A 54,415-nucleotide genomic window follows, 5' to 3' on the forward strand; every position below is an offset into this window, starting at 1 on the left:
CGAGAGCATACAGGTCGCAAAATGTTGGGTAGTATATGGAGCTTTGGTGACAAAACGGATGGCACTGTGATAGACTGCATCCAATTTGCTGAGTAGAGTGTTGCAGGCTATTTTGTAAACGACATTGCCGAAGTTAACCTGTAGTGACGCCCAGCCCGTGAACGGGACCGTTATCATCACCTGACACTAATTAGCATAACGCAATGGATATAAATCTTCCTAGAAATTCTTCCTATTCATGAAAATCACAAGTGAAATATATTTGAACACAGCTTACTTAGCCTTTTGTTAATCACCCTGTCATCTCAGATTTTGAAATGATGCTTTACAACCAAAGCCAGACAAGCATTTGTGTAAGTTTATCGATAGCCTAGCATAGCATTATGCCTAGCTAGCAGCAGGCAACCTGGTCACGAAAATCAGAAAAGCAATCCAATTAAATTGTTTACCTTTGATGAGCTTCGGATGTTTTCACTCACAAGACTCCCATTTAGATAGCAAATGTACCTTTTTTCCAAAAATATTATTTTTGTAGGCGAAATAGCTCCCGTTTGTTCATCACGTTTGGCTGAGAAATCGACCGGAAAATGCGGTCACTACAACGCCAAACTCTTTTCCAAATTAGCTCCATAATATCAACAGAAACATGGCAAACGTTGTTTAGAATCAATCCTCAAGGTGTTTTTGACATAACAATTCGATAATATATCCGTCGGGACAATTGGTTTCTCATAAGAGCGATTGGAAAAATGGCTACTTGTGTACTTTACGCAAGATTTTCTGCGGGAGCCATCATGTGACCACTTGCTAAATGTGGTCCCTTACGGCTATTCTTCAACATAAATGCCTAAAAAGACGTCACAATGCTGTAGACACCTTGGGGAATACGTAGAAAATGTAAGCTCATTCGTAGCTCATTCAGAGCCATATAAGGAGTCATTGGCATGAGGCGTTTTTAAAAAATGTGTCACTTCCTGATTGGATTTTTATCTGGGTTTCGCCTGTAACATCAGTTCTGTTGCACTCACAGACAATATCAATGCAGTTTTGGAAACGTCAGAGTGTTTTCTATCCAAAGCTGTCAATTATATGCATAGTCGAGCATCTTTTCGTGACAAAATATCTTGTTTAAAACAGGAAAGTTTTTTATCCAAAAATGAAAATACTGCCCCCTAGTTACAAAAGGTTAAACTAAGTATTCCTTACTGTTGTTTTTCTTTTGAGTGGCAGCCTACGGGTACATATTTTATACATAGAAATGGATAATGTACCCGCCCCCCAAAAAATACAAAACAAATACAAAACTTGGCCAATAAAAATTGTATATATAGTATATATTTAACAAATTACCCACTCTGCCTTTCTTATAAGTGTTTGGGACAGTTGGGACCATCACGTGACATCCTGACAACTGGTAAAACAAATGTATTGAGAACATCTTACAAACATCCTAAGATGGTCCTCAGTTATGTCCTGATAACTTACAGGGAACTAGACAAATTTCCTCCAGAGAACATCCTAAAACATCCTGACATGGTCCTAACATGGTCCTCAGTAACATCCTGGTATCTTACAAGGAACTACCAAACGTCCCCCAGAGAACATTCCCAAGCAGCCATCATGCAACATCCTAAGGACTAGTAAAATTAAAGTCCTGACATTGTCCTATAAAGATCCTGACAATATGTGAAGAAATCCAAGGGGGATGAATACTTATGATAGGCACTGTATCTGGTAAAAAAGTGGACGTGTGCATGTTTGCACCCCCTATTTTTATTTGCTACATGGCTCGGCACCCAAGTGGACTTCAAAAGGCTGTTTGGCTCAGCTCAGTCTCAACTCGCGAAGACTTATTAACTTAAATTATTGTGCAACATCACGAGTAAGCTCTGGGCATCGTCTTTCAGCTGAAAAGGGGTATTTTCACTGTTGTGGTTCTTTAAGGTACCTTAGGAGTGGAATACACCCATTTTGAAGGCAGCATCCTTGTCGATTGGGAGCCAATGGGTGTGTTTGAGTAGTAAGGTTAACAAAGCTAACTGTAGACGAAAGTTGACGAGTGAGATTGGGGGGGTACATCTGCGACAGCCGGAAGTCGGACACTGTAGTGGTTTTCCAACAGCAAAGCTCAGATCAACATGGCAGTGTCACCATAGCTGCTATTGGTTATACGTTCGAAACTAACAAATTATGAAAAGAGGAAGAGGCTGTCCGGACCAGCTAGTCTTCTGAGAATAATGAGCTGTCAATTGTGTGGGCTTTACCATGGCATTAAGCATGTGCTAGAAATTTCCAGGTCGTCAGCGCATGAATATTATGGCAAATAATAAACTGATGTTTGGTATGTTTTTTACCAATACCTGTCAGTCCCATGTCACCCCCCATTGCTCAGCTTTGAATTTTCTGTGATCATGTGTCAGTCAAGAAAGTTGAATACATTGTATAGTAACATCGTTTATCAAATCAAACTTTATTTTAAGTGCATTTAAAATCACAACACATATTACAGTAAAAATAAATAAAAGGTAAGAGATTTTTTAAAACGGAAGGCAAAAAAAGACTAAGAAAAAAAATGAAGGAAAAAAGGATGCTAAAATAACAACAAAACCATATTTTAAAGGCAGAGTAAAAAGGTGGGTTTTCAAGTATGATTTAAAAACCTCATTTGTGTCTGTCCCTCTTACCTAACAGGGTAAGTCACTCCATAGCTATGGGTCTCTGATAGAGAGAATGCTCCGCTCCTGGCCTTAGTTCTACTGGTATTGTCAACAGGCCAGCTTGGGAGCGGAGCTTTCTCCCTGGGTTATATGGAACGAGCATGTCAGATAAGACTGGGCAAGGCCATGCAATGATTTAAAAGTTAAGAGTCAAATCTGAAAATTAGACTGATACTTTACAAGCAGCCAGTGAAATTAGTATAACATTGGAGTGATGTGTTCATGCCTTCTAGTTTTGGTTAAAATATTGGCAGCATTATTCTGTACAACTTTCTAATTGACTATTTAATCATTATAATTTACCTACACAAGTCATCTGTTCATGCAAGAACATCACAGATCAAAACTTTAGGCATAAACAATTGCTGTGGGAAATCACGCAAAAAATACTTTACAATGCTAAATCTCTGTCGGTGACTGTTGAACTTCTAATTAATTTGGCCTGGTCTTTTGACTATATTCAGGTTATAAGTTGACTAAATCTATAAAACGCATAAAACATGCCATTATCTGATAGACAGACATCTAGTTATTTACAGAGCTGTGAAGCTGGAAGGGTCAGTGTTTTGCTAAAATAATTACTCAACCCTATCAATAATGCCTGCATGCAGTACATGAACTTGTCTGAACTCATTGGGGCCATGCTTACAATGTAGCATATTAGAGGCTAATGTAGAGGAACAAGTCTGGTTTAACGCTCAGCTAACAATTTAAGCAGCTGTTAGGATTTCCCATAGGCAAACATGTCACACTTAGCCACCATACTAATGCTATCTGGTTATGCACAGTTGTATACTGGATATTTCAACCTGCTAGTGAAAGAAATGATAATTGAGAACCTGTAGGCTGTGCAGGAATTTCCTCTAGCAGCCTATAGTCTAAAGTAGACTCATACTCTTAGTCGGCCTCATTTATCAACATGCAGAGAACATTCATATATATGTTTCTATGAAAAGCTATTTGTACTAGTCCTCAAGACAGGAGTTTACAGTGGACAGTTCCCCGCAGCATACATGTGTTTCTTTAGAAGATGAATTGTTGGAGGTATGGCTCAAATATTGGCATATGATGGTTAAATACGCTACCAGTGAAATTATATACTATGCAAATGTTACATTTGAGGCTGGGATATGTATGTAAAAAAAACTACAATACAATTATAGTGTCTGTGTTCGCTTCAAGACAAATGATACATTTTCATTTGAACTCTGATCACCAACTGTAACTTTGCTGTTTTGAGGCAGAGCTTGATCCACTTAAGACAATTTCACAGAGTTGATAACAATGAGTTAGTACATGAGACTGACCAGCAAAGCACAAGCTGTGCAATATGGAGGGAGAATGCGGTCATACTTTCTGTCAGAAAGTTTGTGTTAATATGTTAATATGTATCATTATTCTTCGAAAGAATAAATCTGTAGAGCATTAATGTTGACTTATTTGGTCAATGTTTTTAATAATCAAACTAGCATAGTCAATATCTATGATGATGCCTCAGGCAGAGACTCAATCAGATCAAGAGTTAACCGGCAACAGCCAAAACCCGCATTACTGATGTTTTGTAGGTGTAACTGCACTGTAGCTGTCAAATCGGTGAGCAGATGAGCAGATCATTGTTACGAAGCCACAACCATCCTACTTGCGTTAGAAGTTCAGAATGAGAAAGTGAAGGCTATATATATACACTGTAGAAATAATGATGCTCAAATTGAAAATCATTCAAACAAAAAAATGTCTATCAGCCTAATTGAGCTCTAGATTACAGCTCACATTCCAGTGTTTGAACTTGTCAACAAGGCTGCATGGGATTTCTCGTAATGTGACTCCATGCAGCCAATGGCAATGTCTGCTTTAGGTATAATGCCATGTGCTGCTTTTGGATTTGACAGCTCTAACGCAGTTCCGCCTCTGACACAGCCCCAAAAATAAGCTATATGGTTGTTGGCTAAAGTAGATCTGATTGAATATAGCCCTTAGTCAATCAATACACACATATCTAGTTGTACTCTGCAGCAAGGACTTGTTTAGGGTCTTGAGTAATTGTACATTTATGTGAAATAAAGAACAAAAATGAAAACTTTTGTAAATCCCCAAATATTTGTGAAACTGCTTATATAGACGATATTAACAAAATACAAACATACATGTGTACTGCTAATGATTGTTTAAGAGTTCTGGGTTCGGGATCACAATGGTTTTGTGTCACATAATATTGTTATTAAAGGTTTGTGCTGCTGTGACTTTTCCCTGTATCTACAAAGCAGTTGGGAGTGATCACTATTCATAGCGAGTTGGCGCAGCAGCAGGACAAACAAAACACTAAAACGCCTGTGCTGATAAGGCAATGTACATTGTGGAAAAGGAAAAGACTTGGCTAAGAGTTTCCTTTTGCAAGACTTTGCAAACCGTGACTACCACGTATAGATCCACAACTTAATCACAGAGGTGACCAAATGACTTGAGATTTTAGTTCTGGGTTAACCGAGATTACTTGTGCGTAAAAGTCCATAGAACAGTAGGGACATGACCGACTTAAAAATGGTATACAAACACAAGAGGTGCTTAATAGGAAAAAATATTTGATAATGCTGCTTGAGTTACCTCTCCCTCTCTTGGACCCTTCTCCCTCCTTTCCCCCACAAAAATGTCAACGTTTATAATGGAAGACATAAGATGCAGGGAAGCCCTGGAAATCTCATAAGCTCAAGTCGATGATGATATGCTCGAAGATCTGTGTATTGCCCTTGAAGCTGGAGGAGAAAATGAAGTCCCGGCGGTCGGTGGATACCACGGTAAAGGAACGTGGCGCCATGATGTACACCTCTTTGAAGCGCTCAAAGAGTTTCTTATCAGCGTCCCACAGGTAGATCTGTGAGAAGGTAAAGTCGCTGCCCAGGGCCAGATAGTGGCGCTCTTTGAAGGAGAATGGCTGGAGAATCATAGCACCTCTTGAGGGCAGGGATTGGATCTCCATAAACTGTTTGCCACTCCAGCGGAGTACCTTAGAGTCACCTATATAGCGCGTCATGGCCAGGTAGAGGTCCTCCTTGACTCGGAAGGTCTTGACGGCCACCACATCCTCCATGTTGGGGATCTCTCCCTGCAGGGCAAACGTCTGGGCATTCCTGCTCCACTGGTAGATTACAGGCACCTGGGAGCGGCTGGCCAAGATGAGGTGGGACTTGCCATCCAGATCCACAAACTCAGCGTCAGTGTCACGGAACCACTCATGCAGGGACTGATAGGAGTAGAAGCCCTTGTCGTTCCACTTGTAGAGAGTGGAGAGCCCCGCCTTTGAGCTATCGGCAATCACAAAGAACCACTCGCCAGCAATCTGGAAGGCTTCAATGTCGTTGGGCTTGGAGATCTTGGATACCTCAATATCCTGAAACTTGCTGAACCTGCTCTGGTCTTCATCAAATTTGTATATGTGAGAACCACCAAAGAGCTGGGCCACGATGACAAAGACCTGGTTCTGGATGATGACCGATTTGCACCCAACGATTGACTGGCCTAAGATTTGAGACAAAGAATAAACACATTTAGAAATTCAAATGATAGTTTATTGGCTTTAAAATACTGGAAATATATTGATATATTGATAAAGGATAAGGAAGAGAAACGGCACTAGATATAAACCACAAAATGATTGCTGATAAATATACAGCACAATTTATGTTCTCTGTATATGTATATGATTTATGTTCTATGTATATCACTGTATATATCAATGACGTCCCTCTCGCTGCTGGTGCTTCTCTGATCCACCTCTACACAGACAACACCATTCTGTATAGTGCTGGCCCTTCTTTGGACACTGTGTTAACAAACCTCCAGATGAGCTTCAATGCAATTACAACACTCCTTCCGTGGCCTCCAACTGCTCTTTAATACTAGTAATACTAAATGCATGCTCTTCAACCGATCGCTGCCCGCACCTGCCCGGCCGACTAGCATCACTACTCTGGACGGTTCTGACATAGCATATGTGGACAACTACAAATACCTAGGTGTCTGGTTAGACTGTAAACTCTCCTTCCAGACTCACATTAAGCATCTCCAATCCAAAATTAAATCGCAACAAAGCATCCTTCACTCATGCTGTTAAACATACCCTCGTAAAACTGACTATCCTACCGATCCTTGACTTTGGTGATGTCATCTACAAAATAGCCTCCAACACTCTACTCAGAAAATTGGATGTAGTCTATCACAGTGCCATCCGTTTTGTCACCAAAGCCCATATACTATCCACCACTGCGGCCTTTATGCTCTCGTTGGCTGGCCCTCGCTTCATATTCGTTGCCAAACCCACTGGCTCCAGGTTATCTATATGTCTTTGCTAGGTAAAGCCCTGCCTTATCTCAACTCACTGGTCACCATAGCAACACCCACCCGTAGCACGTGCTCCAGCAGGTGTATTTTACTGGTCATCCCCAAAGCCAACTCCACCTTTGGCCGCCTTTCCTTCCAGTTCACTGCTGCCAATGACTGAAAACGAACTGCAAAAATCACTGAAGCTGGAGACTTACATCTCCCTCACTAACTTTAAGCATCAGCTGTCAGAGCAGCTTACCGATCACTGCACCTGTACACAGCCCATCTGTAAATAGCCCACCCAACTACCTCATCCCCATATAAATACTCACCAATATTTAAGCAGTGATCTTGACATTCAGGGCGGCATTTTCCTCTCGCCAACACACACGTTATCAGTAAACACATTGTAATGTTTAAAAAAATGGGAAATATGATACTGGAGCTCAATAAAGTTTGTGTGTACAGTGTCACTAGGTATCTGCATGTATACTAACACTCTGGTTAAATTAAACATCCTTCCCATTAAAAAAAACAAGTTAAAACATAAATCGTGCTGCAAATAATAATTTCACTCATCCTGTCTATTTGAAATGTTACTGTGCGCTTGCACACAAGTGTGTTTGAGAGAGGAATATGTCAGCCTCAGTGACATAAGATGTCATGTTACCAAATACCTGTGATATTGTCATAAGTCCTGAAGTTCATCTCAATGTGGTCCCACTGTAAAACCATACAACTCTCTGTGTTGGGTGCAGCGATGGCCACATAGACGTCATTTTTATAAGAGAATGTGTCCACAGACAGAGACTCTGATGGCACCGACTGATGGTGGATAAAATCTGTGGAGAGTGAGCAATCTTAGCATTAGTATGATTTGTAATAAAACATGTTGTGTCGTGTAAACGAATCTTGAACTAAAGTTTCACGTAATTGGTTAGCTGCTCAATTAAGTTCTGGGTCCACACGTGTTAAGATATGAAGAGATGCTAGTATGAGAAGTGGAACTGGAACGAGGAGCTACACCCTCTCTCTTTGCACGTTACTGGCTGAATGTCCCTTCCCCTTCTGAAATTTGAAAGATGCTAACACCTGCAAAATTGTGATTTATCCAAATAACCAGTGATGAAAAACCCAAACACTGGATCAACTGTTGCTGATGAATTTGTTTTGTAGGTCGCCGCTCATTTTGAAGTCACACAAACGACTGACAGATTCAGACAATGTCCTGTATGTAGTGATCGATAGAGCAGCTATATTAAATTCAGTCGTCAGGCAACAATAAAAGTAAATTGCACATAAATTCAAAACTGTAATGTTTGACTTCAGTCTTGTCAGGTAAACTGTTGTCATCAGTTGTTTTGAGAATTTCCTCATAACCTGCAAAGTGCTACTATGGTTATGCATAATATGCTTCTCATAGTTTATGGAAACTCTTATAAATTATATTATCATTGTAATGAGTTTATGTTAAGTAGGCCTTATGATGGAGGGCTCAAATAAGACCATGGCAATTAGCAGTGGTGTAAAGTACTTAAGTAATACTTTAAAGTATTTTTACTTCAGTAGTTTTTTGTGGTATCTGTACTTTATCATTTATATTTTAACAACTTTTACTTCACTACATTCCTAAAGAAAGGTATGTACTTTTTAATCCATACATTTTCCCTGACACCCAAAAGTACACGTTACATTTTCAATGCTTAGCGGGACAGGAAAACGGTCCTTTTCAATGCTTAGTGGGACAGGAAAATGGTCCAATTCAACACACTTATCAAAAGAACATCTTGGTCATCCCTACTGCCTCTCATCTGGCGGATTCATTAAACACACGTGTTGGAATATGCCCCTGCCTATCTGTAAATAAAAAATGTAATTAAAATGGTGCCGTTCGGTTTGCTTAATATAAGACATTTTCTCTTACTTTTTCTCAAGTATGACAATTGGATACTTTTTCTACCACTGCAATTAGTCAGCTCCCTCACCAGTGGAGATGCATTCATTGTGCAAGCTGGCCATGTCGTTCAGTCGCTTGTCCTTCATGTCCTTGGGTCCGGCACAAATTACATCGGAAACCGTGGCATTGGTGCTCTTCAGCCACATCATCAGCCACTTCGCACGGCAGTCACACTCAAAGGCATTTCCTCGCAGGTCACTTTGCAAGGACAGACAACCAGATATCAGTCACAGCATAACCATACCCTAGCCCAGCAGTTTACAGATTTTCTAAACTCCAATTCTGTCAATGAAACCTATCAGTCGCCACAGCACTGAACCCGCACTTATAAAATATACAAATGAGCATCTCTCTCTATACTCATGCGTCTCCCTCTAAGTGCAGTATGTGATACTATTGACCATCATATTCTTCTTCAAATGTAGGTCTTCGAGGTCGGGTGCTCTCTTGCTTCCGCTCTTACTTGTTCGACAGACTCCAATTCGTTCTATTAGATGATGACTCCACCCCCTTAACTAGTGTAAAATTTGGCGTCACTAAAGGGTCTGTTATTGTTTTCATTGTATGATTGATTATTTGATTGATTTTACAGTAATGTCATGCATCTTCCTGATTCCCAGCCCACATGGGCTTATAAAACACTTTATTGGCTGTATCCAATTAAAATGATGATAATTATATATGCACATACAGTACCAGTCAAAAGTTTGGACATACCTACTCATTCCAGGGTTTTTCTTTATTTTGACTATTTTCTACATTGTAGAATAATATAGTGAAGACATCAAAACTATGAAATAACACATATGGAATCAGGTAGTTCCCAAAGAAAGTGTTAAACAAATAAAAATATATTTGAGATTCTTCAAAGTAGCCAACCTTTGACTCGATGACAGCTTTGCACACTCCTGGCATTCTCTCAACCAGCTTCATGAGGTAGTCACCTGTAATGCATTTCAATTAACAGGTGTGTTTTGTTAATTTGTGGAATTTCTTTCCTCAATGTGTTTGAGATAATCAGTTGTGTTATGACAAGGTAGGGGAGGTATACAGAAGATAGGCCTATTTGGTAAAAGACCAAGTCCATATTACGGCAAGAACAGCTCAAATGAGCAAAGAGAAACGACAGTCCATCATTACTTTAAGACATGAAGGTCAGTCAATCTGGAAAATGTCAAGAACTTTTAATGTTTCTTCAAGTGTAGTGGCAAAAACCATCATCGCGCTATGATGAAACTGGCTCTCATGTGGACCGCAACAGGAAAGGAAGACCCAGAGTTACAGAGGAAAAGTTCATTAGAGTTACCAGCCTCAGAAATTGCAGCCCAAATAAATGTTTCAGAGTTCAAGTAAAAGACAAATCTCAACATCAACTGTTCAGAGGAGACTGGGTGAATCGGGCCTTCATGGTCAAATTGCTGCAAAGAAACCACTACTAAAGGACACCAATAATAAGTAGAGACTTGCTTGGGCCAAGAAACACAAGCAATGGACATGAGACCACTGGAAATCTGTCCTTTGGTCTGATGAGTGTACAAAGAGGTGTACATCATGGCGCTAAATTTGAGATTTTTGGTTCCGTGTCTTTGTGAGACGCAGAGTAGGTGAACAGATGATCGCTGCGTGTGTGGTTCCCACCATGAAGCATGGAGGAGGAGGTGTGACGATAGGGGGGTGATTTGCTGGTTACACTGTTGATGATTGATTTATTTAGAAATCAAGGCACACTTAATGAGCATGGCTACCACAGCATTCTGCAGCGATATGCCATCCCATATGGTTTGGCTTAGTGGGACTATCATTTGTTTTTTAACAGCATAATGACCCAGCACACTTCCAGGCTGTGTAAGGGCTATTTGACAAGGAAGGAGAGTGATGGAGTCCTGCATCAGATGAACTGGCCTCCACAATCACCTGACCTCAATCCAGTTAAGATGGTTTGGGATGAGTTGTACCGCAGAGTGAAGGAAAAGCAGCCAATAAGTGCTCATCATATGTGGGAACCCTTCAAGACTGTTGGAAAAGCATTCCAGGTGAAGCTGGTTGAGATGATGCCAAGAGTGTGCAAAGCTGTCATAGAGGCAAAGGGTGGCTACTTTGAAGAATCTAAAATCTAAAATATATTTTGATTTGTTTAACCCTTTTTTTTGTTACTCCATAATTTCATAGCTTTGATGTCTTCACTATTATTCTGCAATTGAGAAAATAGTACAAATAAAGAAAAACCCTTGGTGAGTCCAAACTTCTGACTGGTAATGTATATAAAAACATAGAGTTGAAGTCAGAAATTTACAAACACCTTAGCCAAGTACATGTAAACTCCGTTTTTCATGATTCCTGACATTTAATCCTAGTAAAAATTCCCTGTTTTAGGTCAGTTAGGTCACCACTTTATTAAGCTTTTATTTCTTTCATCACATTCCCAGTGGGTCAGAAGTTGACATGCACTCAATTAGTATTTGGTAGCATTGCCTTAAAATTGTTTAACTTGGGTCAAACATTTTGGGTAGCCTCCACAATCTTCCCACATTAAGTTGGGTGAATTTTGGCCCATTCCTCCTGACAGGGGTGGTGTAACTGAGTCAGGTTTGTAAGTCCTCCTTGCTCGCACATACTTTTTCAGTTCTGCCCACAAATGTTAGATAGGATTGAGGTCAGGGCTTATAGTGACGGCCTCTCCAATACCTTGACTTTGTTGTCCTTAAGCCATTATGCCACAACATTGGAAGTATGCTTGAGGTCATTGTCCATTTGGAAAACCCATTTGAGACCAATGTCTTGAGATGTTGCTTCAATATATCCACATATTTTTTTCTCATGATGCCATCTATTTTGTGATGTGCACCAGTCCCCTCTGCAGCAAAGCATCCCCACAACATGATGATGCCACCCCCGTGCTTCACGGTTGGGATGGTGTTCTTCAGCTTGCAAGCTTACCCATTTTTCCTCCAAACATAACGATGGTCATTATGTCCAAACAGTTTTTGTTTCATCAGACCAGAGGACATTTCTCCAAAAAGTATGATTTCTCCAAAAAGTACTACGCAGTTGCAAACCGTAGTCTGGCTTTTTTTATGGCGGTTTGGAGTAGTGGCTTCTACCTTGCTGAGCGGCCTTTCAGTTTATGTCAATATAGGACTCGTTTTATTGTGGATATAGATACTTCTGTACCTGTTTCCTCCAGCATCTTCACAATGTCCTTTGCTGTTGTTTTAAGTCGCTCTGGATAAGAGCGTCTGCTAAATGACTTAAATGGATGAAATGGAAATGGATGATTTGCACTTTTCCCACCAAAGTACATTCTTCTCTAGGAGACAGAACGCGTCTCCTTTCTGAGCAGGATGACGGCTACGTGGCCCCATGGTGTTTATACTTGCGTACTATTGTTTGTACAGATGAACGTGGTACCTTCAGGCTTTTGGAAATTTCTCTGAAGGATGTACCAGACTTGTGGAGATCTACAAAAATGATCTGAGGTCTTGGCTGATTTCTTTTGATTTTCCCATGATGTCAAGCAAAGAGACACTTTGAAGGTTTGAAGGTAGGCCTTGAAATACATCCACAGGTACACCTCCAATTGACTCAAATTATGTAAATTAGCCTATCAGAAGCTTCTAAAGCCATGACATAATTTTCTGGAATTTTCCAGGCTGTTTAAAGGCACAGTCAACTTAGTGTATGTAAACTTCTGACCCACTAGAATTGTGATACAATTAATTATAAGTGAAATAATCTGTCTGTAAACAATTGTTGGAAAAATTACTTGTGTCATGCACAAAATAGATGTCCTAACCGACTTGCCAAAACTATAGTTTGTGAACAAGAAATTTGTGGTGGTTGAAAAATGAGTTTTAATGACTCCAACCTAAGTGTATGTAAAGTTCCGACTTCAACTGTATCAGTTGATCATTTTTTTTTGTAGCTCAGGGTTAACTTGTGTTTGATCAGGATGACATTGCATCGTAACTTGTTTCTAAATATGTGTTGTAGATCAGCTTCCTAACAATGTAATTGAGTTCCTTTTGTCCAAGGGTAATTGTGTGTTTTATCCCAGTTGAAACTCCCTTTTTGTTACTCTGTCCTCATGCATATCGATAAAACAGTTCCATAACCTAATACTTTCACCCCTCTGTCCTTTTTCGTTGGGCTCCCATCCCATGTCTCCTTGAATAGCAAGGCTTATGCACTCCAAGGAAGCATCTTATGGCTCTGTTTTGAATTGAGTTAGTTCTTTTGGTTTCTTTACAACCCCAGATTTCAGAAGCATAGTTCAATATAGTACACACATATGAATTATAGACTTGTGAATATGTACAATAGCCAAGGTCTTTACAGATTTCCAATTTACTACCAATGGACCCCAACGCTCTACCTGCAGAATCAGATATGGACTTTATACACCTCTCAAAGGTCATGTATTCATCAAAAAGGAAACCAATGTATTTATATGAGCAAGTGTACTTTACACATATTGCTCCTTAAGAAAAGTAATGATTACTTCTTATTGTACACTTTTTCCTGAAGTGCATTATATGGGTTTTATCTTGGTTGATCACTATCTCCACTTCGTACACCAGAGATTGACATACATTGCAAATCATGCTCAGTCTCTGCAAGGACAATATAATCTGCATACAGTAGTGTCCCGAGTCGTGTCATTTAGTTTAACTCCTAAATGTTCATGTTTGATTTGATGGGCCAAGTTGTTAACAAAATGGGCAAATAACGTTGGGGAGAGCACCTCACCTTGTTTGAGCCCAAACAGAGTGGGAAACCATCTAGTCCTCTGTTCATTTACCTGTAAAGAGGCAACTGGGCATCTACACAGGGCTTTAATTGCACCATAGAATCTTCCATCAATTCCCATTTTTGTCTAAAAGCAAGGTTTCTATTAACCAAATCAAAAGCCTTCTGAAAATCAATAAAACAGGCAAAAATTGGTTCTCTCTCTATCATTCGGATTACTTTAGAGACAGTATACTGTATACACAGAGCATACCAAACATTAGGAATAGCTTCCTAATATTGAGTTGCGTTAATTGAGTTAATGTTTGTATACTCAGTGTACATGTACGTGGTCTATACAGGCTCTGACTTTCCTAAAGCCATTCTATTCATCAGCAAGCTGACCAGACAGTTCTGGTTAGTGAGAGAGCCTTTTATTTAGAATGAAGGAATACAATTTATATACAGTACTAATTTGAGTAATCCCTCTGTAGTTCAATGGGATTTTAGGGGCATTTTTTGAGGATTTTGGAATAAGGCTTGATTGTAGATTTGTACGATACAGATGGAATAATGCCGTTCTCAAAACAAACCTAGAGTAAGAATGGCATTCAAATAGTGGTTAGGGGTGTAAGAATCCTTCTTCATTTCCACCTCCAACTCATCCTTACAAGAACATGTTTCTTTCAAGAACTCATCAAATTAAACTCATTGTAAGTGTTACCTTTAGGAGAAACACAAAATTACTTTCAATGTTATGCTAATGAACATTTTTCCAATTGTGATTTTGATGGTTTGTATTACATTATAGATCAGATTACATGTTTAAAATTGTCATTAGTAATGTAATCCATTGGATTACTCAAAATAATGAATTTTAGATGACTTTCCCTGCATGAATATTAGAATAGGTTAAATTAACCAGAGAAATTAGCAATTCAGTATGTATAATACAGCTGCAACACATGCAAGGTTTGCCATTGCTGTTCATTTGCAGACAGTCTGGGAGCTGTGCTCAGCATTAAAGAAAACATTTAAAAGACAAGTTCATCTTTTTTTCAACCAAATGATTATTTCTTATGTAAATGACACGTTATAGAAGAGTGCGCATGCGCTGGCTAGCCAGAAAAGCATTGCTCGAGTCAAACACAATGGAATATAACGTTGCCAAAAAAGTTTGGAATGACACAATTGTATATGTACAACATCTAAAGACCTGCTTCACTATACAGAGTGTAAAAATACATATTTTATTCCTAACCTGGAATTGCAGAACAAGTTTCTCAAAACAGTTTCTCATAACAAACTAAAATCGGCAAAAAAGTGTCTGAACTCTTCTATAACATACCATTTACATAAAAAAATTGAGATTTGGTTTAAAAAAAAATAAGAACTTCAAGTCTTTCTTTGAAAACTGCCTTTGTTGAAGTTATCCTGAAAGCAATCATACATGTTTTATACAGTTAAAGAAAGGATCACTACACATCGAATGCACATGCATAACAACTCACAGCTCTATCAATGAGTCCAGGTCGATGAAGGAATCCCTGGGTAACGCTTTTAATTTATTGTTTGCCAAAGACCTGAGGGAAAACAGCATTGTCAGATTCATTCTGCAGATATTCCTGTCAATTAATCATCATGGAAATACAGAGGGCCAAAGGGAAAGATTTTCCAGAAAAAAATATACCCAAAAATGGTAAAATATTTTTTCACATACAATATTGTATGTTCATAAATTATTTGTTAAAAAAATTCAGTAGTAGTCTGTGTTTTCACACACTTCAACATTACCAGGCAGACTAAAATTCCATCCCACCAAAACAGGCTGAAATTTCAGGTGGTCTTTTCAAACAGCTCTTACACTAAAATGGCATTGTCATAATTTTCTAAATTTCACAGTATTATTCCAACCTCATAGTGTGGAAATATATATGAAACACAGGGAAATCATGTTTTTGACAGCACTAGATCATTAAATGTGGTGATATGGATAGAAAATAACAGCACCAGTATTAGCCAAAATGGCCAACCTACTTGCATTTGACAATAGCACTGCCTTGTGACAAGCTAAAAGTAGAGCCCTTAGCCTTCAATTGACATTAATACATCACTACTACCAAATGCAAGTGGAAAATAAGTGGGAAACCATTAGGTTGCATTTCCGGGAGAATATCATTGTAGCTCTGGTAAGCCCTTGTAGACCTGGTAATACCTTGGTAAGAAGACATTGTGGGCTAAAATACTACTGCATTATCCCCAAACATACATTTTCTTCACTGGAATTAAAGGAGAAGTTCAGGATTCAACAACTTGAAGTTAGATGGTTCCTCGCCCTTATTAAAGTAGTCTATGGGCCAGAAGATACTATAATCCATAGTTCAGTTTTCTTTAAACAACCACTATAAACGTCAGCTAATTTTAGCCACCGCTAGCTAACAATCAATGGAAGTGATTGTAAATGGCCTAATCACTTTTAAAGCTGCATTATGTAGAAATTTCTCTGCCATTAACTGGTTGCTAAAATTCTAAAATGTTCACCTAATTTTAGTTTTTGTGACAAAACAAGCAATGTATTTTGTAGAGAATCATTGTACCAACTATACCGTTGTGAAATATATTTTCAATAACCAACAATATTGCAGAATCTGGTGAACAAAAAGAAACAAAAACAAATCTTAAGGAGGAAATAGAACACATACTGTATAACAACACAGAATAACACACACACTTATCATACTTACCTTCAATTAGAATGACAGATCTATAATTCAAATTTCTATCTGAATTCGGTCAGGTCACGTAATGTCAAACCACAAGTAGTTGATTTCAGTTGATTTGGCCATGATTTTTTTGTGGTTGTTGATTGCTCCTATCACTTCCATTGCTTGTTAGCTGGTGGTGGGTAAAGTTAGCTGAAATTCATAGTCTTGGCCCATAGATTACTTTGAAAGTGTGGAACCATCGAACATCAAGTTGTTAAATCTAACTTCCTCTAATGACAATGATGATTATTTGAACTTACAGGTGAGTCAGGTCCCTGAGTCCTCTGAAGGAATATTTGGAGACCGTCTCTATCTTATTACTCTCAATGAACCTAAAGAACAAAGGTTATACAGCACTTCAAAAGAGAAAATGGATTGTGTGATCACATGGGGCTAGTGTATCGTAGAATTAATCCTGACTATAATAAAAGGGATACAGTTACTCAGTATCTCATTTCTTGAACAACAAAATTAGCTTCAGTATATCATTATTTTAAAGATGAGTGAATGAAGGGAAAGCACTTACAGGTACTCCAGGTGTGGAAGGCCAGAAAATGCATCGTCCCTTATTGTCATCACTGAATTTGAATTAAGAAGTCTATGATAAAAATATATAAACAGTTAGTTACTTTGAACACAAGTGCAAATATAGAAAGACATTGTAGTTTAAAAAGTAAATGTATAATTATGATTTATTCTAATTCATTATATCATAACATTTAATGTCACACGTCATTGACAAACATTCACATGTAGAATCACTGATATTTTAACATGATATATACTATACAACTAAAAGGTTAAGTTCAGTTCTAAGAATAGCAACCAATAATTAAGTCAAAATTGTATCCTCAAATGATGGTCATCTCACTATAGTGATATCATAGTGTTACCCAGCGTGGGGATGTTTAGGTTTGAGGATAAATCTACCTCTGTCCTCCAGTATATCACTGACAATACAGTATCTCCATGTTCCCTTTTTGTGACCTTGTAATCTGAGATGAGCTCAAAAGTACAGTTTTCCTATGATAAGCCTTTTTATAAACATGAGGGTCAAAATCAATGTCATGCTTGCACTAAAATGTAAATTGCTGATGGACAACTGTACCTTACACTGGAACAAGGCATCTATCCTTAAAATTGCCTACTGATTACAGTCTGGTAGTGTGTCCATTTATGTATTCCTCACTTTCATAATAAGGATATACCCTGCTAACAATAATGAGCCGTTAGTTTGTCCCCCGGGACGTCATAAAATGGTCACCCGAAGTCAGCAGGACATTCTGTAATTGTACCCAAGAGGTTTTGTCTAGTTCCCTGGGACATCCCCAAGGACATTCTTGGGATGTTATGTTATGGTCCCCTGGAGGTTTTGTATTTAACACAATTTGATATACATTGTGTAAGTTTATTCATACAGTAATTATTATTGAACACGTCCTCACCTGGGATTTGAACTCACAACCTCTAGGTTCACGACATTCCAATTTTCTGCTATGCCACAATGTCTGTACCAATGACTGATTACACCTGTAGGTAATGTTCCCTCTGAGTGCCGCACAGAAGAAATATCAGCCCGGCCAGAGAAGCATGAGATTCAACTTCACTCAACTCTTTAGTTTTCCCCTTTAGTTAACACTATCAATGTTTAGCTCTACTGTGTGAATTGTGCTCGAATCAACGCAATATAAAATAAAATAACATTTTATTAGTCACATGCTCCGCATACAACAACCTTACAGTGAAATGCTTACTTACGAGTCCCAAACCAACAGTGCTGTTTAAAAAAAAATAGAGATAGGAATAAGAGATAAAAGTAATAAGTAATTAAATAGCAGCAGTAAAAAATAACAATATATACAAGGGGGTGCCAGGACAGAGTCAATGTGTGGGGGCACCGGTTAGTTGAGGTACTATGTACATGTACATACAACGGTATATAGGTAGAGTTATGCATAGATGACAACAGAGAGTGGCAGTGCTGTGGAAAGGGGGAGGAGGGGCAATGCAAATAGTCTGGGTAGCCATTTGACTAGATGTTCAGGAGCCGTATGGCTTGGGGGTAGAAGCTGTTTATAGAAGCCTCTTGGACCTAGACTTGGTGGCAAGCGGTAGCTTGTGGTAGCAGAGAGAAGTCTATGACTCGGGTGGCTGGAGTATTTGACCATTTTTAGGGCCTTCCTCTGACACCACCTGGTATAGAGGTCCTGGATGGCAGGAAGCTTGGCCCCAGTGATGTACTGGGCCATTCACACTACCCTCTGTTGTGCCTTGCAGTCAGAGGCCAAGCATTTGCCATACCAGGCAGTGATGCAACCAGGATGCTCTAGATGGTGCAGCTGGAGAACCTTTTGAGGATCTGAGGACCCATGCCAAATCTTTTCAGTCTCCTTAGGGGGAATAGGTTTTGTCGTGCCCGCTTCATGACTGTCTTGGTGTGCTTGGACCATGTTAATTTGTTGGTGATGTGGACACCAAGGATCGTGAAGCTCTCAACCTGCTCCACTGCAGCCCTGTCGATGAGAATGGGGGCATGCTCTGTCCTCTTTTTCCTGTAGTCCACAATCATGTCCTTTGTCTTGATCACGTTGAGGGAGAGGTTGTTGTCCTGGCACCACCCGGCCAGATTTTCTGACCTCCTCCCTATAGGCTGTCTCGTTGTTGTCGGCAAACTTAATGATGGTGTTGGAGTCGTGCCTGGCTGTGCAGTCATGAATGAACAGAGAGTACAGCAGGGGGCTGAGCATACACACCTGAAGGGCTCCTGTGTTGAGGATCAGCGTGGCGGATGTGTCGTTACCTGCCCTTACCGCCTGGGGGCGGCCCGTCAGGAAGTCCAGGATCCAGTTGCAGAGGGATGTGTTTAGTCCCAGTGTCCATAACTTATTGATGAGCTTTGAAGGCACTATGGTGTTGAACCATGAGCTGTAGTCAATGAATAGCATTCTCACATAAGTGTTCATTCTATCCAGGTGGGAAAGGACAGTATGGAGTGCAATAGAGATTGCATCATCTGTGGATCTTTTGGGGCGGTATGCAAATTGGGGTGGGTCTAGGGTTTTTGGGATGATGGTGTTGATGTGAGACATGACCAGCCTTTCAAAGCACTTCATGGCTACAGATGTGAGTGCTACAGGTCAGTAGTCATTTAGGTAGGTTACCTTAGTGTTCTTGGGCACAGGCACTATGGTAGTCTGCTTCTGCTTAAAACAGACTCGGACAGGGAAAGGTTGAACATTTCAGTGAAGACACTTACTACTTGGTTAGCGCATGCTCGCATTACATGTCCTGGTAATCCGTTTGGCCCTACGGCCTTGTGAATGTTGACCTGTCTAAAGGTCTTACTCACATCGGCTGCGGAGAGCTTGATTACACAGTCCTCAGGTACAGCTGGTGCTCTCATGCATGTTTCAGTATTATTTGCCTCGAAGCGAGCATAGAAGTAGTTTAGTTCGTCTGGTAGGCTCGTGTCACTGGGTAGGTCTCGGCTGTGCTTCCCTTTGTAGTCTGTAATGGTTTGCAAGCCCTGCCACTTCCGTCAAGTGTCAGAGCTGGTGTAGTTTGACTCGATCTTAGTCCTGAATTGACGCTTTGCCTGTTTGATGGTTAGTAAACTTCCGACTTCAACTGTAAGTTTTCAGACCATTTGCTATGAGACTTGAAATTGAGCTCACATCAATACTTGATGTTTCTACAACTTTATTGGAGTCCACCTGTGGTAAATTCAATTGATTGGACATTATTTGGAAAGGCACACTCCTGTCTATATAAGGCACCACAGTTGACAGTGCATGTCAGAGCAAAAACCAAGCCATGAGGTTGAAAGAATTGTCCGTAGAGCTCTGAGACAGGATTGTGTCAAGGTACATATCTGGGGAAGGGTAAGAAAACATTTCTGCAGCATTGAAGGTCCCCAAGAACACAGTGTCCTCCATCATTATTAAATGGAAGAAGTTTGGAACCACCAAGACTCTTCCTAGAACTGCCAAAATGAGCAATCGGTGGAGAAGGGCTTTGGTCCGAGAGAAAACAAAGAACCTGATGGTCACTCTTACAGAGTTCCTCTGTGGAGATGGGGGAATCTTCCAGAAGGACAACCATCTCTGCAGCACTCCACCAAATAGGCCCTTACGGTAGAGTGGCTAGATGGAAGCCACTCCTCAGTAAAGGGCACATTAAAGCCCTTTTAGAGTTTGCCAAAAGGCACCTTTAGGACTCTCAGACCACGAGAAACAAGATTCTCTGGTCTGATGAAACCAAGATTGATCTCTTTGGCCTGAATGCTAAGCGTCACATCTGAAGGAAACCAGGCATTATTCATCACCTGGCCAATACCATCCCTATGGCGAAGCATGATGGTGGCAGCATCATGCTGTGGGGATGTTTTTCAACGGCAGGGACTGGGACAATAGTCAGGATCAAGGGAAAGATGAACTGAGCAAAGTACAGAGAAATCCTTGATGAAAACCTGCTCCAAGGCTCTCAGAACCTCAGAATGGGGGCAAAGGTTCACCTTCCAACAGGACAATGATCCTAAGCACACAGCCAAGACAACGCAGGTTTTGGCTTCGGGACAAGTCTCTGAAGGTCCTTGAGTGGCCCAGCCAGAGCCTGAACTTAAACCTGATCAACATCTCTGGAGAGACCTGAAAATAGCTGTGCAGCTACGCCCCCCATCCCACTTCAAATCAAATGCAGATGTTAATGCGAGTGCAGCGAAATACAATTTCACATCAACTACCTTATACACACCAGTGTAAAGGAATGAATAAGAATATGTACATAAAATATATATGGATGAGCGATGGCATAGGCAAGATGCAGTAGATGGTATAGAGTACAGTATATACATATGAGATGAGCAGTGTAGGATATGTAAGCATTATATAAAGTGACATAGTTTAAAGTGACTAGTGATACATGTATTGCATCCAATTTTTAATTATTAAAGTGGCTGGAGATAGAGTCAGTATGTTGGCAGCAGCCACTCAATGTAGGTGATGGCTGTTTAACAGTGTGATGGCCTTGAGATAGAAGCTGTTTTTCAGTCTCTTGGTCCCAGCTTTGATGCACCTGTACTGACCTTGCCTTCTGGATGCTAACGGGGTGAACAGGCAGTGGCTCGGGTGGTTGTTGTCCTTGATGATCTTTTTGGCCTTCCTGTGATATCAGGTGGTGTAGGTGTCCTGGAGAGCAGGTAGTTTGCCCCCGGTGATGCGTTGTGCAGACCTCACTACCCTCTGGAGAGCCTTACAGTTGTGGGCGGAGCAGTTGCCGTACCAGGCAACTGCTCCGCCGTACCAGGCTCTCGATTGTGCATCTGTAAAGGTTTGTGAGTGATTTTGGCGACAAGCCTCCTGAGGTTGAAGAGGCGCTGTTGCGCCTTCTTCACCACGCTGTCTGTGTGGGTGGACCATTCCAGTTTGTCCGTGATGTGTACGCGGAGGAAGTTAAAAGGTTCCACTTTCTCCACTACTGTCCTGTCGATGTGGATAGGGGGGTGTTCCCTCTGCTGAGCTTGAGAGGATCTGCAGAGAAGAGTGGGAGAAATTCCCCAAATACAGGTGTGCCAAGTGTATCGTCAAACCCAAGAAAACTCAAAGCTGTAATTGCTGCCAAAGGTGCTTTGAAAAAGTACTGAGTAAAGAGTCTGAATACTTATGTAAATGCGTTATTATTATTATTTTTTATTTATAAACTTCAAAAAAACGTTTTTTGCTTTGTCATTATGGTGTATATTATAGTATTATAGTGTGTGTTGATTGATGAAGAAAAAAAGTGTTTTAATCTATTTTAGGCTGTAACGTAACAAAATGTGGAAAAGGTGAAGCGGTCTGAATACTTTCCGAATGCACTGTATATGCAAATAGCCATTGCCTTATATGGATCTGTGCCATTCACTTTGAACAGGACTGTGTTTACAGCATGAACGGTCACTTGTAGATGCGCTTGTTTTGAGATCAAAGCAATTGTCACTTGTGCACGTGTTGACACTTGTGCACATTTGTTCATATTCTTTGCGAGTTAGTGATTCATTAGCACAGTTATAGCTAATTTCTAGGAGTGGTTGCTTCCTACAAGAGCACAAAATGTGTGCATTTCTAGATATTTTTGAAAAGCGAGTAAGGTAAAGAGCTTTTCTTTTTGTCTTAAAGGGGCAATGTTGTATTTTGAGACAGCCTTGAATAATCTAAGTAGCCAGAGTAGGCAGAGGGCAGCATAATTTGTCTGATTCTCTGTAATAATGGTATGGGAATAATAATTAACTGTATTTTGTAAAGTGGTTTCTTGCATCAAACACAACCTTTTCAGTCATCTTCTTGTCTGAAAGACAAGTGGATAAACAGGTTAATGTCAAGTACTGCATGTTTTTTTTCTAAAGTTTCATGGAATGTAGACTTACATTGAACACCACACATTTGCTGCTACTGTAGGTTGAATGATCTAACAGCTATTTTTATGTTAAAATTGTTTTTGACGGTAGGACACTCTGGCAGGCCTACATTATGATCAAATGGCCACAGTAGCCTCCTTGGCCACTGTTGAAATTGTAACTTAAAGAGGGTACAGTGCTCACAGTGAACGTGCTGGAAGTTGCACAGAATTTCCACAATGTTCAAGTTTGCACTCAGCAGAACTGGCATTTTCTCAATGCCCAAAAAATGTTGAGGGCACATTGCCTGTAGGCCTGTTCCTACACTTTTCACTTCAAATTAAATCTCAGCTCAGTTACAAATACACTCAACAGCCTCCCGAGTGGCGCAGCAGTCTAAGGCACTGCATCACAGTGTTGCGATGTCATTACAACCTGGGGTTCAATCCCACAACAGGCTGTGACCGGGAGTTCAACAAGGCGGTGCAAAATTTGCCCAGCGTTGTCCGGGTTAAGGCAAGGGTTTTGCCGGGGGGGGGGGCATTACTTGGCTCATCTCGCTCTAGCGACTCCTTGTGGCGGGACGGGCACCGAGCAGGCTGACTTTGGTAGTCAGTTGAACAGTGTTTCAGCCGACAAATTGTTGCTTCTGGGTTAAGCGAGCACATGTTTCGGAGGATTCATGACTTGACCTTCGCCTCTCACGAGCCCATTGGGGAGTTGCCGTGATGAGAGAAGATGGCAATTGGGGAGAACAAGGGGGTAAAAAAAATTAAAAATAACACTCAACAAAATCCATTATATTTATCATAGTGATTCAGGAGTAACATTAAAACAGAATAACATTAGGACAACTATACTAAAAAACCAACCTCAAATAAATGAAATTAATGAAAGAATAGTCAGATTAACTGATAATTAAAATAGCAGTGTAGATGGCACTATAGTTAATACATGTGTAGGGGACTTCTGACATTCTACAAACTGTGGCACAGAAGAAAGAAAAAGCATACTCCAAATCCAGAGGTTGTGAATTCAAAGCACAGGTGGGGTCATATTGGAAGGTCAGTACTAAATGATCATGTCAAATGCAATATCATTGTCATTGTTTAAAGAATTTACACTATTTTAGCTGAATAGCATACCACTTACCTTACCTCCGCAGCAACCAGTGATCCGGGTCAACAGCATCAATGTAACAGTATAACTTTAGACCGTCCCCTCGCCCATACCCGGGCACGAACCAGGGACCCTCTGCACACAACAGTCACCCTCAAAGCATCGTTACCCATCGCTCCACAAAAGCCACAGCCCTTGCAGAGCAAGGGGAACCACTACTTCAAGGTCAGATTTGGCAGTCCTATTATGTGTACTTGTGTGGCCTGTCACTTTGCGGCTGAGTTGTTGTTGCTCCTAGACGGTTCCACTTCACAATAACAGCACCCACAGTTGACTGGGGCAGCTCTAGCAGGGCAGAAATTTGGGCAATTCGACTGCCAATGTTTGTCTATGGAGATTGCATTGCTGTGTGCTCAATTTTATACACCTGTCAGCAACGGGTGTGGCTGAAATAGCCGAATCCACTAATTTCAAGGTGTGTCCACATACTTCTGTATATATAGTGTATCATGGTTTGGGACACCTAGGACAATTAGGGGAGCTTCAGGGGACCATGACACAACGTACCAAGAACGTCTTAAAAAATGTCTTCAGGGGTGTCCCTGGGACAAACCGGGAATTAAACAAAATGACACAACTTCCCAAGAAAGATCTAAAAATGTTCTCGGGGACATCCCCGGGACAAACCAGGAACTAGACAAAACCTACAGGGAACAAAGACACGTCCCAAGAAAAGTCCTAGAGAACGTTCCCTTGGAACCACCACACAATGTCTAAGGACTAGTAAAATGAACATCCTGAGAATGTCCTAAAAAGGTCCTGATATGGTCCATAGTGACATCCTAGGAACTTATAGGGGACTAGACAAAGGTCCCCCAGAGAACATTGCCTTTGGACCATCACACAACGTTCAAAACTCTTAAGGGACCTAATGGGAATGTCACCGAATGTGCTCAGGACATCCCCTGTTTGCTAGGTATGCTCATCATCAAATTCAGTACTGAGCACTCCACTAAGCCTACATTCTCTACATGCTCAAATAGACAAGTCAAATGTTAAGGTAATTAAAAAACACACAAAAACTATGTGAATATCAAGTCATATGTAAGGTTAGAATATGGTAAGAACAACATTCATGTCTTGGCTTTGGCTAAATAGATATGCGTCGTTCCATAAATAGAGTGCTTTTTGGGTAGTGTAATTCTGTCAAAAATAACTATTTTATGGTTAAAATAACAATTGTTTTTACCAAATGTTTATATTCTGTCATAAGTACTCATGTTCAACTTAATAAAAATCATGTTTTACCATCTCAAGATCAAGATCAAGTTAAGAAAAATGCCAATTAAAGTAACAGGGTTGACAATTTCATCTTAAAATCAACTATAACTCCCCTTGTGACAGGGGGAATGGAAACATGTTGTGTGCAATTAAATGCAAACTTAACAAAACATTTGAACTTGTTAAAACATGTTACTCATAGATAGATGGGCTACACATCTATTATGCTCAACGTACTCAGTTTTCTACCACAAAACACCATAAAATAGCCAAAAAGAGTATCACCTGCTTTTACACTATGATTTGACTACTAGATGTTACATGTTTTCTTTTGATAAAAAAAGGTATAGTTTTACTATATTAAAACAAGAGTTCAGTTCATGTTACAGGGTTGAGCTTAAAATGAGGGGCAAACTTAAATGAATCACTAAATCGCATGAAATAAATAGTTATCTTCAGAAATGTCAATGCAACAAAGATTCTCCTGCCCCCGCAAAACACATACACACACACAACCAGACATTGATTTATTAATTGGAGAAAGCTTGTGTCAGGTACAGAACATTTCCTAGGATTTTATACCTGCAGCAACACTAGCAGGGGCTTAACTATGATGTGAATACATGTAACTACAGTCGCAAACTTAAATATAATAATAATATATAATAATATATGCCATTTAGCAGACGCTTTTATCCAAAGTGACTTACTGTCATCAATTTTCAAACATAAATTTTTTTTAAGAACGACACTTTTTATGACCATCTGTTGTTGAGTTCAACGTAATTTCCCAACTGGTTAAACCCCTACCCATTCCCATGGACACACATACTGGTAGTCATGTCTCGTTTGCATATTCATGTATAGTACAAGTGTCATTGACTCACAGGAGTTGGAGAGATGGCATGTGAGCAAACATGGTCTCCTTGATCTCGGAGAAGGACCCGTTGACAATGCTCCTGAAAGATAGTAAGATTATGGAGTAATAAAAGATTACGTTTAGGGGACCGAGTGGCACAGCGATCTAAGGCATTGCTAGAGGCATCACTACCAAACCGGGTTCGATCCCGGGCTGTATCACAACCAGCCATGATCAAGGAGTCCCATTGGGCGGCACACAATTGGCCTAGCGTCGTCCGGGTTAAGGGAGGGTTTGGCTGGGGTAGGCCATCATTGAAAGTAAGAATTTTTTCTTAACTTAAATAAAGGTAAATATAAATATAAATACATATATAGAAAAAAGGTACAGTTTCAGAGGAGGCAGACCAGTTGTAGCAGTGCAATGATCAGTGGACAGACTTGTTTTTCTTTTTTTTTACAGTGCAGGAGAGTATGTACATGCAATTGAAGTCGGAAATTTACATACACCTTATCCAAATGCATTTAAACTCAGTTTTTCACAATTCCTGACATTTAATCAGAGTAAAAATTCCCTGTTTTATGTCAGTTAGGATCACCACTTTATTTTAAGAATGTGAAAGGTCAGAACAATAGTAGAGAGATTTATTTCAGCTTTTATTTCTTTCACCACATTCCCAGTGGGTCAGAAGTTTACATACACTCAATTAGTATTTGATAGCATTGCCCTTAAATTGTTTAACTTGGGTCAAACATTTTGGGTAGACTTCCCACAATAAGTTGGGTGAATCCCATTCCTCCTGACAGAGCTGGTGTAACTGAGTCAATTTTGTAGGCCTCTTTGCTCACACACGCTTTTTATGTTCTGTCCACACATTTTCTATAGGATTGAGGTCCGTGCCAATACCTTGACTTTGTTGTCCTTAAGCCATTTTTTCACAACTTTGGAAGTATGCTTGGTGGTCATTGTCCATTTGGAAAACCCATTTGCGACCAATCTTTAACTTCCCGACTGATGTCTTGAGATGTTGCTTCAATATATCCACGTAATTTTCCTCCCTCATGATGCCATCTATTTTGCGAAGTGCACCAGTCCCTCCTGCAGCCAAGCACCCCCACAACATGATGCTGCCAGCCCCATTGGCTGGGATGGTGTTCTTCGGCTTGCAAGCCTCCCCCTTTTTTCCTCCAAACATAACGATGGTCATCATGGCCAAACAGTTCTATTTTTGTTTCATCAGACCAAAGGACATTTCTCCAAAAAGTACAATCTTTGTCCCCAGGCTACTGCATTCTCAGTTGGCGCTAACAAGATTTCACACACATGGCACTTGTGGAGTGAAGATTACACTGCTTTGTGAGTGTGTTGTTGGGAACAGAAGATTGATTGGCTGTGGGATACAGTATGAGGAAAAATTGTATGGGTGCACTGTTTTTTAAGATTTGGTTCTGGGTTGCCGAGATTAGGTCTCACTGTCTCAGGCAAGGTTACTTAACACGTTACAAAGGCATAAATTGCTTATGTCCTATCCAGACCTAGCTTTAACTTGTATTTTAAATCTTTAAATACTTTGAGCATTTGCATGAGACTGGAGTGCTAGATGGACAGGGACTTTTGGGACTATTCCATTGATTTTGCTTGTGGCAGGCAAGAATAATACTATTTACACCCAGGTCTGGTTGCATCCCCTACTGCCATTTAGACCTTGAACTCTGAGGCTGACCTTATGCTACTCCTAGCTTATTGTGTGAAATGTCCATTGTACAATGAATAAATAAAGATCTAATTGAAGGTACAGGTATTTTAAAAACAGTTGAATAAATACAGTACCCGTCAAAAGTTTGGACACCTACTCATTCAAGGGTTTTTCTTTATTTTTTTTACCATTTTCTACATTGTAGAATAATAGTGAAGACATCAAACGTTAAAATAACACATATGGAACCATGTAGTAAGCAAAAAGGTGTTAAACAAGTCTAAATATATTGTATATTTTAGATTTTTCAAAGTAGCTACCCTTTGCCTTGACACCTTTGCACACTCTTGGCATTAGTGAGACTATCATTTGTTTTTCAACAGGACAATGACCCAACACACCTCCAGGCTGTGTAAGGGCTATTTGACCAAGAAGGAGAGTGATGGAGTGCTGCATCAGATAATAATAATAATATAATAATATATGCCATTTAGCAGACGCTTTTATCCAAAGCGACTTACAGTCATGTGTGCATACATTCTACGTATGGGTGGTCCCGGGAATCGAACCCACTACCCTGGCGTTACAAGCGCCATGCTCTACCAACTGACCTGGCCTCCACAATCACCCGACCTCAACCCAATTGAGATGGTTTGGGATGAGTTGGACTGTAGAGTGAAGGAAAAGCAGCCATCAAGTTAAGCGTACATGGGAACTCCTTCAAGACTAGTGAAGACATCAAAACTATGAAAAGACACACATGGAATAATGTAGTAACCAAAAAAGTGTTGCATAAATCAAAACATATTTGACAATCTTCAAAGTAGCCACCCTTCGCCTTGATGACAGCTTTGCACACTCTTGGCATTCTCTCAACCAGCCTCACCTGGAATGCTTTTCCAGTCTTTAAGGAGTTCCCACATATTCTGAGCATTTATTGGCTGCTTTTCCTTCACTCTGCGGTCCAACTCATCCCAAACCATCTCAGTTGAGTTGAGGTCAGGTGATTGTGGAGGCCAGGTCATCTGATGCAGCACTGAATCACTTTCCTTCTTGGTAAAATAGCAATTACACAGCCTGGAGGTGTCAAACAGATTCAACCACAAAGACCAGTGATGTTTTCCAATGCATTGCAAAAAAAGGGCACCTATAGTTATTTTTTTTTAAACATACATTGAATATCCCTTTGAGCATGGTGAAGATATTATTTACACTTTGGATGGTGTATCAGTACACCCAGTTACTACAACGATAGAGGAATACTTCCTAACTCCGATGCCTGAGGAAGGAAACCACTCAGGAATTTCACCATGAGGCCAATGGTGACTTTAAAACAGTTAGAGTTTAATGGCTATGATAGGATAAGTCTGAGGGTGGATCAACAACACTGTAGTTACTTCACAATACTAACCTAAATGACATAGTGAAAAGAAGGACACCTACACAGAATAAAAATATTCCAAAACATACATCCTGTTTGCAATAAGGCACTAAAGTAAAACTGCAAAAAATGTGTTAAAGAAATAAACTTTATGTCCTGAATAGAAAGCGTTGTTTGGGGCAAATCTAACGCAACGCATCACTCTTCATGTTTTTTTGTGTTAATTATTACATTATTTGCCCAGGACATTTTTTGTGTTATTACATACAGCCGGAAATAACTTTTTGATATCAGAGCAGCGGTAACTCACCAGCATTACAACCAGGAATACGACTTTCCGACATTGGATCCTTTGTTCGTACAGCCCAGGGCAATTAAACTGATTCCAGAGGCTGATCCAAAACACAGCCGGCAGAGAAGAGGTTTTCGGAGTGGGCGAGAATTTCCTTCCAGAGAGACATCAGGGATTGTAACATACTCTGTTTCACAGAAACATAGTTCTCTCTGGATATACTGTCTTTGTCCATACAGCCAGCTGGGTTCTCAGTATATCTCGCAGACAGGAATAAAGAACTCTCCGGGAAGAAGAAAGGTGAGGGTGCATGATTAACATTTACATTTTACATTTAAGTCATTTAGCAGACGCTCTTATCCAGAGCGACTTACAAATTGGTGCATTCACCTTATGACATCCAGTGGAACAGCCACTTTACAATAGTGCATCTAACTCTTTTAAGGGGGGTGGGAAGGATTACTTTATCCTATCCTAGGTATTCCTTAAAGAGGTGGGGTTTCAGGTGTCTCCGGAAGGTGGTGATTGACTCCGCTGTCCTGGCGTCGTGAGGGAGTTTGTTCCACCATTGGGGGCCAGAGCAGCGAACAGTTTTGACTGGGCTGAGCGGGAACTGTACTTCCTCAGTGGTAGGGAGGCGAGCAGGCCAGAGGTGGATGAACGCAGTGCCCTTGTTTGGGTGTAGGGCCTGATCAGAGCCTGGAGGTACTGAGGTGCCGTTCCCCTCACAGCTCCGTAGGCAAGCACCATGGTCTTGTAGCGGATGCGAGCTTCAACTGGAAGCCAGTGGAGAGAGCGGAGGAGCGGGGTGACGTGAGAGAACTTGGGAAGGTTGAACACCAGACGGGCTGTGGCGTTCTGGATGAGTTGTAGGGGTTTAATGGCACAGGCAGGGAGCCCAGCCAACAGCGAGTTGCAGTAATCCAGACGGGAGATGACAAGTGCCTGGATTAGGACCTGCGGCGCTTCCTGTGTGAGGCAGGGTCGTACTCTGCGGATGTTGTAGAGCATGAACCTACAGGAACGGGCCACCGCCTTGATGTTAGTTGAGAACGACAGGGTGTTGTCCAGAATCACGCCAAGGTTCTTAGCGCTCTGGGAGGAGGACACAATGGAGTTGTCAACCGTGATGGCGAGATCATGGAACGGGCAGTCCTTCCCCGGGAGGAAGAGCAGCTCTGTCTTGCCGAGGTTCAGCTTGAGGTGGTGATCCGTCATCCACACTGATATGTCTGCCAGACATGCAGAGATGCGATTCGCCACCTGGTCATCAGAAGGGGAAAGGAGAAGATTAATTGTGTGTCGTCTGCATAGCAATGATAGGAGAGACCATGTGAGGTTATGACAGAGCCAAGTGACTTGGTGTATAGCGAGAATAGGAGAGGGCCTAGAACAGAGCCCTGGGGGACACCAGTGGTGAGAGCGCGTGGTGAGGAGACAGATTCTCGCCACGCCACCTGGTAGGAGCGACCTGTCAGGTAGGACGCAATCCAAGCGTGGGCCGCGCCGGAGATGCCCAACTCGGAGAGGGTGGAGAGGAGGATCTGATGGTTCACAGTATCGAAGGCAGCCGATAGGTCTAGAAGGATGAGAGCAGAGGAGAGAGAGTTAGCTTTAGCAGTGCGGAGCGCCTCCGTGATACAGAGAAGAGCAGTCTCAGTTGAATGACTAGTCTTGAAACCTGACTGATTTGGATCAAGAAGGTCATTCTGAGAGAGATAGCGGGAGAGCTGGCCAAGGACGGCACGTTCAAGAGTTTTGGAGAGAAAAGAAAGAAGGGATACTGGTCTGTAGTTGTTGACATCGGAGGGATCGAGTGTAGGTTTTTTCAGAAGGGGTGCAACTCTCGCTCTCTTGAAGACGGAAGGGACGTAGCCAGCGGTCAGGGATGAGTTGATTAACCATTGTGATAACATACAGAAACTTAAGTCCTTTTGTTCACCCAACTTAGAATACCTCAATCAAATTCTGACCGTATTACCTCCCAAAATAATTATCTTTGTTTATAGTCACAGCCATGTATATTCCCCCTCAAGCCGATACCACAACGGCCCTTAAAGAACTTCACTGGACTTTACGCAATCTGGAAACCACAAATCCTGAGGCCGCATTTATTGTAACTGGGGTTTTTAATAAAGCAAATTTGGGGAAAAAGCTGCCGAAGTTCTATCAACACATTGACTGTAGCACTCGACCACTGCTACTCCAACTTCTGGGATGCCTACAAGGCCCTTCCCACCATCCCTTCTGCAAATCTGATCACGACTCCATTTTGCTCCTCCCATTCTATAGGCAGAAACTCAAACAGGAAGCACCTGTGCTAAGTACTATTCAAAGCTGGTCTGACCAATCAGAATCCACCCGTCAAGATTGTTTTGATCAAGCGGACTGGGACATGTTCTAGGTAGCCTCTGAGAATAACATTGACAAATACACAGATACTGTGACTGAGTTTATCAGGAAGTTAAAAGGAGATGTTGTACCCAGTGTGACTAAGCAACCCCAACCAGAAACAGTGGATAGATGTCAGCATTTGCACAAAACTGAAAGTGTGAACCACTGTATTTAACCATGGCATGTTGACTGGGAATATGACTGAATACAAACAGTGTAGTTATTCCCTCCACAAGGCAATCAAACAGGCAACATGTCAGTATAGAGACAAAGTGGAGTTGCAGTTCAACGGTTTGAGACACGACACGTATGTGGCAGGGTCTACAGAATCACAGACTACAAAGGGGTAACCAGCCATGTCACAGACACCGACGTCTTGCTCCCGGACAAGCTAAACACCTTCTTCGCCCGCTTTAAGGATAACACATTGCCACCGACGCGGCCCGCTACCAAGGACTTTGGGCTCTTCTTCTCCGTGGCTGAGGTGAGAAAGACATTTAAGCGTGTTAACACTCGCATGGCTGCCGGCCCAGACGGTATCCCTAGTCGCGTCCTCAGAGCATGTGCAGACCAGCTGGCTGGAGTGTTTACGGACATATTCAATCTCTCCCTATCCCAGTCTGCTGTGCCCACTTGCTTCACAACAATACAGACAAGACACACAACCTAAAAGTAAAGAATGGAATTAAGGAATATATAAATATTAGGATGAGCATTGTCAGAGTGGCATAGACGAAAATACAGTAGAATAGAATACAGTATATACATATGAGATGAGTAAAGCAGAAATATGTAACCATTATTAATGTGGCCAATGATTTCAAGTCAATGTATATGGGGCAGCAGCCTCTAAGATTCAGGGTTATGTGACTGGGTGGAAGCCGCCTAGTGGTGGCTATTTAATAGTGGCCTTGAAATAGAAGCTGTTTTTCAGTCTCTCTGTCCCAGCTTTGATGCACCTGTACTGACCTCGCCTTCTGGATGATAGCAGGGTGAACAGGCAGTGGCTTGGGTGGTTGTTGACCTTGATTATCTTTTTTGCCTTCCTGTGACATCGGGTGCTGTAGGTGTCCTGGCGGGTGGGTAGTTTGCCCCCGGTGATGTGTTGGGAAGACCACACCACCCTCTGGTGATACAGCCCAACAGAATGCTCTCAATTGTGCATCTGTAAAAGTTTGTGAGGGTTTTAGGTGCCAAGCCAAATTTCTTCTGCCTCCTGAGGTTGAAGAGGCGCTGTTGCGCCTTCGCCGCTCTGTCTGTGTGGGTGGATCATTTCAGATCGTCAGTGATGTGTACGCCGAGGAACTTGAAGCTTTCCACCTGCTCCCTCCCGTTGATGTGGATAGGAGCGTGTTCCCTCTGCTGTTTCCTGAAATCCACGATAATCTCCTTTTGTTTTGTTGACGTTGAGTAAGAGGTTATTTTCCTGACACCACAATCCGATGCAATCACCTCCTCTCTGTAGGCTGTCTTGTCATTGTTGGTAATCAGGCCTACTACTGTTGTATCGTCTGAAAACTTGATGATTGAGTTGGAGGTGTAATTGGCCATGCAGTCATGGGTGAACAGGGAGTACAGGAGGGGGCTGAGCATGCACGCTTGTGGGGCCCCAGTTGAGGATCAGCAAAGCGGAGATGTATCCTACCTTCACCACCTGGAGGTAGCCCGTCAGGAAGTCCAGGACCCAATTGCACAGGGTGGGGTTGAGACCCAGGGCCTGAAGCTTAATGATGAGCTTGGAGGGTACTATGATCTTGAATGCTGCACTGAAGTCAATGAACAGCATTCTTACATAGGTATTCCTCTGGTCCTGATGGGATATGGCAGTGTGCAGTGTGATGGTGACCGCATCATCTGTGGACCTAATGGGGCAGTATGCAAATTGAAGTGGGTGTAGGTTGGCAGGTACAGGAACAATGGTGGACATCAGACTTTTAAATAGCCATCACTAAGCGGCTTCCACCCTGTTTCGTAACCCTGAACCTGAACGCTGCCCCATATACATAGACTTGAAATCACTGGCCACTTTAATGGAACACTAGTCACTTTAACAATGGTTACATATTTTTGCTTTACTCATCTAATATACTGTATTCTATTCTACTGTATTTTAGTCTATGCCACTCTGACAATGCTCATCCTAATATTTATATATTCCTTAATTCCATTATTTTACTATTAGGTTGTGTGCCTTGTCTGTATTGTTGTGACATTTAAGATATTACTGCACTGTTGTATCTAGAAACACAAGCATTTCGCTACACCCACAATAACATCTGCTACACATGTGTATGTGACAAATAAATCAAATTTGATTTGAGCTGTAATCATTGCCAAAGGTAATTCTAAGATGTATTGAGTCTGGGGTGTGAATACATATGTAATTTAGATATTTCTATATTTCAATTTCAATAAATGTGCTAACATTTCTAAAAACATGTTTTCACTTTGTCCACAAAATGTGGAACAAGTCAAGGGGTGTGACTACTTTCTGAAGGCACTGTTCATTTAAATCCATCAGTTTCCTTTTTGTATTGACAAAAAAAAAAATGGAGCCCTAAAATTCATATTCTTGCCTGCCTCTCTTTTTTGATTATTGACCTGTAGAACATTCCCCATTACTTAACTAGGCAAGTCAGTTAATTAAGAGCAAATTCTTATTTACAATGAAGGCCTACTCCTGACGACAGTGACCCAATTGTGCGCTGCCCTATGTGATTCCCAATCACGGCCGATTGTGATACAGCCTAGAATCAAACCAGGGTCTGTAGTTACCCCTCTAGAAATGATATGAAATGCCTTAGACCCCTGCGCCACTCGGGAACCCTCTGGAGTGGTTACTGATACAGAGTTTTGCCGCAAAATACGGATATTGCTGTGCATGTGCAGGATATTTTTTGTGCTCACTTAGCTGCTGTGCTGAGTGCCCTGGCGCAACTCACCCCTCCTTGATCGTCTTTGTCTGGTCACTGGGGTAGTTTACACATGTCATGTTGTACACAACGCTGTTCAAACTATTGTATTCCATTCCTCAGTAGGCATAAACGCGATTTCATGTTTTTTTCAGGAGCGGATTAGGCTACATGCAGCTATTTAAATGTTTTACACAAAATACAATATCGACATGTTGGTCCAAAATGTGTTGTTAGTATTGCAAGCATACTATACATACGACACAAACAGGCCGTCTAGCGGTTCCATGGTCTTCTTAGCTGCTGACATGCATTCAGCTATTTATTATCGACACGATATCAGTATATATGGCATACCTATGGCACCGGGCGATGCAAAACGAACTCGCCCAATGTCCGATTATTTTTTTTACCGGTCCTTATACACTTTTTTCGGGAACCATGATATGGCAGCAACTATAAAGATTAGTCCACATAATCATACAAAATGTGTCCAAAGTGTAAGGACTGCGTCCTGCTTGTGCATCTGCAATATCCGTTACAACAGATAGAGAAGGTTGATTATATATATGTTTTGGAATATTCGTTCATATCGCTGCAAGGTTTTTATTTCAGATATTCAGAAAAATATGAGGCAAAACAAAGGCAACATCATGGCTCAGAAAAGCGAAACGTGAAGGGAGGGGGTGTATGAGCAGCAGCTAAATGAAAAAAAAAAACGTAAAATAACACATGCGCAGAACGTGATTCGGATCTTTAAAAAAAAGAGCTTTCCGGACGCAAACACCATATCCGTAGCCATGGCCTAATTTTGATCCGTATGAAGAGGTATTTTGATTGATATAGTTAATGACATTCATTATTGTTGTATTTCCCCACAAATCTCAGATTAGACTCAGATTGGTAAATGGAGGCTAGTTGTATAACAGGGTTAGTTGTAAACGCAGGTTACCAAAAATTATATCATATATTATGGTATTTAGACATATTTACATAATTGTATAAAATGTCACGTCTTTACATCAACTAGAAATAAGATACAAATATATATATTAAGTACATTTGAATGCTAATAAATTCTGGCTACACCTTTTCTGGTCAATATGGCATTCTTAAACTGTAAAAAACATTTGTCCATTTAGTGTATTTTTATCTTAATATCAGTTTCAAATCGTAACATTATTCTATAACCCCTCATTTCTACAATTGAAGACAGCGTTACATTTAACCCAGTCTGTGGGGTTAAATGTAACATTTCACCTCCACCACCTTCGGTTTAAATTGTACATGACTGGTATGTCCTAGAAACGTAGTGACAGTGGGCAATGGTAGCTGAGACATGTAGCCTATGTTTGTATAAAAATATTATCAATCTCACTCAGTTTTTTCAGAAATAAGCAAAAGTGTTTGCCACGGTCTCCCCTATGTCATTGCATGTATAGATATATATATAAATATATATATTATAACAAGCTTGTGCGAGTGTCACCACAAACATCTCTTAGCCTATAAAATATGAGATATGTAGGCCTACTATAACTCGTTCGTTCATATGTCATAACTTGCATTAGCGGCAAAGACAATTATTAGTAGCCTAGACTAAATCAGGTATGACTGAAGTTACTTACAGTGAATTAATGTCGTTCGGGATGATCCTTGGGACATAGGAAGATCCAAAACAAATGATGGACTCCTTGGAACAGCTGCATGCTGAAGGACATCTGGAAACCCTTTTTAAAGAAATCGGCGTAGCTATGTACAAGCACACAACTGAAAATAATACGCAGTTTTTAACTATTGACAGCATATTTTTTTTGTCGGACTTGCATGTGTGAGATAGCAATAAACGCCGGGCAGATTGCAAAGCTTCCTTCCACCCTGCGACATGAAATGCTGCACTGAACCCCTTACATCAGCAATTCAGCTGCAGCTCCCTTCGCGCAATTTAATTATTTATTATACCCAGTACTCTGTTGATAGTTTGGTTAAAGAGCGGACTCTCCACAGCGGACTTTCGAGTGTAGCCGCATAGGTTTAGGGTGCGCTTGTTTATAAACTTCAATGAACACCGGTATGATTTTTTAGGCTAATTGCAATTATGTGAAAATACTTATTTTCTGGACATTGAATTACAATTTAAAAGAGAAAATGGAGCCAACTGAAGATTGCTGTGTGGAATATGTATTATTGCTCCCATCTGTCACATGCACTTATGTTTGCTTTTTCAAAAGCTGACCAAGAGAAAAAAAAACAATAGAACACTTCAACATTCTCAGTAAAGGTTACAGAAACGTTTTTGTCTTGCTATGACTGTGATATGTGGTTGTTTATGTGTTTAGTGTTTAGAGTGCAGTGCAGCACAGCAGTGCTTAGTTCAATAGAGTGGAGCACAGTAGACTACAGTTAAGTACAGTATAGTATAGCAGAGTACATACAGTACATTATACTTCACTCTACTGGAACTCTCAGGTGTGCCGCGAAATATGACCTAATCTTGATAATTTTTTGGAACACATTTATAAACGTGACCTGTGGAATGCTGTTCTCACATTTGTATCATTTGAGGGGCGTGCATCAAAAAAGTCATTTGTATCATTTTACTTTGCCTGGAGGCCCATTAGCACAGGCAAGTCTGATTAGGCGTAGCTGTACCACAGCCTCTGCAATAGAAACAAACAGAGCATGGCTCGGTCCATGCACAACAAATATGCAGGTGTTAAAATCTCAGTGTTGAGGTAAAAAGTGTTGTAAGTTTTATATCTGAATGTTGATTCTAGAGGGGTTAACACCAGTGGGATTGAAATTGATGCCACCTGCAGTGAATAAATTAAGGGTTATTTGAATCACAGTGGAATCAACACCACATGGTGTGATTCATGGTGTGACTCTGTTGACTGAGTGAAAAAGACATGGAGGCCTCATTACCATATTTCCCAGCAGGCTTTGTTGCAAGTTTTTTTTAGAATAGTTTGTTTTAATATCTATGTTTCTGCATGCACATTAATTGATTCATGTATCTTTTACTACAGAAAGATAAATTGACAGTCATTCTAACTGCAGATTGCAGGTGATTAAAAGTTACAATTGTTGGATATAACACAAAATAAACTGTACAAAAACAATAAACAAATAACGATGCTGGTGCGTGGGGCTGCCACCAGAGGGCTGATGCATGGAGGTGGTACTGGATAGACCGGACCGTACAGGTGCACTGGAGCTCTTGAGCACCGAGCCTGCCCAACCTTACCTGGTTGAATGCTCCCGGCCGCCCTGCCAGTGCTGCAAGGTGGAATAGCCCGCACTGGGCTGTGCAGGCGAACCGTGGACATCATGCGTAAGGCTGGTGCCATGTACGCAGGCCCAAAGAGATGCACTGGAGACCAGATGCGTAGTGCCGGCTTCATGGCACCTGGATCGATGCCCACTCTAGCCCGGGCCGATACGAGGAGCTGGTATGTACCGCACCGGGCTATGCACCCGCACTGGGGACACCGTGCGCTCCACCGCATAACACGGTGCCTGCCAGGTCTCTCTCGCCCTCCGGTAAGCACAGGAAGTTGGCGTAGGTCTCCTACCTGGCTTCGCCACACTTTCTGTGTGCCACCCCAAATACATTTTTGCGGCTGACTCTCGGGCTTCCATCCGCGCCGCCGTGCTGCCTCCTCATACCAGCGCCTCTCCGCCTTCGCTTTCTCCAGCTCTTCTTTTGGGCGGCGATATTCTCCTGGCTGTGCCCAGGGTCATTTACCGTCCAACTCGTCCTCCCATGTCCATTCCTCCTTGCGCTGCTCCTGCTGCCGCTGCCTTTCACCACACTGCTTGGTCCTGTTGTGGTGGGTGATTCTGTCACGATCGTCGTAAGAAGCGGGCCAAAGCGCAGCGTGAATGCATAATTTAATAGATGACAAAAAACACCAAATAAACTGTACAAAAACAATAAACAAATAACAATCGTGAAGCTATCATAAGAACTGTACTGACACAAACAACTAACATAGACAATCACCCGCAACCCACAATGACAAAACAGGCTACCTAAATATGGTTCCCAATCAGAGACAATGACTAACACCTACCTGCCTCTGATTGAGAACCATATCAGGCCAAACACAGAAACAGACAAACTAGACATCCAACATAGAATGCCCACCCAGCTCACGTCCTGACCAACACTAAAACAAGGAAAACACCAAAGAACTATGGTCAGAACGTGACAATATCCTAACTCTGGCTAGATTCCAATAGGAATTATATAACACTATGTATGCCAGCATAATGTGACTTGACGATGCCTGCAAACCAGGAATTTCAGACCAGTGTGTTAGGGTAAAACGAGTAGTGATGGGTCGTTCGCAAACAAGTCGTTGGTGAACGTTGGGAGCTGGCACGCATACCAGAAGAGCCGAATCTATTTAAAAAAATAAAATAAAAATTAATATACGAATAATCAAAAGATTGAAATTAATAGAATTGACTAATTCTAAGAGCGAAAAAAGAAATAAAATATAGGCCTCGTTCTGACTGTCTGCTCAGTCTAACAGCCTCACCTGTTGTTCCTGTCAATCAGACACACAGTGTCAACCAATGAACCAAAGATGCGAGAGGGAGGGCCGAGCCAACTCACTCACAGTCACACACTTAGCAGCCGAGGAGAGAGAGGAAGGACAGCTGTGAAATCAACAGCTGGAAAATGAGTCGGAAGCACAGTAGCATTTGGATGCATTTTAGCAATGTAGACAATGTTGGAGCACAGTGTCGAATTTGCCAAAACAAAATCTCATATAAAGCCGGTCCTACACACAACCTACACCGGCATATGCGAACTGTGCACCCAACTGTGAAGCTAGCTGTAAGCGGAGCTTCGAGAAACTAGCGGGCCTTCTGTGGCTAGTGGTGGAGCCAGCACCTCCACACGTGGAGATGTATCCACTCAGTCAAGTAGGCCTACTCCACGACCCACAGCAAAACAGTCTTCTATGGACCAGTTTATGCCAAAATTTATGCAAAACAAGGCCAAAAACAAGGCCAAATTGATATTGCATTGGCGAAAATGATTGCCACCGATTTCCAACCTTTTTCGATCATGGAGGATAGAGGTTTTAGAAATGAGTCTAAATCCAATGTACACAATTCCAAGCAGGAAAATCCTTTCAAAATCACTTATTCCACAACTGTCCAAGAGCACACATACTTCAGTCTGAGTCCAAAAAGCTGCAGCAGTTTACCATACCACTGACTGCTGGACATCAAGGGTAACCAATTCTTACATGTCGGTTACATGTCACTTCATTGAAGATTTGTCGATGTCTAGCTGTCCTCTGGACTGCTTTGAGTTCAGCGACAGACACACCTCAGAGAACTTGGCAGAGGAACTGTTGAGAGTGGCCAGAGAATGGCAAGTAGATGGAAAAGTGGTCTGTTGTATTAGCGACAATGCAGCTAACATAACCAAAGCCATGAAAACGTTAAAATGGACCCATCATCCATGTCTTGCCCACACAATCAACCTGATTGTAAGAGATACTCTGAAGGTGATGAAGCCCACTGTGGACAAAGTGAAAGCAGCTGTGGAAGACTTCCACAGGAGCACAGTAGGTGCTGAAAAACTAAAGTCTACACAATGCCAGATGGGGATGCCTGAGCTGAGGCCTAAACAAGACTGCACTACAAGGTGGAATTCAACCTTTTATATGTTGAAGCGGTTTCTTGAGTCAAAGGATGTCATCATCTCTACCCTGGCCATTGTCAATACACCTGTTGATGCTCTGACCCAAGAGGAATGGGAGGTGGTGGAGGAGGTGTGCAGAGTCCTGGAACCCTTTGAGCAGGTCACTGTGGAGATCAGTGGAGAGAGGTACAGTAAGCAGTTATTACTACATAATGATTTAATCCAGTATTATATATGTATATGAGCAGTAGATGAGAATGTAGCATCAGTAGATAAAACATGAACCTGAACTAATAAGTTACTGTTCTCTCTTTTCAGCTTTGTGACAGCCTCAAAAATGATACTCCTGTTTAAGGGTCTGCAGCGAATCACAGCCAGCCGCCAGAGAGAAGCAAATGTAACCACAGGACATGTGACAGTGTTGATGGACACCCTATGTGCATCAATGGACAGAAAGTTCCTCAGAATGGAATATAATCACGTGCTGTCAGAAACCGCTGCAATTGACCCCAGGTTTAAGAAGGTAGCCTTCAGTGATGTCAGAGCGATTGATGAGGCTCTTCAAAGAATAACCTCAGCAGCAGGGAGGGACAGTCCCAGTAGTCAGCTGGCTCAGGCACCAGGGCAACAGGAAGAATAGGGATCAGATGGAGCAGAAGCAGCAGCAGTAGTGCCACAAACGTCTGCTGTTTGGATGCTATTTGACGAGAGAGCAACTGGGGATGCAGCACAAAGGAATCCCTCAACAGATGCCATAATGGAGGTCCAATCCTATTTGGAGGAGCCCTTCCAAAGATCTGCAGATCCTTTGAACTGGTGGATGAACACGGCTTAATAAAGTCATGACAGGGAGACTGCATAGTGGCAACATCCATTCCCTCTGAGACGGTCTTCTCAGAAACGGGACAAATAATTACTGAGAGAAGAAACCGCATCAACCCTCGAAAGTGAGGCAGCTTGCATTTCTGAATGCAAATCTCCCATAAAAGCTAAATATGGTCAGCATTGCTGTGTGCTGCTGGATTAAACTATCAACGGGACATTCAAAAACGTAATATCTTATGCTTCAAATCAAATCAAATCAAATGTATTTATAAGGCCCTTCGTACATCAGCTGTTATCTCAAAGTGCTGTACAGAAACCCAGCCTAAAACCCAAAACAGCAAGCAATGCAGGTGTAGAAGCACGGTGGCTAGGAAAAACTCCATAGAAAGGCCAAAACCTAGAAAGAAACCTAGAGAGGAACCAGGCTATGAGGGGTGGCCAGTCCTCTTCTGGCTGTGCCGGGTGGAGATTATAACAGAACATGGCCAAGATATTATTATTATTATTATGTTCAAATGTTCATAAATAACCAGCATGGTCAAATAATAATAATCACAGGCAGAACAGTTGAAACTGGAGCAGCAGCACGGCCAGGTGGACTGGGGACAGCAAGAAGTCATCATGTCAGGTAGTCCTGAGGCATGGTCCTAGGGCTCAGGTCCTCCGAGAGAGAGAAAGAAAGAGAGAAAGAGAGAATTTAGAGAGAGCATACTTCAATTTACACAGGACACCGGATAGGACAGGAGAAGTACTCCAGATATAACAAACTGACCCTAGCCCCCCGACACATAAATTACTGCAGCATAAATACTGGAGGCTGAGACAGGACGGGTCAGGAGACACTGTGGCCCCATCCGAGGACACCCCCGGACAAGGCCAAACAGGAAGGATATAACCTCACCCACTTTGCCAAAGCACAGCCCCCACACGACTAGAGGGATATCTTCAACCACCAACTTACCATCCTGAGACAAGGCCGAGTATAGCCCACAAAGATCTCCGCCACGGCACAACCCAAGTGGGGGGGCGCCAACCCAGACAGGAAGATCACATCAGTGACTCAACCCACTCAAGTGACGCACCCCTCCTAGGGACGGTATGAAAGAGCCCTAGTAAGCCAGTGACTCAGCCCCTGTAATAGGGTTAGAGGCAGAGAATCCCAGTGGAAAGAGGGGAACCGGCCAGGCAGAGACAGCAAGGGCGGTTCGTTGCTCCAGGACCTTTCCGTTCACCTTCACACTCCTCGGCCAGACTACACTCAATTATATGACCCTGAAGAGATGAGTCTTCAGTAAAGACTTAAAGATTGAGACCGAGTTTGCGTCTCTCACATGGGTAGGCAGACCATTCCATAAAAATTGAGCTCTATAGGAGAAAGCCCTGCCTCCGGCTGTTTGCTTAGAAATTCTAGGGACAATTAGGAGGCCTGCATCTTGTGACCGTAGCGTACGTGTAGGTATGTACGGCAGGACCAAATCAGAGAGATAGGAGCAAGCCCATGTAATGCTTTGTAGGTTAGCAGTAAAACCTTGAAAACAGCCCTTGCCTTGACAGGAAGGCAGTGTAGGGAGGCTAGCACTGGAGTAATATGATAAAAAAAATAGTTCTCGTCGGTATTCTAGCAGCCGTATTTAGCACTAACTGAAGTTTATTTAGTACTTTATCCGGGTAGCTGGAAAGTAGAGCATTACAGTAGTCTAACCTAGAAGTGACAAAAGCATGGATACATTTTTCTGCATCATTTTTGGACAGAAATCTTTCCAAAAGATCGTGGTGATCGATGGTATCAAAAACAGCACTAAGGTCTAGGAGCACGAGGACAGATGCAGAGCCTCGGTCTGATGCCATTAAAAGGTCATTTACCACCTTCACAAGTGCAGTTTCAGTGCTATGATGGGGTCTAAAACCAGACTGAAGCATTTCATATACATTGTTTGTCTTCAGGAAGGCAGTGAGTTGCTGCGCAACAGCCTTTTCTAAAATTTTTGAGAGGAATGGAAGATTCGATATAGGCCGATAGTTTTTAAAATATTTTCTGGGTCAAGGTTTGTTTTTTTCAAGAGAGGCTTTATTACTGTCACTTTTAGTGAGTTTGGTACACATCTGGTGGATAGAGAGCCGTTTATTATGTTCAACATAGGAGGGCCAAGCACAGGAAGCAGCTCTTTCAGTAGTTTAGTTGGAATAGGGTCCAGTATGCAGCTTGAAGGTTTAGAGGCCATGATTATTTTCATCATTGTGTCAAGAGATATAGTACTAAAACACTTGAGCATCTCTCTTGATCCTAGGTCCTGGCAGAGTTGTGCAGACTCAGGACAACTGAGCTTTGAAGAGTTCGTAATTTGCTTTCTAATAATAATGATATTTTCCTCAAAGAAGTTCATGAATTTATCACTGCTGAAGTGAAAGCTATCCTCTCTTGGGGAATGCTGCTTTTTAGTTAGCTTTGCGACCGTATCAAAAAGGAATTTCGGATTGTTCTTATTTTCCTCAATTAAGTTGGAAAAATAGGATGATCGAGCAGCAGTAAGGGCTCTTCGGTACTACTTGTCTTTCCAAGCTTGTCGGAAGCCTTCCAGTTTGGTGTGGCGCCATTTCCGTTCCAATTTTCTGGAAGCTTGCTTCAGAGCTCTGGTATTTTCTGTGTACCAGGGAGCTAGTTTCTTATGAGAAATGTTTTTAGTTTTTAGGGGTGCAACTGCATCTAGGGTATTGTGCAAGGTTAAATTGAGTTCCTCAGTTAGGTGGTTAATTGATTTTTGTCCTCTGGCGTCCTTGGGTAGACAGAGGGAATCTGGAAGGACATCAAGGAATCTTTGTGTTGTCTGTGAATTTATAGCACGACTTTTGATGTTCCTTGGTTGGGGTCTGAGCAGATTATTTGTTGCAATTGCAAACGTAATAAAATGGTGGTCCGATAGTCCAGGATTATGAGGAAAAACATTAAGATCCACAACATTTATTCCATTGGACAAAACTAGGTCCAGAGTATGACTGTGACAGTGAGTGGAGTTGTGGCTGAACAACGACACTATCAACTTACAGCTGGCTGGTTAGACTAGGGTCAGCGGACTATGTGTTTTTGTAAATAACATCTGGTGCATGATATCTAAGGAAGTCTCGAGCAACTTCTCGCCTGAGGTAGAGTATCTCATGATAAGCTGTAGACCACACTATCTACCTAGAGAGTTTATTGTATTTTTCATAACTGTTACCATACCACCACGGTCAGAGGCTGGCACTAAGATTGCATTGAATGAGCTGTATTCCGCCATAAGCAACAAGAAAACGCTCATCCAGAGGCGGCGCTCCTGGTAGCCGGAGACTAATGCAGGGAAACTTAATTCCATTTGACCAAATTTCTATCAGCCTGTTAAATGTGCAACCAGAGGGAAAAAACTCGGTGCTACCTTTACTCCACACACAGACATGCATACAAAGCTCCCCATCGCCCTCCGTCTGTCAAATCTGACTATAATTTTATCCTCCTGATTCCTGCTTAAAAGCAAAATTGAAAGCAGGAAGCACCATTGTCTAGATCAATAAAAAAGTGGTCAGATGAAGCAGATGCTAAGATACACTATTGTTTTGATACCACAGACTGGAATATGTTCCGGGATTCCTCTGATGGCATTGAGGAGTACACCACATCAGTCATTGGCTTCATCAATAAGTGCATCGATGACGTCGTCCCCACAGTGACCGTACGTACATACCCAAACCAGAAGCCATGGAATACAGGCAACATCCGCACTGAGCTAAACCTGGAGGCATTTAAGAAATCCTGCTATGCCCTCCGACAAACCAACAAACAGGACTAATACAGGACTAAGATCAAATCGTACTACACCGGCTCTGATGCTCGTCAGACGTCACAGAGCTTACAAACCATTACAGACTACAAAGGGAAGCACAGCCGAGAGCTACCCCGTTACACAAGCCTACCAGAGGAGCTAAACTACTTCTATGCTCGCTTCAAGGCAAATAACACTGAAAAATGCTGTTCCGGAAGACTGTGATCACGATCTCCGCAGCCGATGTGAGTAAGACCTTCAGACAGGTCAACATTCACAAGGCCGGATTACCAGGACGTGTATTGCGAACATGGGGTGACCAACTGTCAAGTGTCTTCACTGACATTGTCAACCCCTCCCTGTCGGAGTCTGTAATACCAACATGTTTTAAGCAGACCACCACAGTGCCTGTGCCCAAGAACACAAAGGTAACCTTCCTAAATGACTACTGACCTGTAGCACTCACGTCTGCAGCCATGAAGTGCTTTGAAAGGCTGGTCATGGCTCACATCAACACGATTATCCCAGAAACCCTAGACCCACTCCAATTTACATACCGCCCCAACAGATCCACAGATGATGCAATCTCTATTGCACTCCACACTGCCCTTTTTAACCTGGACAAAAGGAACACCTATGTGAGAATGCTATTCATTGACTACAGCTCAGCATTTAACACCATAGTGCCTTCAAAGCTCATCAATAAGCTATGGACCCTGGGACTAAACACCTCCATCTGCAACTGGATCCTGGACTTCCTGACAGGCCGCCCCCATGTAGTAAGGGTAGGTAACAACACATCCACCACACTGATCCTCAACACAGGGGCCCCTCAGGTGTGCATGCTCAGCCCCCTCCTGTACTCCCTGTTAATTCATGACTGCATGGCCAGGCACGACTCCAACGCCATCATTAAGTTTTCTGATAACACAACAGTGGTAGGCCTGATCACCGACAACGACTAGACAGCCTATAGGGAGGAGGTCAGAGACCTGGCCGTGTGGTGCCAGGACAACAACCTCTCCCTCAACGTGATCAAAACAAAGGAGATGATTGTGGACTACAGGAAAAGAGGACAGAGCAGGCCCCCATTCTCATCGACGGGGCTGCAGTGGAGCAGGTTGAAAGCTTCAAGTTCCTTGGTGTCCACATCACCAACAAATTAGAATGGTCCAAACACACCAAGACAGTGGTGAAGCGGGCACGACAAAACCCCCTCAGGAGACTGAAAAGACTTGGCATGGGTCCGCAGATCCTCAAAAGGTTCTATAGCTGCACTCTGCACTGGTTGCATCCCTGCTTGGTATGGCAACTGCTCGGCCTTCGACCGCAAGGCACAACAGAGGGTTGTGCGAACAACCCAGTACATCACTGGTGCCAAGATTCCTGCCATCCAGGACCTCTATACCAGGCGGTGTCAGAGGAAGGCCCTAAAAATGGTCCAAGACTCCAGCCACCCTAGTCATAGACTGTTCTCTCTGCTACCGCATAGCAAGCGGTACCGGATCACCAAGTCTAGGTCCAAGAGGCTTCTAAAACAGTTTCTAACCCCAAGCCATAAATAAGACTCCTAAACACCTAATCAAATGGCTACCCAGACTATTTGCATTGCCCCCTTTTACACCGCTGCTACTCTCTGTTGTTATCATCTATGCATATTCACTTGAATAACTCTTCCTCATGATGCAATCTATTTTGTGAAGTGCACCAGTTTCTCCTAAAGCAAAGCACACCCACAACATGATGCTGCCACCCCCGTGCATCATGGTCGGGATGGTGTTCTTTGGCTTGCAAGCCTCCCTTTATTCCTCTAAACATAATGGTAATTATGAATAAACAGTTCTATTTTTCTTTCATTAGACCAGAGGACATTTCCTCAAAAAGTACAATCTTTGTCTCCATGTGCAGTTGCAAACTGTAGTCTGGCTTTTTTGGGGCGGTTTTGGAGCAGTGGCTTCTACCTTGCTGAGTGGCCTTTCAGGTTATGTCGATATAGGTTTAGTTTGACTGTGGATATAGATACTTTTATACCCGTTTCCTCCAGCATCTTCACAAGGTCCTTTGCTGTTGTTCTGGGATTGAATTGCACTTTGCGCACCAAAACACATTCACCTTAAGGAGACAGAATGCTTCTCCTTCCTGAGTGGTATGACAGCTGCGTGGCCCCATGGTGTTTATACTTGCGTACTATTGTTTGTACAGATGAAAGTACCTTCAGGCGTTTGGAAATTGCTCCCGAGTATGAACCAGACTTGTGGAGGTCTGCAGTTCTTTTTCTGAGGTCTTGGCTTATTTCTTTTGATTTTCCAATGATGTCAAGCAAAGAGGCACTGAGTTTGAAGGCAAACCTTGAAATACATCCACAGGTACACCTCCAATTGACCAAAATTATGTCAATTAGCCTATCAGAAGCTTCTAAAGCTATGACATAATCTTCTGGAATTTTCCAAGCTGTTTAAAGGCAGTCAACTTAGTGTATGTACATTTCTGACCCACTGTAATTGTGATACAGTTAATTATAAGTGAAATAATCTTTCTGTAAATAATTGTTGGATAAATTACTTAGAAAATGTGTGGCAGAACTGAAAAAGCGTGTGCGAGCAAGGAGGCCTACAAACCTGACTCAGTTACACCAGCTCTGTCAGGAGGAATGACCCAAAATTCATTATTGTGGAAAGCTTGTGGAAGGCTACCCAAAACATTTGCCAAAAGTTAAACAATTTAAAGGCAATGCTACCAAATGTATGTCAACTTCTGACCCACTGGGAATGTGATGAAAGAAATAGAAGCTGAAATAAATCCTTCTCTCTACTATTATTCGGACATTTCACATTTTTTAAATAAAGTTGGTGATCCTAACTGACCTAGACAGGACATTTTTACTAGGATTAAATGTCAGGAATTGTGAAAAACGGAGTTTAAATGTATTTGGCTAAGGTGTATGTAAACTTCCGACTTCAACTGTTCATACAACTGTTTACACGTAATTATTATTTAATTCCTTTCTTAGAGAAAAAGGCCTTGTGAATGATCTATTGTAAGCCAACACTACCATCTGTCTCTAAATCTCCATCGTCAAGATTTGACCGGTTCCGACACTGTCTCTTCCCCCCTTGATCTCTAGTGCCTTCCAGGTTTCATATGTTTTCTTTTCCCTGATAGATCAGCCTTCTTGCCTTTAGGCCCATGTTATGTCTTAAAGACAGAAGGGCCCATCAACTTAATTGTTCACAATGTTGGAAAAGATTTTCCACTTGTTTCATGATTTCAAGGACTTTAAAGTAATCTCCCCACCTAAAGCTAGAGACAGGCACAAAATAGTTGACCTCTGTGTGTAGGCTTTTGAAAATACATACGAAATAACGGATTTGGTTGCATTTGAACAATTGAATTCGGCACAACCACAACCACAACCTTTGGAGTTTGGACTATATGCCACTAAAGAGATTGTTATGGCTTTCGAATCATCTCGCCCACAGACTGCCTCTTCCAATGCGTACCCAGGGAGGGATGTTCCACTGAGGGCCTGTTCGATCTAAACAAGAGCAAGTGTTTACTTTCGTCATTCTCTCATCCCCAATGCAGGAGAAAAACTTGAAAAAGGGTGTTGAGGCAGCCGTTTGTGAAAATCTTCACCGTTGATTTGTCCGGTTGGAAAATGTAACCCATATGTCCGTCACTCATATCCACCACAGCATTAAAACAATCAATGGCCTCACAAAGAATGGCTTCGATGGTTTTGTAATTTTGTTCATGACACGAAGGACACAATACACCAACAATTGGTCTTCTGTGGTTTATCTCTCTTGAGGTTTCTTGTCACGTGTAGTGTTCACAGCTCTTTACTTATACTGAGGCATACCTACCCCCCTGGAAATTACTGTTTCATATACAAGATCACTAAACAGCAGAGACATACAAAGCTCACTACAAAAAATACGAATTCACAACTCTTTCAAATGTTCAAACACATTCCACAGTTCAACAAGGTCACTACACAACATTCACCAGGACAGCTTAAGTGCAAACACAGGCTTTACCCAAAACAGCTGCACTATCAGGTTACATAAACACTCACTCGATAACGTGAGAACATCCAGACCAGATGTTCATAAATGGGCATAACCACGTGACACATAAAATAGGTCAATCAATCACTTTCGAACACAAACAGTCTACTATAATTCTTCTTCCTACACATTTCCTGATAAACTCAGTCACCGTATCAGTGTATTTGTCTATGTTATTGTCAGAGGCTACCCGGAACATATCCCAGTCCGCGTAATCAAAACAATCTTGAAGCGCGGATTCCGATTGGTGAGACCAGCGTTGAATAGTCCTTAGCATAGGTACTTCCTGTTTGAGTTTCTGCCTATAGGAAAGGAGGAGCTAATATGGAGTTGTGGTATGATTTGCCGAAGGTAGGGCCTTGTAGGCATCCTGGAAGTTGGAGTATCAGTGGTCGAGTGTTTTAGTAGCACGAGTACTGCAGTCTGTGTTGTTAGAACTTCGGTAGCATTTTCTTCAAATTTGTTTTGTTAAAATCCCCAGCTACAATAAATGCATCCTCAGGATATGTGGTTTCCAGTTTGCATAATGTCCACTCAAGCAATACATGATTTGATGATCGCGTTCTCCAGCTCAGATGTTGCATGCATCAACCAATGGTTGCGTGCCATGTCATCGACTGTTTCACTGACGGACATATTGCTATAATATATGATATGGTTAGCTGATACGCAAAATACCTATCCAGGCGTTGTAAGATCTGGCAGGCATAAATAACACCTGGACAGAAGCGTGCGCCTAACGCCTTCACACAGTACACAAGCTTGTCTATTTCTCATCAGAAGGAACCATTAGACCAACTCCTTGAATGGCCTACTCCTTTAAGTTTTTGAAAATATTACTCAAAACATATTAGTTTACCCTTAAGCATGTGTACATTACTGTATTTATATGTGGGATATTGCTTCTTAAAGTGCTTCTTTAAATGAAACTATAGTGGCAGATAGACTTCCTAAGATTTACATATTGCAGTAAACTTGATCAATACAAAAGCTTTAAAGGGGCAGACTAAGATTGGTACATATTTATTTTTACTTGCAATCTGAAGAAACCGCATATATGCACGTGCATGACGTTTACATCAGAGGCATGTGATCTGAATGGGATTATGTTTGGATGTACACTGTATCTCATTCCAAAGTATTTATGTTCAGCAGAAAACATTTCAAATTAAAACAGTTGTTTTTTACATTATCCAATCTGTTTGATTATTTGAAATCCAGTGGCAACAAAAAGTTATTGAATATTTGGACAAAAGTAGAAGGAATCTCACAATTGTGGCAGATAAAGGAAATTCCTCCATGTTAAACAACTGAGCAAATAATTTTTACATATCACTATGGTTTTCTGACATGTCTATGGCATAATGTTCCCATTGAAAGGTTTGGCAAGGATTGTAAATATTGGATTGCAAATATTGAACACAGAAATTACATATGCAAAAGCTTTCAATGACTTCCACATTACTAAAGTAAAAAAGTGTTTACATGCTTCTTTACAGACTGGTTGAAATACTAGCCAAGGTAATTGATTTACTGTACCCACCTGGTATTATTAAGTTGTATCCATAGAGCATGATAGAGGCCATTTTAGCATAGACCATAGAGCCCCACATTGGAGGTGTCATAATACCCATAAAACCTAGCAGTCAAACAGAAATGGTTCCAATAGTTTTTTCACCATTCATTATTTTACTTGGGGTTTTTAGAAACACTTAAAATAAGGGCTGTTTCGTGAAGGCTCACCTTGGCGTGACGTTTTGATAACCATGTGTTAAAAAGAAAAATGCTATTGCAACCTCTTTGCAATAAGGAATTAAGACCAAAAGCTCAAGAGAAGTGTCAAGTGTTTAATACCAAGGATACAGTCAACTGTGTGCATACATTTAGAAAGTTCACAAAACATCTTATACTCTTCCCTCCTTTTGGTCCCCACCCTCTTGTAGGTGTCACCTCCCCAGCTATACATTTTATGAACCGAATGAGATTCCCTCTTTTCCCCCTTATGGCATCAAAGTAGACTGTGCAAAATTACAAATCCCTGCAAACTCATACACGTCATCTCTAGCTGACACCTTTGTTTACAGGTATTGTGTCAATTTAAAACTTGAACAAGACAGTTAACAGTCCGTTTAAAGAAATGTTGCCAATTTATTCACTACATTAAAATAACATTAGTTAATACACATATTCTTACCTTTGCTTTGTTTCAGCAGTCTTGCCCAGATCATCATGGAATTTGTAGTTATTTATGATAACCACATTAGCCGCTAATTATCATTTCATTTTTAGGGGGTAAATACAGGCAAATATATTGATAAGTCATCTTGTCGTAGAGAGATTTACACGTAGCGGAAAAAGTACCCAACTGTCATATTTGAGAAAAGGTAAAGATACCTTAATAGTAAATGTAAAAGTCACCCAGTAAAATTCTACTTGAGTAAAAGTCTACAAAGTATTTGGTTTCAAATATACTTAATTAAGTATCAAAAGTAAAAGTAGAAATAATTTCAAATTCCTTATATTAAGCAAACCAGATGGCACCATATTCCAGTTTTTTACATTTTATTTACGGAAAGCCAGGGGCACACTCCAACACTCAGACATAATTTACAAACAAATAATTTGTTATTAGTGAGTCCGCCAGAACAGAGGCAGTAGGGATGTTCGGTTGATATGTGTGTGAATTTGACTATTTTCCTGTGCTGCTAAGCATTCAAAATGTAAGTACTTTTGGGTGTCAAGGAAAATGTATGGAGTAAAAAGTACAATATTTGCTGAAGTAAAAGTAGTCAAACATATAAATAGTTAAGTACAGATACCTCCAAAAAACTACTTAAGTAGCACTTTAAAGTATTTTTACTTAAGTACTTTAAACCACTGTTTACACAGTTATCAAAACATCATGCCAGTGTAACACAGCCCTTATTTTTAAGTGTTTCTCTTGTCCCCTATGGGAAAAATGAATGGTGGAAAAGTTATTGGAACCATTTCCCTGTTTGACCGCTAGGTTTTATGGGTATAGAGTACCACAGTATGGGTCATAATACGCATAAAACCTAGAGTTCGCGCTGACGTGACGTTTTGATAACTGTGTAAATCTCTCTAGGACAAGGTGACTTATCAATATATTTGCCTGTATTTACCCCCAACATTGACTATTTCAAAATGGAGATATCCTCAACAGCGCTGCCCATGCTGTCACAGATGCTATAATGGCACAGATATAAAGATGAGTCCTCTATGGTTGGTTGTATCTCTTTAAAATGAAATTTTATGTGTGAAAAGATCCCATAGTACTACCTGAAATGCTGCACCTCACAAAAAATGTATGTTATTGTTTTAATTCTTGTTCAGAGAAAGCAGCATACAATCCTGCATCCCACTGCTGGCTTGCCTCTGAAGCTAAGCAAGGTTGTTCCTGGTCAGTCCCTGGATGGGAGACCATACGCTGCTATAAGTTGTGTTGGAGGGCCAGTAGAAAGCACTCTTTCCTTTGGTAAAAATAAAATGTCCCATGGCAATGATTGCCCTGTGTAGGGTGCCGCTTTTTGGATGGGTTGTTAAACGGGTGTCTTGACTCTCTGATCACTAAAGATTCCATGGTAAGAGTAAGGGTGTTAACTCCGGTGTCCCGGCTAAATTCTCAATCTGACCATCATGGCCGCCTAATCATCCTCAGCTTCCAATTGGCTCTACAGATTGCCGACCAGCTACATTAAGCACTGCAGTGCATCTCCTCCTCATGGACTGCACCAGATTTGCCAGTTCTTGCTGTGAGATGTTACCCCACTCTTCCATCAAGGCACCTGCAAGATCCCAGACATTTCTGGGGTGATTGGCCCTAGCCCTCATACTCCAATCCAACAGGTCCCAGACGTGCTCAATGGGATTGAGATCTGGGCTCTTCGTTGGCCATGGCAGAACACTGACATTCCTGTCTTGCAGAAAATCACACACAGAACAAGCAGTATGGCTGGTGGCATTGTCATGCTGGAGGGTCATGTCAGGATTAGCCTGCAGAAAGGGTACCACATGAGGAAGGAGGAAGTCAATAGATAGGCCTCTTGAGTGTCCTAAGTTTTCATAACTGTGACCTTAATTGCCTACCGTCTGGTAGCTGTTCCTGTCTTAACGACCGTTCCACAGGTGCATGTTCATTAATTGTTTATGATTCATTGAACAAGCATGGGAAACAGCGTTTAAACCCTTTACAATGAAGATATGTGAAGTAATTTGGATTTTTACAAATTTCCTTTAAAGACATGGTCCTAAAAAGGGACGTTTCTTTTTTTGCTGAGTTTATATATACAAAAGTGAAGTGGTAGGCCACACAAGTTCACAGAACGGGACCGCCGAGTGCTGAAGTGTGTAGTGCGTAAAAAACGTGTCTTCGGTTGCAACACTCACTACCGAGTTCCAAACTGCCTCTGGAAGCAACATCAGCACAATAACGGTTTGTCTGGTTTTCAAAGCTGAGCAGCCGTACACAAGCCTAAAATCACCATACGCAATGCCAAGCGTCAGCTGGAGTGATGTAAAGCTCTGGAGCAGTGGAAACGCCTTCTCTGGAGTGATGAATCACGCTTCTCCGTCTGGCAGTCCGACTGATGAATCTGGGTTTGGCGGATGCCAGGAGAATGCTACCTGCCCCAATGCAAGTGCCAAATGTAAAGTTTGGTGGAGGAGGAATAATTGTCTGAGGCTGTTTTTCATGGTTCGGGCTAGGTCTCTTAGTTCCAGTGAAGGGAAATCTTAATGCTACACCATACAATGACATTCTAGATGATTCTGTGCTTCCAACTTTGTGGCAATAGTTTGGGGAAGGCCCTTTCCTGTTTCAGCATGACAATGCCCCCGTGCACAAAGCAAAGTCCATACATTAATGGTTTGTCGAGATCAGTTTGGAAGAACTTGACTGGCCTGCACAAAGCCTTGACCTCAACCCCATGGAACACCTATGGGACGAATTGGAATGCCGACTGCGAGCCAGGCCTAATCACTCAACATCAGTGCCCGACCTCACTAATGCTCTTGTGGCTGAATGGAAGCAAGTCCCTTCAGCAATGTCCCAACATATAATGGAAAGTCTTCCCAGAAAAGGGGGACCAACTCCATATTAATGCCCATGATTTTGGAATGAGATGTTCAACATACTTTTGGTTATTTAGTGTAAGTATTCCCACCCAAGTCGATATGTTAGAATCACTTTTTGCAGCAATTACAGCTGTGAGTCTTTCTGGGTAAGTATTTAGGCTTGCCCTAACAAAGGG

At 41.6% G+C, this 54,415-nt stretch overlaps 1 protein-coding gene across 2 annotated transcripts; it reads right to left on the reverse strand.

Moving 5' to 3' along the window:
- Positions 1-2,451: 2,451 nt before the first annotated feature.
- Positions 2,452-36,714, reverse strand: lgi2a (leucine-rich repeat LGI family, member 2a). Of its 2 annotated transcripts, XM_035784020.2 has the most exons (8): positions 36,417-36,714; positions 26,142-26,213; positions 17,008-17,079; positions 16,742-16,813; positions 15,228-15,299; positions 9,020-9,189; positions 7,712-7,876; positions 2,452-6,230 (listed from the first exon to the last, which is right to left on the reverse strand). In XM_035784020.2, exons 1-8 carry the CDS (start codon positions 36,593-36,595, stop codon positions 5,413-5,415), a joined length of 1,620 nt encoding a protein of 539 aa, XP_035639913.1. In that variant the 5' UTR covers positions 36,596-36,714; the 3' UTR covers positions 2,452-5,412. The 2 variants fall into 2 exon arrangements, with proteins under 2 accessions (XP_035639913.1, XP_035639914.1); XM_035784021.2 differs by lacking the exon at positions 26,142-26,213.
- Positions 36,715-54,415: the final 17,701 nt, after the last annotated feature.

This window comes from Oncorhynchus keta, chromosome 13 (assembly GCF_023373465.1).
Source record: "Oncorhynchus keta strain PuntledgeMale-10-30-2019 chromosome 13, Oket_V2, whole genome shotgun sequence".
Taxonomy (NCBI): Eukaryota; Metazoa; Chordata; class Actinopteri; order Salmoniformes; family Salmonidae; genus Oncorhynchus; species Oncorhynchus keta.

Bases quoted from the DNA above. Each gene is read 5' to 3' on its own strand.
- lgi2a (XM_035784020.2), bottom strand. From the start codon at position 36,595: ATGCTGTCAATAGTTAAAAACTGCGTATTATTTTCAGTTGTGTGCTTG. The intron at 17,080-26,141 runs GTGAGTCAATGA...TTTTTATCATAG, and splicing joins ATGCCATCTCTCCAACTCCT to ACTTCTTAATTCAAATTCAG. The intron at 15,300-16,741 runs GTAAGTTCAAAT...GTTTTCCCTCAG, and splicing joins CTCAGGGACCTGACTCACCT to GTCTTTGGCAAACAATAAAT.